This window comes from Pan troglodytes, chromosome 7, assembly GCF_028858775.2.
Source record: "Pan troglodytes isolate AG18354 chromosome 7, NHGRI_mPanTro3-v2.0_pri, whole genome shotgun sequence".
Taxonomy (NCBI): domain Eukaryota; kingdom Metazoa; phylum Chordata; class Mammalia; order Primates; family Hominidae; genus Pan; species Pan troglodytes.
Window position 1 is genome coordinate 26,509,434 of NC_072405.2, and position 72,089 is coordinate 26,581,522.

At 38.7% G+C, this 72,089-nt stretch overlaps 1 protein-coding gene across 1 annotated transcript; it reads left to right on the forward strand.

Annotated features, from left to right (window-relative positions):
• The first annotated feature begins 7,082 nt into the window (after nt 1–7,082).
• Nucleotides 7,083–15,099, forward strand: NAT1 (N-acetyltransferase 1). The gene is given in 3 exon segments (XM_016959168.4): nt 7,083–8,455; nt 10,872–10,950; nt 13,467–15,099. Coding segments are annotated over 3 exon segments (1,113 nt in total). The 5' UTR covers nt 7,083–8,300; the 3' UTR covers nt 14,346–15,099.
• Nucleotides 15,100–72,089: the final 56,990 nt, after the last annotated feature.

Genomic DNA, 72,089 nt, shown 5'->3' on the forward strand with positions numbered 1-72,089 from the left:
ATAATAGCATCAAAAAGAATAAAATAGAGGGTGGAACAAGGTGGCCAAATAGAACCTTCCAGTACTCATTCCCCTGCAGGGACATCAAGTTCAACAAATATCCTCACGAGCCCAGGCGGCACAGCGCGAAGACGGAGTCTACCTCCTTAGGAAGTAAAAGGAATGTTAGTGTGGGATTTTGCATTGGAGGCTAGTGCTGACCCCACTGCAGTGGAACACAGCACTGGGCAGAGCCTCCAAGGCCCTTGATTCTAGGCTGGAGGCCACAGAGGGAGCATTTAGACCCCCGCCCTGGGTCAGAGGGAAATCTGCTACCTCAGCAGGAGGAATCCAAGTTCCACTCCACTTCACAACCACCTAACTAAAGTGGCCTTCCGCCAGACCCTAAAACAAAGATTTGCATTCAGGTAGATTATTTGGAAGATGATTTAAGGACGTACCAGTGCAGGAGTGGGACAGTGAGACCAGGGCAGTTTGACAATCAATAAAGGGTGCATCATTGGCAAGTTACCTGTGAACAAAGGGAGCATAATTCCACTGGACAACACCAGGAGGCAGTGTTATACAAGCCTAAGAGTAATTCCACCTGACCAGGTACAGCACAAAGATATGTGGCCTCCAACTCCCATCATCCTGGGCTGAGTAGTGGTCCCAGACCCATAGTTTTCAAGTCTGTCTAGCCTGCCTGAGGACATGCCAAGAGAAAGCCTTCGCATGGAGTCCCGAGTTCACGTGGCAGGACGCCAGAGGCATGTTCTAGAACAGTAGGTGCCGAAGGCACAGCACAAGGAAACACTCACTGGTGGAACATTCTCAAAACAAAGAAATGATAAATGTTTGAAGTGATAGATGTACTAATTATCGTGATTTGATCATTACACAATGTATGTATGTATGAGAACATCACATTGTACCCTGTAAACATGTATATTGTGTCAATAAAGAAACAAAAATTATGTTGTATAGAGAAAAATGCATAAGAAACAGCAAGAGTTGGAGATCAATACCATGAATGTAAATAAAAAACACCAGCATAAACAAAGCCATATGACATATATCACCCTCATACCACACACATGGGGCTCTTTCAGACACATTGCCCAGTGCCTTCAGGTAGAGAGGCCAGTGGGAATGAGGATGATGGATGAAGGGAAGAAAAATTTTTTAAAGAAGTCTAATGGGAACTGATGAAGAAAGTATGCCAGCAACTTGGAGTGTGATTAAAGCCTTCCATCTTCCTCTTTTGCCTCCTCTAGGTTACCAGTTCTGCTTTTCCTGGACCTGTTCCAAGCTCTCACGTTCCACATCACACATGAGACATCTAGTGTCAGGCTCCCAGAGAGCAGGAACCAGGTGAAATACAAGAGCACAGTCCTCCCAGCCAGTGGCATGGGGATAATCGGACAATACAACTCTCCACCCTTTTTTATGGTAAGATATGAATAAGGGGTCCACAGGAGCAACCTGAGGCCCTGCAACTACATTTCCCAGGGCCCCCTGGGGTAACCCTAATGTGACTCTAGGGGCGGGGCCAGTTGGACATCCAATGAGAGCACTTCCCCTGCAGACTTTGGAAGTGAGAGCACTTCCTCATAGACCTTGGATGTGGGAGGACTGCATTCAGTCTAGTTCCTGGTTGCCGGCTGAAATAACCTGGTAAGTGGAACTCTGTAAGGGACTTTGAAACTGGGGTTTAATCCTATCTCAAGTGTGAGTACAGGAGAGTAGATTCTACACGATGTCTACATTTCAAGTATAAGGTTGGTCAGAAAGTGTGGCTGGCACATACTTGGAAGCTAATGCTGTCACTACTCCACAGCTTAGTGGTGACAGTTACAGGTCCTTGATTCAAACTGTCGGGTTTACAGTCACAGCCACTTTATAGCTGTGAGAACTTGGCCTAGTCACTTAGTTTCCCTAAAACTCAGTTTCTTTTTCAGTAAAATGGAGCTATGAGTACTGCTTACTTAAAGGAGGTGTTGTGAGAATTACATACGTGTATTAAAAGATAGCTAATGTGTTTAAGGCAACTTTCTCAACAGGATTTCCCTCTTGGTTACTTGTAACAGTGATGCTCACCCTCCTCTGTCCCCAGTGGCGTGTGTCCCAAAGGACCCAGTTAGTCCCACAGGCAGCAAGCTCGTAATAATTCCTGCTCCTCTTGCACTAGCTGATAAAAAGCCCCTAACGATCCTGGGAGTCCAGGAAGATTGAATTCTGTTGTTTGCAATGCCTATGGGAATTCCAGAGGGAAGTTTTTGTTTCTTTGAGGCAGAGTCTTGCCCCGTTGCCCAGGCTGGAGTGAGTGGCGTGATCTCAGCTTACTGCAACCTCCTCCTCCTGAGTTCAAGTGATTCTCCTGCCTCAGCCTCCTGAGTAGCTGCGATTACAGGCACCCGCCACCGTGCCTGGCTAATTTTTCTATTTTTAGTAGAGATGGGGTTAATTTTTGTAGTTTTAGTAGAGATGGGGTTTCACCGTCTTGGCTAGGCTCATCTCGAACTCCTGATCCACCTGCCTCGGCCTCCCAAAGTGCTGGGATTACAGGCATGAGCCACCACACTAGGGACGAAGTTTTATTATGGCCGAAGGACACTTACTGGAGAGGATCTCCAGGAGGTATGAATGACAAAAAAATTAACTCCTTCACTGCCAGACCGAGAGCATCACCCCCTGAACATGGACTTGCAGAATTCCACAGAAGAGAGGAGACTGGCCTAGACAGACAGCCCCAGGAGCTGAGGGCCCAACAGGCTTTCTACCCTGGATGCTGCTCCCATGCCCTGACACGAGGCCCACTACAATGGTATACTTGTTTGCTCTTTTCTAATTAAAAAACAAACAAACAAAAAATCAGACATACTGTTGGCTCTTGAATGCTTGAAACACAAAACAGGTGACACCACCTTCCTCCTCAAAAGGAACTTTTTAACTGTCAACTTTCTACCTGCACGCTGCCCAGAGACTTACTTTGTCTGGCCCTTGCCGTCTTCAGCAGTAGCAGCTGTTTTTCTTTAGATTTGCTTTCCTGGCCTGCTGCAAGTAACCCCCACCACCTGCCTGGCCCCAGTCGGCATTAAATGGGAGCAGTGAGTGGCCTTCTGGACAAGAACAACTGTTGAATGATGGTCTTTGGGTGTGGCTAGTCCAGCAACCCCTTTTCATCCAGAGGCGCAGTGAGCTGGCTTAGGAGGGGGCTAGGTTGTAGTGTCAATTTAGTGGGATTCCATGCCCTTCTTTCATGGTGGTAGAGGCAAAAGAAAAGAGAAGGAATAGGAAAAGAAAAGAAAAGAAAAAACACAGAAAGAAAAGCCACTCATTGGCTCTCCTTGTAATTCTTCTAATCATTAATGCCAGAAATCTATGCAGCAGGCGTAGATGATTTTATCTCAGTCCACAATTGTACTTGTGCTGATTGTAGCCTTAAGGCCTTATAGCCCTATCTCATAGGCAGACTACCTCTGGGTTAAACTGCTTTTAATTCTTCTATGTTGGGCTCTTGTTTATAACTTTTTTAAGAGAAAGAATAAAGGTTTCTTTAGCAATAAAGAAAAAGAAAACCACTGCTGTATATTTAACATACATAGATTCTAGAGACCTGGAATTGAACAATGAGTTCTGCATATCAACCTGCTCTCCAGGGGTACCAATCCAAGAATGTGATTATTGAAGTGCCAAGTCACATAGGGATAAATCACAATAGTTGGTCAACTGTTGAATATTGATCCTTCAACTAAACAATATTCATGAACTCTGCAGAAAAACACCAGCATTTTGCTCAACATTCAGGACCCTCTAGAAGTTGCCTCATTCTGCTCTCCTTTCTTACCTTTCTTTTACACAGCTCTCCAAAATGTCCACAAAGGTGACTTAAGTCAGGTTCCCCCAAACCAGACACCAAGACAAGAATCCATGTGTGTGTGACTGAAGGAAGTGCTGGGAGAGCCCCAGCTGCAGCCTGGATGTGAACTGCAACTCTAAAGTGTGTCCAGACTCAAGGCAAGGGCACTAGGCTTTCCAGACCTCCTACTAAGTCATTGATCCAGCACTGCCCTGCCAGGACATAAATCCCTGGCACCTCTTGCTCTCTGCAAAGGAGGGCAAAGCAGCTTCAGGAGCCCTTGGGAGTCCTCCAAAGAGAGTCTAGGGTACAGGTCCGAAAGTAGAAGAACACAGAAGGCAGGCCAGGGGCACTGTGAGATGGTAACAGAGATCTGAAGGGATCCAGGTAAGTTATTGAAAGTATTCTTTCTGTGCTAACCCCAGTCCTGAATCCTTGCCAGCCAGCCCCGTCTTCCCTCTTAGGTACCCTGAGCAGGCTCTATTTTATGCCCTTCCATACCTACGGTGGAAACCAATAGGGTTCTTTTTATTTTTCAGACAGAGTCTCACTCTATTGCTCAGGCTGGAGTGCAGTGGCACGATCTCAGTTCCCTGCAACCTCCACCTCCCGGGTTCAAGTGATTCTCCTGCCTTAGCCTCTCAAATAGCTGGGACTATAGGCATGTGCCACCACACCTGGCTTTTTTTTTTTGTTGTTAATTTTTTATTAGAGATGGGGTTTCACCGTGTTGGCCAGGCCGGTCTCGAACTCCTGACCTCAAGTGATCCACTCGCCTCGGCCTCCCAAAGCGCTGGGATGACAGGCGTGAGCCATTGCACCAAGACCCAATAGGTCTAAGGGGTCTCATTTGAGTCATTGTATATAAATTTTTTTTCAATGTTTTTTGTCTAAAAAACTTTAGACAGGGAATGCACTCTCCAATTATTTTCAAGTGCTACCCCTCCTTATTTTATTATACCTAGATACATCTTGCCTTTACATTTCAATAATTTAACCAGAATATGTTCTGTTAAAAATCTTTTCATTGGCGGGCCATCAGACTGGGTGACTCCTGTGGTTTCATTTTCACTCATTTTACTGTTTACCAGTAAACAGTAGAAAACTAGAGACTTCACCAATCAGAAACTGTCAACTAACCTCTAACTAGGGACTTTTCACTCTAACCAACCAAATAGCTTTTCTTTGTCTCACTCCTGTGAACATTTTATAAGAGTTTCTCTCCTGACCTCTCCTGTCCTCAGCAGAGCATTGAGCCACCTGTGGTCTGGTGCTGCCTGGCTCATGAATTGCTGTCTGTTCTAATAAACTTTTAAAAATGTTATACCTAAAAAATTATCTTTTAACAATTCCAGTGTTGACAGTACTGGATTGGACTCTCCTAGACTCTGGTCTTTCTTGATCTTCAGATCAAATTTTTAACGTCATATTTCTTTTTTTCTTTTTTCTTTTTTTTTTTTTTTTTGAGACGGAGTCTCACTCTCGCCCAGGCCGGGGTGCGGTGGCGCTATCTCGGCTCACTGCAAGCTCCGCTTCCTGGGTTCACGCCATTCTCCTGCCTCAGCCTCCTGAGTAGCTGGGACTACAGGCACCCGCCACTGTGCCTGGCTAACTTTTTGTATTTTTAGTAGAGACAGGGTTTCACCGTGTTAGCCAGGATGGTCTCGATCTCCTGACCTCGTGATCCGCCCGCCTCGGCTTCCCAAAGTGCTGGGATTACAGGCGTGAGCAACCGTGCCCGGCCCTAACATCATATTTCTATCTCTATATAAGCCAAAATGGCTCGTTCAAAAGCCATAACTTTCATAACTTTTCTACTCTTTGTTCTGTATTGAAAGGAGTCAGTGTTCACCAACACTCCTTTAGTGTGACCTCTCTACTTTTTGGTTTTCATATTCATCTACTTGCTCACTGGCCATGAAACTGAAACTATCAGGATAGCTCAGTTATTGCATTTCTCAAGCTCTTTTGTGTTTGATATTACCTTTATATTCATGTTGCCTTTATGATCAAGTGAAATACTAGCCAGAATATTTGGAGCAAACCCTTTCCCTTCAATACTTTGAAGATACACTTCTATTACTTCACCAATGGATATTTTTGTGTAACATTCGCTTGCTGCCCTGATGTTTTCTCTTTCATGAAATATTTTCTTTCTCTGCCAGATGCTTGAGTAGTTGTCTTTAATTTTGACTTTTAATAATTTCACAAAAATATATTCCAGTGGCAAACATGTTGTATCAAACTTTCCCAGAATTTTCTCTTTTGTTTTTTAGCTTCAATTTCTTCATCATTTCAGGAAAATATTTATCTTTACATACATTTTTCTTAACTTTTAAATCCAGGGGTACATGTACAGGTTCGTTATATAGGTAAACTTGTGTCATGGGGGTTTGTTGTACAGATTTTATCACCCAGGTATTAAGCCTACTACCCATTAGTAATTTTTCCTGATCCTCTCCCTCCTCCCACCCTCCAACCTGTGAAAGGCCCCAGTGTGTGCTGTTTGCTTCTTTGTATTAATTAATTCTCATGGTTTAGCTCCCACTTATAAGTAGGAACATGCATTATTTCATTTCCTGCTCCTGTGTTAGTTTGCTAAGGATAATAGCTTTCCGCTCCATCCATGTTTCCATGAAAGACATGATCTTGTTCTTTTTAGTGGCTGCATAGTATTCCATAGTGTATAAGTACCACATTTTCTTTATCCAGTCTGTCACTGATGGGCATTTAGGTTGATTCTGTGTCTTTGCTATTGTGAAGACATGATCTTGTTTTTTTCGTGGCTGCATAGTATTCCATGGTGTATAAGTGCCACATTTTCTTTATCCAATCTGTCATTGATGGGCATTTAGGTTGATTCTGTCTTTGCTATTGTGAATAGTGCCATACATTTTTCTATTGCACTTTTTGCATTCTCCACTTCGGAAGCACCAATTGTCTTTGCATTGGCTTGTCCTTGACTGCTTTCTATTTTATTCTATCTTAATTGCTTTATCATTTCATTAGCCTTTAGTAGGAATAGCCAGCTTTTCTGCCACATAAGCAATGTGATACGATATTATATCTATATAGTTCCTTTCTGTTCATCATTATGTATTCTGTTGATTAATTAGTTCCATTTCTGTCCTTAATTAGTATTCTAAGGTATGAAATCTTTCTTTTCATAAAACTTTTATTTTATCACTTTATTTTTAGCTGTTTTTTATTGAGCTTACTTCACATGGTCCATAGCCCCAGATATCTGTACAATTTTTTTTTTCAGTTTATTTTTCTTCTTGAATTGGTTGTGGTTTTTTGTATATAACTTTTGCATGTTATGTCTTTTCTTCTAATCCCAATCTCACAGTATTTTGATTTTGTTAGTTCTCATCATTTTCATGTATGTATAGCTCTGTTTCCACCTTTTATTTGCTGCTTGAATCTGGTGTGGCTGGTGAGATGTCCAGCTGGGGTTGGTGTAGACTTGTCAATTGAGGAAAATGACGAGACGAGTCTCAATCATTTTAGGAGATTTATTTGCCAAAGTTAAGGATGTGGGCCTGGGAGACAGGTCTATGCCTTTCTCTGAAGATGATTTTAAGGACTGCAAATTTAAAGGGGAAAGGATGGGATATCGAGAAGCACCGTTTTCATGTAAGAGCCGGGTAGGGAAAATAGTGATTCATGGCCTTTGGCTCAGTGAATGTGCTTTTTTTGCATAAGATGACATAAACAAAAGGGGCAGAGGAAAAATGCAAGGACTCTGAATTTTACATAACATACCTGGTGGCTCAGATGCTACTCTTTTAGCTGTGGTTTCAGCCAGTTGGTTACCCTGACTTTCTGTGGTGTCTAATTTTGAGTGACCTGGGATTTTTATAATTGCCAAACGTTTTGGTTTGAGAGTAGCTTCTAACAGTGCTGATACTTGCTGCCCATTTTCTATGGGTTGCCCTGAGTAGGTTAAATATCCTCTCTCTTTCCATAGCATCCCAAAGTTATGAGCAACCCCAAAAGCTTAGCGGCTGTCACTGTAAATGTTTGCAGCCTTGTCTTTTGCCACTTGACAAGCTGGAGTCAGGGCAATCAATTTGGCTACTTGAACTAATCTGGCATGGGGAAGAGGACTGGCTTCAGTTACCTCTAGTCAGGAAACCACAGCATATCCTGCTCTAAAATGTCCATTTTCTCATCTTAAATAAGACCCATCTGTATACCATTCTATCTCAGCATTATCCAGTGGCATCTCTTATAGGTCTGTCCTGGGGGTGAGAAGTTGGTCAGTCATCAGAACACAGTCATGAGGGGTCTTGTTGGAAGGGCCTGGCAAGAGAGTGGCTGGATTAAGATGATAGAGCAGGAAATAGTAATATTGGGAGATGATAAATGCAAAATTTCGTAAGAGGCTAACCAGTTGACAGACAGATATTGGGTATGATGAGAATTTAGAAGGGTCTCAATAGGATGTGGCACAAAAATGGTAAGGGGGGAACCCATAATTATTTCTTCAACAGACTTGTACAGAAGGGCTATGCTGTTATTACTCTTACACAAGGAGGCAGCCCTCTAGCCACAGGGTCCAGCTGTTGGCTATAATAGCCTACAGGTCTCTGATGATAACCATGTTTCTGGGTCAGTACCCCGGATGCAGTACCTCCAGTTTCACATACAAAAAGGGAGAAAGGCAACTTGTAGATGGGTGCTGTGAGTCTGGGGAATTAGTGAGAATTTCCTTTATTTGTTATATAACTGGTTTTCCCTCTGGAGTCCCCATGATGAGATCAGGTTTTTCATTTTTTAGGCATGCATATGGAGGGTGAGCCACAAAGGAGAAATTTGGTATCCAGTTTCTATAACAGTCTGCCAGTCCCCGAAATCCTCTAAGTTGTTTCTTAGTGTTGGGCATTGGGAAAGCTAAAATTTCTCTCACTTTATCAGGGTTAATACTCAGTCCTTTGACCAAGATAATATGCCCCAAATACTTAACTTCCGGTAAGCACAGCTGAAGTTTGTCTTCAGATGCTTTGCGTCCCTTGCTGGCTGCGTAAATGTAGACTATCTTCCTGGGAGGAAGATGCTGTGCCTGGACAAAGGAGAAGGTCATCCACATACTGAATGAGTGTTGAGCCCTGGGGAAAAATTAAATCCACTAAATCAGCTTTTAGTATTTGGGAAAAGTAAGTGGGACTTTCTGTATACCCTTGGGGCATGACAGCCCACATATATTGCCATTCTTTCCAAGTAAAAGCAAACAAATATGGCTGTCTGGATCTACAGGAATACTGAAAAAGGCACTGCAGAGATTCACAACTGAGAAATACTGGCTGGTAGTGAGTATAGCTGATAAAACGGTATGTGGGTTGGGGACTACTGGGTGCCTGGGTATTACAATATAGTTTATTGCCCTCAAGTCCTGCACAAATCTCCATTTTCTCCTGCTTTGTTTCTTTACAGGGAACATAGGGCTGTTGCAGGGGCTGGTGCAGGGAATAATGACCCCCTTTTTAGATAGTCTTGTATAATAGGGGCAATTCCATTTGCGGCTTCCTGTCATAGAGTGTATTGTTTAAGGCTAGGCAGGGGTTTCTTTGGATTTATCTCTACCTTTATTGGAGTGGCTGAGAATATTTTCCCTATATCTGTATTGACTGAGACCATAAGTGGGAGGAGACATCCTTGAGCAAGCGTTCCTCTTCTGGTGTTAACAGGAAGACTGGGGAAGCTAAAAGGAGTTTTACCGTTTCCTGCTCTTTATTCCAGTGTTTTCTCTTCTCCTCTATTATTTCCTTCTGTGTCTCTATTTCATATTCCCGGCCACAAGATGATGTTTCAACACTACTAGTACTAAATTGTGGTACGTTGTCAGGACATTTTGTAATTCGGTATTCTTGGTCTCCTGGCCCCAATTCTAAAAAAAAGTTCACGTTTTGATGAAAAAAAGATATGGGCATTATGGATGTTCAGGAGATGACAGCTCAAAAGATTGACAGGGGCCCCAGGGCATATAAGAAACATATGGTACCTACGGAGCATGTCACACACAATTAGAGCTTGCGGTGGGGGAGCTGAACCCGATGGAACGGTAAGGTATAGGTTTGGACTTAAAACGTGAGATCATTTTATTAGACGCAGCCACCATGTTAATTCTTTCATTACTCTGAGGAATGGGCTTTCTAAATCAGGTGGGATTTATCAGAGATATAGTTGTGTCTGTGACAATTAAGGCAGTTGTAAGCTCATGATTTATTATTATATTAATGTCTCCCAATTTGTTTGTCATGGTGAAGTTTTAACAGCTCACTAGGAGTTAACTTGTGGGCAAAATATGGGGGAGGCATGTGGCTTTTCATCTTGTAGCCATCTTATTCAGGAACCAAAAAGGGGGAGGCAGGTTTGCATGACCCACTTACCAGCTTGACTTTTCCCTTTGGCTAAATGAGTTTCGGGGGTCCCACAATTTAATTTCCTTTCACAGACTCCTCAGTTTTCTTTAGTGGAGGTGAGGGGAGGTGAGTATGACAAGAGATGCTCTGATAGCGGATCTTCTGTATATAGACGGTCCTACTTTCTTTTGAGTAGCATCATACATTAAGGGCCTTACCTTGTTTATCTGCCTCAACATGCCGAATTATAGTTGTACCTAGAGGAAGACCAGGTGCTAGCACTACATCCTGGTCTTTGATGTGTTTGGTATATGTCACGGTAGTGATTGGGGGCATGGAACTTGGTTCACCCTTCCTTGCTGATCTCATGACAGTTCATCAGCTGGTGGGTTGCCTCGGGAGGCTGTGGAAGCCCCGCTGCTGGTGGCTTCCACAGCTTCCAGGTTTTTAAGCCAGAAGGCTCTACCCCATCAGCGTTGCTCCCATCTCCATAGTTGTAGTTTCCACACACTTATACAACACAAATGTTCACTTTACTGTGCAGTCCATTCCCTGTGTTTTGTGATTTTTAGGAAATCTTCAGAATTTACAGTCTACAAAACTATTATTTTGTTTTCAAGGAAGTCATGTTATATATTTCTGACTGTCTTTTCTCTTATTTCTAGAATTCAAGCCAGGAAGAAGCAGCAATCTGTCTTCTGGATTAAAACTGAAGATCAACCTACTTTCAACTTACTAAGAAAGGTATTAAGTGCCTTTCTGAGAGCTCTCAGTGGGCTTCCTAAGCACGTTCACTCTGCCTCCTTTAAGTCTTATATTTATGATCAAGATGAAAGGGAGGGATATATCACTGCACAGAGATTCTACAGTGGATATATAAAGCTAATAATGTTTTCAGTGAGCTCTTCTCTGGCAACTACTTTCCAAGTGCTTTCAGCATTCCACCTTGAAGCACAACGTTAATAATGCACAATTTCTTATGTTCAGGCACAGAATGTTCCCGTGTGATTTGGTTACAACATATTGCTCTATCCAGGCCTCTAACAAAACTGACTTCTTTCAAATGGACTTGCAGTTGCTAAATTCCAAATCAACACTTTATCTTAAAAAAAGAAAAGGAGGGGAAGGGTGGAGGGAGGGGAACAGAGAGGGTACAAGAGGCAAAAGAAGAAAAAGAGGAAAACAAATGCTTGTAAACAAGTTAAACCAAATAAAAGAGATATAAAGTAATTTCTTAAAAGAAGGAATGATATTCTAAGCAAGAATCTAATGTCCAGGTATGTATAAACCGCCTTCGTCCTTTTAGATCGGCTTCTCTCTCTTCTTTACATACTCAGTACAAATTCTAGGTGAGGGGGCAGAGAGGGGTTGGCATTGTCTGACTAAATACAACTTGTTGTCTCTCTGAGTGGTAGAACTTTAGAGCTTGACCAAATGTTACGAAAGGGTGCTGGTGGAAGTTAGGATGAGAAGAAATGCAATCTAATAGATTCGGAGAAATGATGTTGTAGACACCAAGAACAGAGAAAGTTGGAAACTGACAATATGGGGAGGATAGCTGGGTCAGAAAGGAAAAATAGAAGAATATAGAAGAAATGTTATGAGAAGGGAAAATAAGAGATGCTCCACTTATCACCATTCATCTCGGGGCAGGTCCCTTTGTACAAGGTCATCCTCAGGCCATACCACATTACAAAAGAGGTATACCTGAGGTCTGTACAGCACTGTTACAATCAAAGTCTCAAAAGGTTAAGACTCTATGATGGCAGGTTTAAAAAACCTTTTCTAAAATATTTAACAAAATAAGGGGCATTTATTTTTTTTTGGTTCACATTACCTGAAAGTTAAAAGATAGCTTTCGGCTTCATTCAGGTCTTTCCTCATTCTACCTTCTGTTGTTTTTCATCTCTTGGTAAACTTGGTGAACTCTTTGTTAGTGTTGTTCTTCAGTAGGTTCTCACCAATAGCTTTGAATGAATACCCCACCAGCTTCTACCTTGTAGCAGAATGTACACGCTTAGGTTGCAGCAACAGTTCCTCAGTAAAGTCTCAGATCTACTTAGGTCATATGTTATCCATGAGCCAAGCACTGGTCCTGGAGCATATGTGTTCAAATTGGTCCCACCTAGTCCATGTGACTGTCCATAAGGCGCAATATGGGCAGCCTGTTCTCTACACAGTATCCAGAAACATCACTTTGATTGTGGCAAACATTGCTCAATTACAACCCTTCTCTCAGGCCTCTCTCATTTACATTTCTCATTTCACTTACAGTAAAAACCAAAATGTCAGTCTTAGCTCCAAGGCTGCAGTTGCCTGTCAGATCTCATCTCAGTCCACTCTCCTTCTCACTCATGTGCTCCAATTACCCTTGCTTCCTGAATGTTTTCTGAATGCTCAAGGCAGTTTCTAGCTTAAGGCCTTGTTATTTTCTGTTCTCCTACTTGGAACAATCCTCCTCATGCATATCCTTAGGCCTTATTCTCTGGCATCCTTCAAATCTTAGCGAGTGTTTTTTTTTTTTTTTGGTGTGTGTGTTTTTTTTTTAACCAACTAATTTGAAATTGGAGCTCTCCCTGTGCACTTACTGGGTCCTTTCTTTACTTTAATTTTCCCAGGGCACTTACTACAATCTAACGGATTGCATGTTTTATCCATGTATTCAATTTCCTATATATGTCACTCCAACTCCCACTAAAATATAAGATTTTTGAGAGTAAGCAAGCACTAGATCAGTAGGAAACACATTATAGCTATTCGGTGAACTATTTCTTGAGTTAATCAATCAATGGATGAGTGAATCAATACAGTTCTTTGAGCGGGAAACTTTGTATAAGGCTCAGCTAAAAGGGAAATTGAGTGGGTCAGGTACCACGGATACTATACACTCTATTGCATGATTCTCCTGCCTACATCAGAAGATGTTTATAAGCCTATTTTAAAGGATACCAGTTGGAATCTCTCTTTTATTAATCACCAAGAGAACCATGAACAAGCTGTTTATCATTTGACTCATCATTTAATCTTGATTTCCAGCTTCTCACACTTGAAAGAAGACATAATACATTTCTCACAGGATTCTGGGACTATTAACTGAACTTATGTGTGTAAAAGGAATTCATACAATGAAAGCACTAGAAATAATTATTATACTTATAACCATTGTATTTTTACATGTTTAAAATACAGCCATAATTAGCCTACTCAAATCCAAGTGTAAAAGTAATATGATTTGCTTTCGTTTTGTTTTCCTTGCTCAGGGGATCATGGACATTGAAGCATATCTTGAAAGAATTGGCTATAAAAAGTCTAGGAACAAATTGGACTTGGAAACATTAACTGACATTCTTCAACACCAGATCCGAGCTGTTCCCTTTGAGAACCTTAACATCCATTGTGGGGAAGCCATGGACTTAGGCTTAGAGGCCATTTTTGATCAAGTTGTGAGAAGAAATCGGGGTGGATGGTGTCTCCAGGTCAATCATCTTCTGTACTGGGCTCTGACCACTATTGGTTTTGAGACCACAATGTTGGGAGGTTATGTTTACAGCACTCCAGCCAAAAAATACAGCACTGGCATGATTCACCTTCTCCTGCAGGTGACCATTGATGGCAGGAACTACATTGTCGATGCTGGGTTTGGACGCTCATACCAGATGTGGCAGCCTCTGGAGTTAATTTCTGGGAAGGATCAGCCTCAGGTGCCTTGTATCTTCCGTTTGACGGAAGAGAATGGATTCTGGTATCTAGACCAAATCAGAAGGGAACAGTACATTCCAAATGAAGAATTTCTTAATTCTGATCTCCTGGAAGACAGCAAATACCGAAAAATCTACTCCTTTACTCTTCAGCCTCGAACAATTGAAGATTTTGAGTCTATGAATACATACCTGCAGACATCTCCAGCATCTGTGTTTACTAGTAAATCATTTTGTTCCTTGCAGACCCCAGATGGGGTTCACTGTTTGGTGGGCTTCACCCTCACCCATAGGAGATTCAATTATAAGGACAATACAGATCTAATAGAGTTTAAGACTCTGAGTGAGGAAGAAATAGAAAAAGTGCTGAAAAATATATTTAATATATCCTTGGAGAGAAAGCTTGTGCCCAAACATGGTGATAGATTTTTTACTATTTAGAATAAGGAGTAAAACAATCTTGTCTATTTGTCACCCAGCTCACCAGTTATCAACTGACGACCTATCATGTATCTTCTGTACCCTTACCTTATTTTGAAGAAAATCCTAGACATCAAATCATTTCACCTATAAAAATGTCATCATATATAATTAAACAGCTTTTTAAAGAAACATAACCACAAACCTTTTCAAATAATAATAATAAATGTATTTTAAAGATGGCCTGTGGTTATCTTGGAAATTGGTGATTTATGCTAGAAAGCTTTTAATGTTGGTTTATTGTTGAATTCCTAGAAAAGTTTTATTGGTAGATGAGTAAATAAAATATTGTAAAAAAAATTGTCTATAAAGTATATTAAAACATTGTTGGCTAATATAACTTGAAAAAAGGTGGTTTTTTGGAAGACTTAGGATATTATGGTGCTACATAATTTTTCCTCGATGCTCTCTTCCTCTGATCTTTCTTGTCTCTTAAATTACTTTACTTCCTTGCACACTTTGCCATACAAGAATGAACATGAGCTTTTCTTGTGTAGATCTGAGTTGAAATCCTGTGGACACTGGGTGAATTACTTTTTAGATCTGTAGCTCTGACTCCTCAGGAATAAAACGGGAATAATGCTTTTACAGTTTAGTGGCAGAACTAAACTCCCAAAATTATTTGTTATATGGATCAAGTAATAATGTCAGTAATGTTTTTGGTACAAAGTCATTATTTAATAAAAGTTATTGTTCTATCTTGCTTGCCCCCGCACCCCTGTCATCTGCCTGCTTCTTTCTTGATTAAATATTGATAGGATATTAGATGCCCAAGATCTAAGAGTGTGTTCTGTGCTTCAGAATCTGAATCTTTGCTTATCTATAATTCAGATTTTCTGTTTGTGGATTCCAGTATTAGGACTATAGTTTAACTTGCCGACTTGATCTTACACTATTCTCCCTCTTCAACGTGTGATCATTGTAATAAGGTTAAGAGAAAGGCAGGGACAAGAATGAAGAAATTTTAGTTAAGAGAACAAGATACATTGTAACATCGTATTTTATGCAGCAATTTAACAGTTGGGAGATGCTGGTGTGGGGGGATATCTTAGGAAGAGGTAGAAATGAGACATGGCCTCAGTGGGAAGGAAGGATGAAAGATATATTTCAGTATTTGATGGCTTGCTGTCTTCCTTACTGTACTGGCCTTTTCCAGCTCTGTTGCTATCTGGCAGCAATGCCAGGTCACTTCTTGTACTCTTGGGAAGAAATAAGTTTTTCACTTTCTGACCAGGACCATGCCTGTGGAGTAGATGTTGACAAGAAACACTGACCAGATCAAAATTTGTCTCAAGGAGAATGGCACAATTTTGTGCAAATGAGTGAAGGAAGTCTTATTGCACAAGAGTATCCTGGAACCCAATGCAACTGATTTTTTAGAAAAATATATCACATAGGGAAAAAAAAACTGGAATATGTTGAAGGAGACGTATTTAATATTTAGCATCCAGATTGATGACTTCTGCCCTAACTATGCAATGTTAACTTTTCTCAGATGAAATCTAAATGAGTGAAGGAGAATAATCTCGCCAATTCATTTGGTCAGAGATCTTAAGATGCCTCCTACTTACTTGTGTTTGTGCAAACTGTTGTCTCTGTTTTGGGTGGCCCCTTGGAGATCAGAATGTGCTATGTCCTGTCAAGACCCCAAAACAAGCAAGGTAGAATCCAAACACTTTATATGTAGCTGGAAATGTGGGGGTGTTGGATGTGTATTTCAGTTTCTTCTATCATTATGGTGAAGCTGAGCGTGAACCTTTATCTCCCATTCTCTGTGCACTAAGCCAGGGAGAGAATCTGTGACAAATGACTGTACTGGTGTTTAGGTTGTACTCTGGGGGAGATAGCTGCTAGAAGTTGGCCCAATTGTATATTTGCCTCTTTGTTTCCAGTGTCTAAGGCCACTCAGAAATGCATAGCCCCATTGACTCCCAGAACTAAAGAGACAGTCCCTTTTATGAGAGGTCATTAAAGAGACAGTCCCTTCTATGAGAACTATACAAGTTGTGGCTGTTGGTATGTGGACCAACTACCTCCAAAAAATATGGGTAGACTTGGAATAATCACTGGAGTGAGCTAGAGGAAAGGCTCAGGAGGTGACATCCTTCAGCTCAGGCTTTTGGAGGGTTACTGTTTGTCTACCCCATTAGCTCACCAATGCAAGTTCAATGGAAGCTGCCAAGTAGCCACTTAAAAAAACGTGCAATAGGCTGGGTATGGTGACTCACGCCTGTAATCCCAGCACTTTGGGAGGCCAAGGCGGGTGGATCACCTGAGGTCAGAAGTTCGGGACCAGCCTGGTCAACACGGTGAAACCCCGTCTCTACTAAAAATACAAAAAGTAGCCAGGTGTGGTGGTGGGTGCCTGTAATCCCAGCTACTTAGGAGGCTGAGGCAAGAAAATTGCTTGAACCCAGGATGGGGAGGTTGCTATGAGCCAAGATCGCACCATTGCACTCCAGCCTAAGCAGCAAGAGTAAGACTCTGTCAAAAAAAAAAAAAAAAAAAAAAAAGTGCAATAAACCCCTTCTGGAGAAAAAAGTGGGGGTTGTGCATTCCAGCCTTTTTTTCTGCACTACACCCAGAGAGTGTACTCTTTGGAAACCCACATCTTTGTTCTGTGACCTAGAGAAACACGTATACCTAGTCTCCTCTACTGTTAGAGCCCGGAGGCTTAGGATGCTGTCCTTCATGTGGAAGCTGTAAAAGTTGGGGCATAAGGAAAATAATTGCCAATTGAAAATACTATACTTAGCAAATCTATTCTTCAAACATGAAGAGGAGATAAAACCCCAAGACAAACAAAAGCTAAAGTCATCACCACCAGACTTGTCTTACAAGAAATGCTAAAGGGATTTCTTCATCTGAAAGGAAAGGATGCTAACATGCAACAAGAAAATATGTGAAGGTATAAAACTCACTGGTGAGAGTAAGTACACAGACAAGTTTATAATACTCTAAGACTGTAATTGTGGTGTGTAAACCACAATATCTTTACTATGAAGACTAAAAGATAAAGCTACCAAAAATGACAACAATTTGTTAGGAGATGGGCAATATAAAATGATGTAAATTGTGGCAACAAAAAGTCAAAATATGGGAGGCATGGAGTAAAAGTGCAGAGTTTTAAATTTTTTTAATTTGCTTCCTTTCTTTGTGCTGAATGTTAAGTTTCCATCAGTTTAAAGTAACTTGTTATAGCTCTAAGATTTTTTTGTAAGCCTAATAGTAACCACAAAATGAAAGGTTGTCATAGATATACTAAAAATAAAAAAAGAGTAATTAAAACATACTCCCAGAGAAAATCACTTAACCACAAAGGAAGATGGGAAGGAAGAAGAACAGAATTAAAAACAACCAAACCTGGGCATGATGGCATGTACTGACAGTCCCAGATACTCAGGAGGCTGAGGCAGGAGGATCACTTGAGCCCAGGAGTTAAAGGATTCAGTTAGCTATGATCACACCAATGCATTCCAAACTTGTTGACAGACAGAGACCTTGTCCAAAAAAAAAAAATAAATAAAAACAAACAAAAATATAGGCGTGGTGGCTTATGCCTGCAATCACTGCACTTTGGGAGGCCAAGGTGGGCAGATCACTTGAGCCCAGGAGTTCAAGACCAGTCTGGGCACCATGGCGAAACCCTATCTCTACTGAAAATACAAAAATTAGCCAGGCATGGTGGAGCATTCCTGTAATCCCAGCTACCTGGGAGGCTTAGGCACGAGAATCACCTAGGAGGCAGAGGTTGCAGTGAGCTGAGTTTGTGCCACTGCACTCTAGCCTGGGCAACGGAGTGAGACTCTGTTTCAAAAAATAAGTAAATAATTAAAACGGCCAAAAAACAAGTAACAAAATGGCACTAGTGTGTCTTTATCTAGCAATAATAACATTGCATGTAAATGGAAAAAGTTAAAAGATGTAGAATAGCTGAATAGATTTTTAAAAAATACTCAATTATATGCTGTCTACAAGAAACTCATGTAACCTATAAAGGCACATGTAAACTGAAAGTAAAGAGATGGAAAAAGACATGCCATGCAAATGGAAACCAAAAACGAGCAGGAATAGCTATATTTATATCAGATAAAAGAGACTTCTAGTCAAAATTGTGCAATGAGGCAAAAAAGGTTATTACATAATGATAAAGGGATCAATTCAGCAAGATGGCAAGATGATATAACAATAATATATATGCACCCAACACTGGAGTACCCAAGTATATAAACATAAATAAATCTAAAGGGAGAAGTACACAGCAATAAAAAATATTAGGGAACTTTAACAACCCACTTTCTACAATGGACAAGTCATCCAGACAGAAAATCAACAAAGAAACAATGGAGTTAAACTGCACTCTAGACCAAAAGGACATAACTGACATTTATAAAACACTTTATCCAACTGCTACAAAATACACAATCTTCTCTTTAGTACATGGAACACTGTCCAGGATATACTATATGTTAGGCCACACAATGATGTCAACAAATTTTTGAAGTCAAATTCATATCAAGTATCTTTTCTAACCACCATGAAATAAAACTGGGAATCAATAACAAGAGGGATTTTGGAAAGTGTACGAATACATAAAAATTAAACAGCATGCTTCTAAACAACCAATCGGTCAATGAATAAATTAAGAATGAAAATTAAACATTTTGTGAATTAAATGAAAATGGAAGCACATTATATCAAAACTTGTGGGATACAGCAAAAGCAGTACTAAGACAAAGTTTATAGTAATACATGCCTATCAAAAAGGTAGAAAGGTTTCCTATAAACAGCCTAATAATGTACTTTAAGAAACTAGGAAAACAAGAATTAACTAAACCCAAAATAGTAGAAGGAAAGGAATAATAAATATCAGAGTAGAAAAATTACATAGAGACTAAAAAAACAGTACAAAGGTCAACTAAATGAAAAGTTGGATTTTTGAAAAGATAAAATCAACAAACCTTCATATGGATTAAAAAAATTACAATTGATGCCACAGAAATACAATGCATTATTGTAAAGTATTATGAACAAGTATATGCCAATAAATTTCAAAACCTGGAAGAGATGGATACATTCTGGACACTTACAACCTATCAAATTGAACCATGAAGAAATAGAAGACCTCAACAGATTAATAATGAGTTATGAGATCAAGCAGTAATAAAAAAATTCCACATCAAAGAAAAGCCCAGGACTTAATGGCTTGACGCTAAATCTACCAAACATTTAAAGAAGAACTAATACCAGTTTTACTCTAACTCTTCAGAAAAAAATGAAGAGAAGGAAATCTAAATTAATTCTATGAGGCCAGTATTACCCTGAAACCAAAATCAGAAAAGGACACAGAGAAAAAAGAAAACTACAGGCCAATATTCCCGATGAACACAGACGAAAAAAATTTTCTAAAAGATACTAGCAAACTGAATTCAACAACACATGTAAAACATCAACACCATAATCAAGTGGGATGCCTCCTAGAGATGCAAAGATGGGTTAATATATGCAAATCAATAAATGTGATACATCACATTAACAGAATCAAGAGAAATCATATGATTATTTCAATAGATGCTGGGAAAGCATTGCATAAAATTCAACATCCCTTAGTGATAAAAACTCTCAGCAAATTGGGTACGGAAGGAACAAAGCTTAAAACAATAAAAAATATATATATGACAAATACACAGCTAACATCATACTGAACAGGGAAAAATTGAAAGCCTTTCCTCTACGATTAGAAAAAAGACAAGAATGCCCATTTTCAGCACTTTTATTCAATGTAATACTGGAAGTTTCAGTTAGAGCAATTAGACAAGAGAAAGAAATAAAGAGCATCCAAACTGGAAAGAATTCAAATTATTCCTCTTTGCAAATGACGTGATCTTATATTTAGAAAAAGCCAAACACTCTACGAAAAAATGGTTTGAACTGATAAATGAATTCACTAAAGTTGCAGGATACAAAATAAACATACAAAAATTATTAGCATTTCTAGATGCAAATAGCGAACAATCTGAAGAAGAAATCAAGGAAGCTATTCCATTTATAATAATTACACAAAAACAAAAACCTAGTCACAAATTTAACTTAAAATGAAACATCTCTCATTGAAAACTATAAAATATTGATGAAATACATTGAAGAGGACACAGGAAATAAAAAGATATTCCATGCTCATTGATTAGAAAAATTAATGTTGTTAAAATGTATGTATTATCCAAAGTGATCTGCAGGTTAGATGCAATCCCTATCAAAATTCTAATGACATTCTTCACAGAAATAGAAATAGATTCGAAAATTTGTAGAGACCTATTAAAGACCCTGAACAGCCAAAGCAATTTTGAGCAAAAGGAACAAAGCTAGAGGCATCACACTATCTCACTTCAAAATGTATTATAAAGCTTTAATAACCATAATAGCATGGTACTGGCATTAAAACAGACACATAGACCAATGGAATAGAATCCAGAATCCAGAAATAACCCTAGGCATTTACAGCCAATTTATTTTTGACAAAGGCATTAAGAACATACATTGGGGAAAGAACAGTCTCTTCAATAAATGGTGCTGGGAAAATCCCTACATTTTTATGCTGAGAAAAGAACCCAGAGTAATTTAATTTTTTGATGTAATTTTAATTACAAAATTAAATCAAAATGGATTAAAGACTTAAGTGTAAGAACTGACACTATGAAGCTACTAGAAGAAACTATAGGAGAAATGCTTTAGTACACTGGTCTGTGCAAAGATTTTTTTGGGTAAATTCAAAAATACAGGCAACCAAAGCAAAAATAACAAATGGGATTATATCACACTAAATGGCTTCTGCAAATCAAGGAAACAATCAGCAAACTGAAGAGACAACCCACAGGATAGGGGAAAATATTTGCAAACTATACATTTGACAAGAGATTAATAGCCAAAATATATAACGAGCTCAAACAACTCAATAGCAAAAAACCTACAAATGATCTTATTTTAAAAATGAGCAAATGATCTGAACAGACATTTCTCGAAAGAAGACATACGAATGGCCTACAGGTATGTAAAAAAAAATGCTTGACCAAACATGGTGGCTCACTCCTGCAATCCCAGTGCTTTCGAAGGCCAAGGTGAGAGGATCACTTGAGGCCAGGAGTTCAAGACTGGCCTGGGCAACCTAGCAAGATCTGCATCTCTACTAAAAAAATAAAAATAAAAATAAAAATTAAAGAATTAGCCAGGCATCTTGGCACATGCCTGTAGTCCCAACTACTCAGGATGCTGAGGAGCCTAGGAGTTTGAGGTTGCAATGAGCTATGATCATGTCACTGCACTCCAGCCTGGGTAACAGAGTGAAACTCTACTAAAAAGAAAAAAGAAAAAGGAAAGAAAAAAAAAACAAAAACAGAAAGGAACAAAAGAAGAATGCTGAACATTGCTAATCATCAAGGAAATGCAAATCAAAACCACAATGAGTTATCTCACACCAGTTAAAATGACTATTATGAAAAATAAAAAAACAAAAATAACAAATGCTGTTAAGGATGTGGAGAAAGGGAAATGCTAATACACTGTGGTGGGAATGTAGATTAGTAGATCCACTATGGAAAATAGTATGGAGGTTCCTTCAAAAACCAAGAATAGGACTACCACATGCTCCAGTAATCCTACTTCTGGGTATATATCTAGAAGAAACGAAATTAGTTACTGAAGCGGTATGTGTACTCTCATGTTTACTGCAGCACTGTTCTCAATAGCCAAGATATTGCTTCAACATAAGTGTCCATCCATGGATGAATGGATAAATAAAAGGTGGTATATATGCACAATGGAGTATTATAAAACCATGAGAAAAAAATGAAATCCTCTTGTTTGGAGCAGCATGGATAGAACAGGAGGACATCATGTTGAGTAAAATAAGCCAGGCGCAGAAAGACAAATATTACATGTTCTCAAATGTGGTTACTAAAAAAGTGGACTTCATGGAGGTAGAGAGTGGAATGGTGGTTTACCAGGGCTGGGAAGGGCATGGAGGAGGTGGGGATGTAGAGAAGCTGACTAATGGGTACAAAAATACAGTTAGATAGATGAAATAATTTTTAGTGTTCTATAGCACAGTAGGGTGACTATAGTAAACAATAATTTATTGTGTATTTCAAAATAGCTAGACGAGATGTAGAATGTTCTCAATACAAAGAAGTGCTAAATGTTTGAGGGGATGGATGTGCAGATTATACTGACTTGATTAATACACATTCTATGCATGTAACAAAATATTACATGTACTCTATACATATGTACAGTTGTTACATATCAACAGAAAAGAATAAAATAATAAAGAAATTTAACTAAAAAAAGAAATATACACTGAAAAGTATAAAACATTGATATATGAAATTACAGAAGACACAAATAAATGGAAATAGGTCCCATGTTTGTGGAGAGGAATTAATATTTTTTAAATAGCCATACTACCGCAAAGCATATATTAATTCAATCCTTATCAAAATTCTAATTCTATTTTTCACATAAATTTTTAAAAATTCAAAAATTCACTTGAAACCACAAAATGCCCCAAATAGCCAAAGTAATCTTGAGAAAGTAGAACAAAGTTGTAGGCATCACACTTCCTGATTTCAAATTATATTACAAAATTATACTAATCAAAACTGTATGGTATTGGAATAAAAACAGACTCATACAGTAACGGAACAGAATAGAGAGCTCAGAAATAAACCCAAACATATATGGTCAGCTAATTTTTGACTTGCATCTAAGAAGATACAATGAGGAAAGGATAGCTACTTAAACAAATATTGTTAGATAAATTGGATATCCACAGGCAAAAGAATGAAAGTGAATGCTTATCTCACATAGATACACCAAAGTCAGCTCTCAGTGGATAAAAGATCATGCATAAAACCAGAAATTGTAAAACTTCTAGAAGAAAACATAAGAGAAAACCTCCTTGATGTTGGCCTAGTAATGATTTTTTGGATATCACTCCAAAAGCTCAGGAAACAAAAGTGAGAATAAATAAATGGAATTACATCAAACTAAAAAGCACCTGCACAGCAAAGAAAACAGTCAACAAAATGGAAAGGCAATGTGTAGACTGGAAGAGAATATTTGCAAACCATTCATTTGATAAGGGGTTAATATCCAAAGTAAAAGAGCAATTCATACAATTCAATAGCAAAAAAAAAAAAAAGATTATAAAATGACCTGAATGGACATTTTCCCAAAGAACACACACAAATGCCTAATAACCTTATGAACAAATGCTCCACATCATTAGTCATCAGGGAAATATAAATTAAAACCACAGTGAGCTAACCACTCACACCTGTTAGAATGACTATTTTCAAAAAGGCAAGAGAGAACAAGTGTTCTTCATGATGTAGAGAAAAGGGAACATTTATACAATGTTGGCAGGAATGTAAATTACTTCAGCCATTATAGGAAACAGTATGGAGGTTTGTCAAAGAAATAGAAATAGAACTATCATATGATTCAACAATCTGTCTGTTGGTTATATACCCACAGGAAATGAATTTAGCCCCTTGTACTAATATCTGTGCTCTTGTGTTTATTGTAGCATTATTCACAATAGCCTTATCAAATGACAGATTAATGGACAAAGGAATTGTGGTGTATATATATATATATACACATATATATACATATATATGTGTATATATATGTATATGTATGTGTATATATGTATATATATATGTGTATATAGATATATATATATACACATACAATGGAATATTAGTCAGCCTTAAAAAAGAAGCAGATACTGCCATTTGCAACCACATAGATGAAACTTGAGGTCATTATGCTAAATTAAATAAACTAGACACAGAAAAATACCACATGATTTCATAAGCACAATCTAAAAAATATTCAAATACACAGGAACAGGTAAAATTTCGTTTAACAAGGGAAGGGAGGGGAGAAAAATAGCAACATGTAGGTCAAAGGGTACAATCCTACAGTTATTATCGGATGAGATCTAATGTATAGTATGATAATTACAGCCAGGTATGGTGGCTCACACATGTAATCCCAGCCCTTTGGGAGGCTGAGGCAAGAGAATCACTTGAGGTCAGGAGTTCAAGACCAGCCTGGACAACAGAGTAAGACTCCATCTCTAAAACAAAAACTTTAAAAAAATTAGTTGGGTGTAGTGGTGTTCACCTGTGGTCCTAGCTGCTCAAAAGGCTGAGCCCATGAATTTGAGGCTGCAGTGAGCCGTGGTGGTGTCACTGCACTCCCGCCTGGGTGACAGAGTGAGACTTTGTCTCGAAAAAATAAACAAAAATTTAAAACCAATAATTATAGTTAATGTTGTATTGTACACTGAAAATTTCCTAAGAGAGATTTAAAGAACTAGTAATCATTTCACTATGTTTATGTTTATCAAAACATGTTGTATACCTTAAGTATTTTCAATACATTTAAAAGTAAACTTTAAATAAAAGAATTAGTGGGAAAGGGGAGCCATGCAACCTTCATACACTGCTGGTGAAAACTGCATAATCACTTTGGAAAACATCTTGGTAGGATCTACTAAGCTGAATATCTGTCTCCCACTCTATGCCACAGCATTTCTACTCTTGGATATATGGCATGTGTCAACCAATAGACACATACAAGAATATTCGGCCTGACGCGGTGGCTCGCACCTGTAATCCAAGCACTTTGGGAGGCTGAGGCGGGTGGATCACCTGAGTTCGGGAGTTTGAGACCAACCTGACCAGCATGGAGAAACCCTGTTTCTACTAAAAATACAAAATTATTGGGGCGTGGTGGTGCATGCCTGTAATCCCAGCCACTTGGGAGGCTGAGGCAGGAGAATTGCTTGAACTCGGGAGGTGGAGGTTGTGGTGAGTCGAGATCGTGCCATTGCACTCCAGCCAGGGCAGCAAGAGCAAAACTCCATCTCAAAAAAAACCCCAAAAGAATATTCATAGCAGCACTGTTTATAATTGATCCAAACTGGAAACAATCCACATGCACATTAACAGCAAGGGGATAATTAAAATGTGGCATATTTGTTCAACAGAATATTATATAGCAAAGAGAATGAACAAATTACAATTGTGCACAACACAATGTTGTGAAAAAGAAGCTAGACACCAAACTGTATGTATCACTCAATTCCATTTATAGATAGGTGAAAACCATACAAATCATGATTATACTGAGGATGGTGGCTACTGACTGGAAAGAGGCACAGAAAAAGTTTCTGGGGTGTTGGTGATGTACTCTCTTGATATCAGAGTTCTGATGACATGCTCATTTTCTTAAAATGCATCAAACTTTATACCTGTGACTTGAGTACTTTTGTGTATGTTACGCTTGAACAAGAGGTTCACTTAAAAAAATTAAGTACCAGGTTCCACCATTCCATGAGATAATGGGGAATGGGGTTATTGGAAGAAATAGGAGGAAAGGTGCCTACTGTAGGAAAAGGGAAAGAGAGAACAATATAAAAATCAAATAAAACAATTCTGAATGTATTTATTGGTTAATAGGGAAAATTCCATTTACAAACATTTATTTTACAATCAGAACCCAAATGTCTCCAAGTTGAAAATGTGGTCACTTTAACAATACTCAACATTTCTCAGCTCTTATCTCTACCCTCTAATATTCCTATGCCTGGAAAGAACTCTAACAAGTATTTATGGGAATCCCTAGGGGTATCTAATAATGTTACCAAGAATTTTCCCTGCTCTTCAGCAGTGCTGCCACTGGTTACCACTTCATTCCTCAGCAATCCTACAGTCCCAGGTAATCATGCATTTATCTAAACCCCTTGTTGCCACTAACTCTTCTGATTTTGTTGATGCAATGGAAATTTTTGAGGCCAAAGCTTCCTGGTATTTTGTGAGAAGAATATGTTTTCCATCTTTTCCATCATTATACTCGGATAGACAGGAACCAAGGCTACACTACCTTGCACCTGTAGAACTAAACAAAGACCAACCAAATGACAAAAGCAGAGGCGATTTGTTCTTAATTTGTTACAGCTAGACAGGTAAACACATTTCCCAAGTGATGAAGGTAGCAAAGAGATATTGCTGTGGCTTTTACTGAGGTAGAAGCAAAAATGAACAAACAAGAAGAAACATAATTTGAAGCAAACAGACATGAGCTTGATAGAAGGAAACTAAGACATGGAGTAATAATGGCTTTTGCAAGAACCTGATTAATATATTCGGTTGGTGCCAAAGTAACTGGCAAAACTGCGATTAACTTCGGCACCAACCTAATACAAAATTAAATAGACCTACAATGTAATGAAAAAAGAACAGCACACCTGTTATGTGTTCTAGGATCAGCCGTTCAAACAAAATTTATAGAGAATCTCCCTGTACTAAGAGTTTCACTTCTAGACAAATACATACCAGGTACAAAGCAAAGAGATGAAAACACCTAGGCTTTCCCAGAAACATGGGTGATTTTTACCATTTCTGGGCGTTTTTTCCCCTGTAAAATGGAAATAATATATGTGGAAATAAAGAAAGATCGCCAAAACTGGAACGGGCAGAGGCTCTTTATTCCGAGCTTGGAAGGGAGTCAGCCACCATCACTTGCATTTAGTCAGAGGCCGAAAGCAGGCAGAGGAGTGGGAAAGCTTTACAGTGGGAAGAGGGAAGGCACCAGTATGACTTGTATGAAGCCCGTTGGTGTGGGAAAGCTGCAGGTGGGCTAAGTAGAAATGGGGCATCCTGTGCAATTTATTATGTTTGGCTTTCTCTGATTGGTCCAAAGTTGGAAGTGGGGACAAAAATTAGGGAGGCTGTCAGTTATGAATCTAGTCCTGGCCATTCTGAGCCAAATGTTACAGAATATATTATTAGTTATTAGTGTGGCATCCTGGATTGTCACTAGAGATAGCAATTTGGTCTTCTGTAAGCCTGACTTAGAGCAGCCTGGCTTCCGGTTTCGTTTTGTTTTCTTTCCAACTTGTAAAATTAGCTTCTTTGTATTTTTTTTTTTAATTTTTAAGTTCTGGGTTACATGTACAGAACGTGCAGGTTTGTTACATGGATGTATGTGTGCCATGGTGGTTTGCCGCTCTTATCTACCTGTCATCTAGGTTTTAAGCCCCGCACGCGTTAGTCATTTGTCCTGCTCTCCCTCCCCTCACCCCGTAGCCCTTGAGAGGCTCTGGTGTGTGATGTTCCCCTCCCTGTGTCCATGTGTTCTCGTTGTTCAACTCCCAAGTGTGACTGAGAACATGCAGTATTTGGTTTTCCATTCCTGTGTTAGTTTGCTGAGGATGATGGCTTCCAGCTTCATCCATGTCCCTGCAAAGGACGTGATCTCATTCCTTTTTATGGCTGCATAATATTCCATGGTGTATATGTACCACATTTTCTTTATTCAGTCTATTCTTGATGGGCATTTGGGTTGGTTCCTTATTTTAATTGTCAATAGTAGTTGGTTACCAGGGCAGGTTAGTGTAGGTTATGAGTCAAAATTCTATTTTTATATATGATCTGGACATTTTCTGTTTGTATATTCAGTTTCTCTCACACTCTAATGTTCAACAGATACTTTCACTAAAATAGTTGATATAGTCTATCAATTTATTTATGGCTTGTAGTTTTTGAATCTTATTTTATATCTATCCACATATTCATACATCTATCCAATTTATTCTATCGTTTTCTTCTAGAAGTTTATGGGTTGGCTCCTATACTTAGGTCTATGCAATGTTTTGACTCAATTTTTGTATGTAGTTTGAGGATAGAGTATAAGAAAAAAGGTTGTTTGGTTGATGGGCTACTTATTTATTTATATTTATTTATTTATTTTTGAGATGGAATCTCACTCTGTTGCCCAGGCTGGAGCACAGTAGTGTGATCTTGGCTCACTACAACCTCTACCTCTCAGGTTCAAGTGATTCTCCTGCCTCAGCCTCCCAAGTAGCTGGGATTATAGGTGTCTGCCACCATGCCCAGATAATTTTTTTGTATTTTTAGTAGAGATGGGGGTCTCACCATGTTGGCCAGGCTGGTTTTGAACTCCTGACCTCAAGTGATCTGCCCGCCTCAGCCTCCCAAAGTGCTAGGATTACAGGCATGAGCCACTGCACCTGGCCGGATAATTTTTCCAGCACCCTTTGTTGAGAAGGATGTCTGTTCTCTGTTGAATTACACTGACATTTTACAAAGAAAATTGTGGGCATATTTGTGGGCATATTTGTTCCTATTTGTTTCATTGATCTATGTGTCTATACATATGCCAACACTACACTGTATTGATTCCTGTAGGTTTACAGTAACACTTGAAACACGGTAATGTGAAACTTCTAAATTTGTTATTTTTCTAAATTATTTTGGTTATTCTAGATTCTCTGCATTTTCGCATAAGTTTTAGAACACATTTCCAATTTTCTACAAAACTAGTCCACTAGGTTTTGAGATTGTATTGAATCTAGAGGTAAATTTGAAGAAAATGATATCTTAACAATGTTGAGTATTCCAATCTTTGAACATAGTGTATCTCACCATATCTTTAATTCTTCTTTCCTCCTAGCAATGGTTTGTAGTTTTTACTGTATGCTTTAATATATTTTGTTAATCTTCTAATGCTTTAAGTTGTATTATCTATAGTTTCAATGTCCAATTGTTTGTTGCTAGTGTATAGAAATCAAATTAATTTTTTATATTGACCTTGTATCTTGTGACCTTCATAAATGCACTTATTAGATTGCATATTCTTCAGAATTTTTTATAAAGATGACTAATTTGTCTGTGAACAGTTATTTTTTCCTTTCCAGTATGTATGTCTCTTATTTCTTTTCCTTACCCCATTGCACTGTCTAGACACTCCACTGCAATGCTGCATATAAGTGGTCAAAGTGGACACCCTTCCCTCGTTTCTGATGTTAGGGGAAAAGAACTCAGGCTTTCGCCATTGGGTGTGATGTTAGCAACAGATTTTTCATAGATGCCTTTTATCATGTTGAGAACATTCCTTTATATTCCAGGTTTCCTGAGATTTTTTTAAAATCATGAATGGGTGGTAATTTTATCAAATGCTTTTTCTGTATCTGTTGACATGATCATAACCTTGACTTGCTATGTTTGTTTTGTTATTGTATTAGTTTGTTTCAAGGAAGTATTTTAAAGCAGCAGTCCCCAACATTTTTTACGGTAGGGACCAGTTTCACAGAAGACAATTTTTCCATGGATAGGGTTGGGGAGGTGGGGTGGAGGTGGGGGGATGGTTTTGGGATGAAACTGTTCCACCTCAGATCATCAGGCATTAGATTCTCATAAACTAGATCCCTTGCACGTGCAGTTCACAGTAAGCTTCATGCTCCTATGAGAATTGCTGGTGCTGATCTGACAGGAGGCGGAGCTCAAGGGGTCATGCTCACTCCCCTGAAGTTCACCTCCTACTGTGCAGCCCTTACCTAATAGGTTCCTAACAGGCCACGACCAGTAGTGGTCCAGGGGTTGGGTTGCGGACCCCTGTTTTAAAGCATATGGGAAGAATCCATGTAAGTCAGAGATATTGGATTTATAAAAAGTAAGTGATAATTCAAAAATTGAGGTGCCTAAAGAAAAAAATAAAAAACGTCTTTAATGGCTTGCGTAGAAATGTTTTCCTGAATTACAGCAGCATTCTCCTCTGCCCCCAAAGCCTCACAAGGCTGATCTTTCTGCCTGGAAATCATCCCTGAGCTGATTGCTACCCTCCTCCCACTGCGTTAGAAGCCTTTCTTATTACTCTCTGTACTTTTTCATGGCACTTTGCCCTCCTTGAATCATTTCATTAATTACTTGTAAAAGTTTGTTTAATATCCATGAACACAGTGACCTTATCAGTTCTATTCTCTACCATATCTTAATGTTTGACAAAGTAGTTAGCCACACCTACTCACACTGGCACTAATTTGAGTATGAATTGCTGCCAGTAGGATTATTTAGAACTAAATATATATGATATAATTTAATGGCCATGTCAATCCCAGCCTGTGGCTATTTATATGTGGATACTTTCATGTGGAGCCTAAAAAGGTTTAACTCTCAGAAACAAAGAGTAAAATGGTGATAACCAGAGACTTTAGGGAATGGGGAGATGTTGGTCAAAGAACACAGAATTTCAGTTACACAGGAGGAATAAATTCAAGAGATTTATTGTGTATCAGAGTGACCACAGTTAATGATAATATATTCGACACTTGAAAATTGCTAAGAAAGTAGATTTTAAGTGCTCTCACCACAGAAGTCTGGAATGTAAGGTAATGTATATGTTAAATAGCTTGATTTAGCCATTCCACAATGTATACACACAACAAAACATGTTGTATACCATAAATACCATATATGCATTTTTTACTTGTCAATTTAAAAACAAGAATGACTCACATTGTCACTAAATTACAATGTCTAAGGTGGTACAAGTCTTTCATTTTCATAGGAAAAATTGGCCAAAGTGACTGATTTTACTAAAGTGAATAGGTAAAAAATCTCGAATAAAGTTGAAAGAATATAGGGCTCTTCTAACATAAATACAGTTTTCTTGATTTTTCCTGGTTTAATCTGTTAGGTGAGGGAAGAAAGAGGTCTTAATATTCAGAATGTAATTTCCAGAAGTGACAGTTTTATTACATTTTAAATAGATACAAGACATCATATGATTGCATGTGTATAAAACATAGCCATAAAATAAAAAGTTTAAAAAATTGAAAAATACCATTGTGGTATGTTTCAACTTTCCATTTAGAATTGGAACTGGTGGGTTAAAGGGGTACATCTCTCTGGCATTACCAGATATTGTCAAATTATTTTCCAAAGTAGTTGTACACATTCATACTCTCCACCAACTCCGTACAAGGGTCCCTCTGCTCCAAATTCTCAGATGTTTTTCACCTTTTCATTTGTAGTAGTCATATTACCTTGAGTAAGGTATGATAAGACCCAATGCATATCAAGAGAGACATGGGGAATATTTTAAGGTTTTATTACATTCGTATTTTCCTGGAGAGAATACAGCACATAGCTTTATTGTGATCTCTCTGGAAAGGGTAGGATGAGGCAGGGCAAGTAGATTTAAGATTGACTATGTTGGAAAGTGGTCTGCCTGTGAAGTTCATGTTCACTATGACATATACAGCTTAAAGCCATCTAAGGGCTCCAAATATGTGTGGGTAAGTCATAATTTGCTTAGAGGTAGCGAATAGGCTTTTAGATGGATGTTAAAACATTAATTTACAGAAGTAAAAAGTATGGCTATTAGTCTGGTGTTATTAATATGGTGAGTATTTTACTTGAATTTGCATTTTAATGAGTACTGAACTGATGGAATATCTTTCCATATATTTATGAACACTGCTATTTCATTTGTGAGATGCTGACTCAAGTTCTTTGACTGTTTTTATTGGGTTAGATTTTTTTATTTGTTGATTTAGACACATTCATATATGCTCTTTTTTTTTTTTTTTTTTTGAGATGGAGTCTCACTCTGTCACCCAGGCTGGAGTGCAGTGGTGTGATCTCGGCTCATTGCAACATCTGCCTCCCAGGTTCAAGTGATTCTCCTGCCTCAGCCTCCAGAGTAGCTGAGATTATAGCCCATTTTTAAATTGGGCTATTTGTTTTCATGCTATTGAGTTTTTTGAGTACCTCAAATATTTTGGATATTAATCCCGTATCAAGTGTATGATTTACAGACATTTTCTCTCATTCTATAAGCTGTCTCTTCACTTTGTTTCCTTTGCCGTGCAGAAGATTTTTAGTTTGATGCCATCTCATTTGTGTATTTTTGCTTTGTTGCCTGTGCTTTTGAGGTTTATTTTAAAAACTTGTTGCCCAGACCAATATTGTAGAGCTGTCCCCACTATTTTCTTCCATTAGTTTTACAGTTTCAGGTCTTTTTTTTTTTTTTGAGACAGAGTCTTGCTCTGCCGCCCAGGCAGGAGTGCAGTGGTGCAATCTCGGTTCACTGCAACCTCTGCCTCCCGGTTCGAGCAATTATCATGCCTCAGCCTCCCTAGTAGCTGGGATTATAGGCACCCACTTTGTATTTTCTTTTTTAGTAGAGACAGGGTTTTACCATGTTGGCCAGGCTGGTCTCAAACTCCTGACCTCAGGCGATCCGCCCGCCTCGGCCTCTCAAAGTGGTGGGATTACAGGTTTGAATTACCTCAGCCAGTTTCAGTTCTTATATTTAAGTCTTTAATCCATTTTTGTATATGGTGTGAGACTAGGATCAAAAAAATTTTTTTTCCATGTGTATATAACCAGTTTTCCCAGCATAATTTATTGAAGAGACTGTTCTTTCTCTAGTGTGTGTTCTTTGAACCTTTGCCAAAAATCAATTGACCACATATGTGTGAGGTGATTTCTAGGCTTTCTATCCTGTTCTGTTGGTAGACGTGTCTTGTGTCTATGCTAGGACCATGCTGCTTTGATCTCAATTGCTTTATATTTTGAAATTGAGGAGTGTGCTGCCTGCAGCTTTGTTCTTTCTGTTCAAGATTGTTTTGGCTATTTGTGGACTTCTGTGTTTCCATATGAATGTCTGATGTTTTCCCTATTTCTGCTAAAAATAATATTGAAATTGTAATGGGATTGCACTGAATCTGTAGATTGCTTTGGGAAGTATGGATGTTTTTACAATGAAATTTTATTTCAGGAAGTTATAGATGTGGCTCAACTCCTAGATTCAAGTGTTTCTGTGAAGATATCAGCTCTCAATCTAATTGTCTCTTGTTTTAGATTATTGTAAGTATACTTTTCAGATTTTACACTTTTGCCTCTGAAGTTCATTATGTCATGCCTTCTGCCTTGGCCTCCCAAGTAGCTGGGACCACAGGTTTGCACCACCATACTCAGCTACGTTTTTTAGTTTTTTGTAGAGATAGGGTTTCACTATATTGCTCAGTCTGGTCTCAAACTCTTGGGTTCATGCAATCCTCTCTCCTTGGCTTCTCCCTTCTTGGCTTACTAGGATTCCAGGTGTGAGCCACTGTGCCAAGCCTCTCTGCACAATTAATTTCTTTTTCTCTGCCAAAGTAGGGGAAGGTAAGTCTCATTGCTGTACTCTTCTCAGGAGAGTATTTCTAATTTGCTTCTACACCAGAGATGTAGCATTTGGAAACCCAGCCTTATGAGAGGGTTTTCTATTACTATCTGCACCTTGGATGTGCTCTAAGCTTATCTTCTGCTCCCCTCATTCCTCAGCCAGGACAATAACAGAAGCCCAAGGTTCCCAGAGTTTGGCTCAGGCCATCAGTGCTCACTGACTGTCCTTGACTCTTGCTTTCACTTTGTTTTCCACTGGTGTATATTTCCGATTTTCTTTTCTGCTCAGAAATTGCTTTTAAATTTATTTATTTATTTATTTATTTATTTTTTAATTTTTTTGAGACGGAGTCTCGCTCTGTCGCCCAGGCTGGAGTGCAGTGGCGCGATCTTGGCTCACTGCAAGCTCCGCCTCCCAGGTTCACGCCATTCTCCTGCCTCAGCCTCCCGAGTAGCTGGGACTACAGGCGCCCGCTACCACGCCCGGCTAATTTTTTGTATTTTTAGTAGAGACGGGGTTTCACCGTGTTAGCCAGGATGGTCTCGATCTCCTGACCTCGTGATCCGCCCGCCTCGGCCTCCCAAAGTGCTGGGATTACAGGCGTGATCCACCGCGCCCGGCCTTAAATTTATTTTTAAAGAATGTTTTAATCCAGCCCTTAAAATTCCTTTTGGTGGAATGGTTGTTTAAAAAGTCTGGTCTAGTGTCCTGCTGGAAATGGGAATCTAACCATGGCTTTTTTTTTTTTTTAACCTGGTGTTGAGACGGGAGCTGGTCTTTGACTTTACCCAAATTATGAGCAACTGTTTCTTACTGGAGAAGTATAAGCATTAAAATAGACAGGTACTGGTTGTGAAAAACAGCATCATTGTTCCTTAGGTATACTTAAAACTTCATTTATAACTCCCCCCTCCAAAAATATCTACTGATTATATCATCCACTCTCTCCCACTTCGAAATGATTAAGATGAATTGAGATTAATGCGAGGAACGAAACAGGAGTGTGATTGGCCACGGGAGAAGCATGTTCTCAGTACAGTCTGTTCACTGTCCCTGTAATTGCCAGATGTAATGAAGTACTTGAATATTACTCATTTTTTTCTCCTGGCAAAACCAAGAAAATTATTTTCTTGCCAGTGTAAGAGACGTCTACTTCTAAGTTTTTAGATTTGTTCTTTGCCGTTTTGCTCTTTCAGGGCTGCATGAGAAAGTCCTGCCACTGGTGATATTAGACTGGCTCCATTTTTTTTAATGATAAATTAGACCTATGGTCCTATTGTTTGATGGACAGTTTACCTCTTTATTATTATTTACTTCTTCATGATGCCAAGGCTGTGTCTAATTTGCAAACTGGAATATTGGCTGCTGTTCTTTTGCTTCTTTCTGTTTAACCTACTGATTCTGGATGCCAGAACTTCTGGTCCTCCAATATCATAAAAGGGTCACATGTGTATGCCTGTAATATCTGTTTCTTCTATTTTTGTTTGATCATTTGTTTTTTAATTTCACTGTGAGTAGTAAGTACAGTCATGGGGACTAAATTACTGTGTACAGTAGTAGGGCTCTTCAATGGAAAAACTTCCAAGGCTGTCAGGACACAATGCAAATGCCCAGGCAGGCCATGTGTGAGGCAACAGGGCTATGTGGAGTCATGGGCAACAGGGCCTCGTCGCCTTTAAGGGCATTGAAATAAAACTTTTAAGAAGCACTCTGAAGGTTTTGGAATATGCTTTTGATGCCAGTGCATGACCCCTCAATAATGGGGCCTTTAAACCCTGTTTTTTTTCTTTCAGAAAGACACATGTGATTGTCCAAGTGTTCTCCATGCACACAGATAAGTCTGGGTGGGAATGTAACCGAAAGACTTTTTCAAGTAGAGAGAACAACTTTTCCGCATCCCTTCAACTATCTAGCTTTGCATCGGAAGTGTCTCTGTGCTTCAAGAAGCATCTTCTCTACATTCAGGAAGTTCACCTTGTTCTGCAGGTAATTGGCTTCAGGCTCAGAGCTGCCATTGCAGATGAAATATGACTTTTTACACTTACTCTCGAGAATAACATGATTTACACATCTTTTTCTTCTTTTACATAATGAGGTTACAGGATGAGTTGGACCAATTCTCACCCTAATCGTAAGACTCAGAAAAGGAAACTTTCCCCGCATACCAGTCCACTCTTTGCCTAAAGCTCTTGGTCCTCATGATTAGATATGTAACCTGGCCTAAAAAGCAAACATGGCTGCTTGCACAAAACATAAATCTAGATTTAATAGTTTCTTAGTGCATAGTCTACTATCACTGCAAAATAAATTATCCCCGAACTCGAGAGCTTAAAACAACCAATATTTATTACCTCATCGTTCCCATAGGTCAGGAATAGTTTCCATGAAGAGCTCTGGCTCCATGTCTCTCCTGAGGTTGTAATCAACATGTTGGGTGGGTGCTGCAGTTCATCTGAAAGCTCAATTTGGGGAGGATTTGCTTCCAAACTCCCTCATATGGCTGTTGACTGGCTTCAGTTGCTCTCTAGCTGTTGGCTGGAGACCAGTTCCTTATACCCCCAAAATCAATGAAACAAAGTAATAGATTGTTCCTGTTTTAAGCCACCTGTTACTCAGCAGTAGGTAATTAACAGTGTACCCCAATCTCTTGATGTGTCGTTTTCAAGCTGGGGCCTTAGCTATACCAGTATCCCACCAGACTGGCAGAGTATGGCAAACCTCCACCTGACAAGTCATCCTGACAACCTCATGCTCAGTCTCTGCTACTCTCACAGTCAGATCTCAGACCTGATTGTTAGCATAGTTTAAGTTTAAGCTTGAGAAGATTCATTGAGCACTGCTGTGAAGATCTTCTGTTTCATGCTGCACAAGAAATTTATTCTTGGCAGAACTGAGACCATCACTCTCTTTCTTCACACTTAACCACCAGGAATTAAGTCCTTGTTGCCCCCTGGCCAGAATGTGATCCATGTGAGAACTGCTCTCAGTACCAACTGTCTCAGCCATTAAAAAGCTACGGTCAAACACCTATAGTATATCAACTAAAAATAAAAATCAAGGAATTAAAACATACTACCAAAGAAAATTGCTTAACCACAAAGGAAAATAGTAAGAAAGAAGGAAAAAAAGAGAGGAGTTATGAAAAAAATAGAAAAAGAAAAAAATGGCAGGAGTAAGTCCTTACCTATCAATAATTATGTTAGATGTAAATGAGTTAAGTTATCCAACTAAAAGACATAGAGTGGGCTGGGTGTGGTGGCTCAGGCTTGTAATCTCAGCACTTTGGGAGGCCAAGGTGGGTGGATCAACTGAGGTCAGGAGTTCAAGACCAGCCTGGTCAACATGGTGGAACCTTGTCTCTACTAAAAATACAAAAATTAGCCAGGTGTGGTGGCACGGGACTGTAGTCCCAGGTCCTAGGGAAGCTGAGGCAGGAGAAGCACTGGAACCCAGGAGGCAGAGGTTGCAGTGAGCTGAGATCGTGCCACTGCACTCCAGCCGGGGTGACAGAGGAAGACTCCATCTCAAAAAACAAAACAAAACAAAAAAACTCAGAATGGCTGGATGGGTTTTTTAAAAAAACTACTTTATGCTGCCTATAAGAAACTGGATTTACCTAAAAGGACACAAATAGACTGACAAGGAAGAAATGGAAAAGATATTCCATGCAATGAAGATTAAAAAAGAGTAGGAGAGGCTATACTCCTATCAGATAAAATAGACTTTAATACAAAAGAAGTACAAAGAGACAAAAGGATCATTATGTAATGACAAAGGAATCAATTCAGCAAGAGGATATAACATAGTAAATATGTACGCTCCCACCAAAAGAGCGTCGTAATATAGAAAGCCAATATTAATACATCTAACGGGACAGATACACTGCAGTACAGTAATAGTAGGGGACTTCCAACACCCCACTTTCAGCAATGGAAAGATCATCCTGTAAGAGAGACAACAAAGAAACATTACAGTCAAACTGTACCCTGGACCAAATTGACCTAAGTGACATTTGCAGAACATTTCATCAAACATCTGCAGAATACACATTCTTCTCATCAGCACATGGAACACTGTCCAGGATACATCATATATTAGGTGGCAAAACAAGTTTTAACAAATTTTAGAAAGTCAAAGATCACATCAAGTATCTTTTCTGATCACAATGAAATAAAACTAGAAATCAATAAGTAGAGGAACTTTGAAAACTATACAAGTATATAAAAATTAAACTACACGCCCCTAAACAACCAATGGAACAAAGAAGAAGTTGAGAAGCAATTTTTAAAATTTCTTAAAAGAAACAAAAATGGAAATACAATACACAAAATCCTATGAAATACAGCAAAAACAGTACTAAGATAAAAGTTTATAGCAATAAATGCCTACATGAAAAAAATAGACTTCATGTAAACAACCTGAAAATGCACCTCAGGGAACTAGAAAAGCATGAAAAAACCAAATTCAAAATTAGTAGAAGGAAAGAAATAATACCAGAGCAGAAGTAAATGAAATTGAGACTAAAATAATAATACAAAGGATCAACAAAATAAAAGTTGGTTTTTGGAAAAAAAAATGAAATTGACAAACTTTTACCTAGACTAACTACACAAAAACAGAAGACCCAAATAAACAAAATCATATTTGAAGAAGACATAACAACTGATCCCACAGAAACACAAAGAATCATTAGAGACTATTTGAAACAACTATATACCAACAAACTGAGAAACCTGGAAGAAACGAAAAAATTCCTGGACACATAAGACCTATCAAGATTGAAGCATGAAGACATAGAAAACCTAAACAGAACAATAATGAGGAATCAGGTCGAAGCTGTAATTAGAAATCTCCCATAAAAAACAAACAAACAAATGAACAAACAAACAAAAAACCAGCTCAGGACTCGATGGCTTCACTGCTGAATCCTACCTTACATTTAAATAAGAACTAACACTAATTCTTCTCAAACTATTAAAAAAAACTGAAGTGAATTGAAGTGAAGGGAATACTTCTAAACTCATTCTACAAGGCCAACATTACCCTGATACCAAAACTAGACAAGGACACAACAATAAAAAAGAAAACATCAGGCCAATATCCATGATGAATGTAGATGAGAAAATCCTCAACCAGATACTAACAAACTGAATTCAACAACACATTAAAAAGATCATTCACAGTGATTATGATTATGTGGGATTCACCCAAGGGATGCAAACATACCTTAATGTATACATAAAAAGTGATACATCCTATCAACAGAATCAAAGGAAGAAAAACATAATCACTTCAACAGATGTTGAAAAGTATTTAATAAAATTCATATCCCTTCATGATAAAAACACAACTAACTGGGTATAGGAGGAACATACTTCAAAACAGTAAGGGCTCTATATGACAAGCTTACAGCTAACAATATACTGGATAGGAAAAATGGAAAGCCTTTCTGTTAGGATATGAAACAAGGCAAAGATGCTCACTTTCCCCTTTTTTATTCCAACATGGTACTTGTATTCTAGCCAGAAAAATTAAGCTGGAGAAGGAAATCAAGGGCATCCGCACTGGACAGGAAGAGGTCAAATTATCCTCGTTTTCAGACAACATGATCTTATGTTAAAAAAATATAAATACTGTACCAAAAAACTATTAGAACTGACAACATGATCTTATATTAAAAAAAAAAGACTCTACCAAAAAACCATTAGAACTGTTAAACAAATTCACTAAAGTGGCAGGATACTAAGTCAACATATAAAAATTGTACTTCTATATGAAAACAGTAAACAATTTGAAAAAGAAATCAAGGAAGAAATTTCATTTAAAATAGTTACAAGAAAATAAAATACATAATAATAAATTTAACCAGAAAAGTGAAAGATTTCTACAATGAAAATGAAAAAAATCAAGGATATAAATCGAAGAGGATACAAAAATGGAATATCACATACTCATGGATTGAAAAAATTATTGTTAAAATGTCTGTACTACACAGAGTAATCTACGAATTCAATGCAATCAAAATTCCAATGACATTCTTCACAGAAATAGAACAAGCAATATTAAAATTTATAAGGAACCACAAAAAATAGCCAATGCAATCCTGAGCAAAAAAGAACAAAGCAAGAAGCATCGTACTACCTGACTTCAAATTATACTACAAAGCTATAATAACCAAAACAACATGGCACTGGCATAAAAACAGACACATGGACCAATGGAACAGAACTGATGACCTAGAATTAAATCCACACATTTATAGCCAAGTTGATTTTCAACAAGGCACCAACAATATACTTTGGAGAAAGGAAAGTCTCTTCAGTAAATGGTGCTAAGAAAGCTTGATAACCATATGTGGAAGAATGAAACTAGAGGTTTATCTGTCACTATATACAAAAATCAACTCGAAATGGATTAAACACCTAAGTTTAAGGCCTGAAACTACAAAATTACTAGGAGGAAACATTGGGGAAATGCTTCAGGGCATTGGTTTGGGCAATAACGTTTTAGGGGAAAGACCTCAAAAACATAGGCAACAAAAGCAAAAACAGACAAATGGGATTGCATCAAGCTAAGAAGCTTCTACACACCAAAGGAAACAATAAAGAAAGTGAAGAAACAAACTACAGAATGGTGGAAAATATTTTCAAGCTATAATGCTAATAATGGCTATTTTGAAGGCTTTTTTCTGGCAAACTTGATATCTGGTCACTCTCACAGTCCATTTCTGTTACCTGCTTTTTTCCAGTGTATGGTTTATATTCTCCTATTTTTCTATATGCTGTGCATTTTTTTTTGTTGAAAACTGGATAGGAAATATAAGTCTGGTGCAAGAAAGAAGGATGGGCATGGTGGAAATGAGTTCATGCTGAGATGATTTAGGACACTTTTGCAATAGTCCAAGAGATAAGCGATGGGAACCTGAACCAAGGCTGAGTTGGTGGGACTAGAGAAAAAGAAGAGGATTAGAGCAATATCTAAGAGGCAGGATCAAAAGAATTTGGTATCTAACCATATGTGGAGAAGGCCAGAGAAGGAGGCATTGAGGGACACTCTCGGGATTCAGACTTGATGACTGAGTGGGTAAATGGTTGTATTGTTAAGCAGGAGAGAGAAGGTGAGGAGTCAGGCTAAATAACGGGTTCAGTTTAGAAAATGTTAAAGTGAAGCATACAGAAAAATCCAAGTTTAACATCTATTTGGCATTTGAATATATGGATCTGGAATGCAGGATAGAAAGTCCAGCTCAAGATAAAGAGTTTGACATCAGTATCATACATGGTATGATGTTAAAGACATCAGATTGGTGAAGCTGTTGAGGGAGCTCATGTAGAGCTAATGCAGTGTAGTGAAGCTGCACCTGGAGTCACCCAGGATGCTTTAAAAAATAATGATGGCAGGGTCTTAATCCCCTAGATATTACGTTGTAATTGAGTTGGGATGTTGCCTGAACACTGAGATTCTTTAAGTGCCCCAGGTGATTGTAATGTTGAGCCAAAGCTGAGAAACTACCATTCACAATTGCCCATTTCTTACCCTCTGCTTGGCCTTAAACGAACTTTAGGGAGGCTTTTCTCTTCCCCAAAGGACATTGAACTTTACCTTACTCTCAATTCAAGTATGCACCCTTATCAGCTTATCTCAAGAATTGTCTAACCGCAGCAAGACACTTCCAGCCAAACCAGGTCACGCATTCTGCTTACTATGCCTCATCTACTCAACCTACCTTTGCTGCTGACCTTCCCCACCACCATATAGAAGAAAAGCCTTTTTTTTTCTGTTTAATTTTGAGTTGTTTGCAGATTTCTGAGATGAGAGCATTCTCCCTATGGCAATAGTCTTTTTAAGTAGAGTTTCTTCTTATCTAACACTGGATTTGTTTTTATTTGACAACTGGTATAAGGCAAGAAGGTCAGGGCACTACAAATCAGTTTTTATAAAGCAGAAAGAAGGGAAGAATCAGAAAAAGAGGCTGAGAATTGATGAGCAGAGGGGTTGGAGGAAGAGTACAAGAATGAGAAATGTGGATGGAATAACCTGGTATGGGATTCCAAACTTTACAGTAAAGTTGTTTGGAATGTACATGTTGAAATTCTTGTTTGTATCTCAAATGGCTACCTGAGTGTGTGCTGTTCTGATGAGGACATGACAAGAATGGAAGGAAAAGGTCTACGATCTCATGGGCAGGGTCTACAGAAGAGAGACCCCATTATATGTCATCTTTAGCAGAACAAAGAATGACCTTGGAGTTCCACTGGAGGAACACCCTGAGTTCTACTGATTACCCTCAAGTACCTGGAAGGCCTTCCACACTTCTACTGGGTTAGGTTACCCATTTAGGGCTTGCTTGGGACACTCATCATTTTATGCCTCCACCACAGTGCAATTCCAGACTGTTCCTAAAATAAGATCTAAAAAATGTTCAAAATATGCAGAGAATGCTTGACCCTCATGGTGAGCAGCCAGCAACCAAGCAGCACAAAGTGGGGAGCCCGTTTGGTGGAAAAGGTGCACAGTATTGGCAGCTGCTGAGCACTTCATCTCTTGCATTCCATCCACCCCACAGTATATCAATTACAACTTCTCCAACAGTTTTTTCTCCATAGAAACTTTCTACCAAGGTGGTATCCCAATGTGTGGAGAGGCTCAGCTTCAGATTTTCATTATTTCTAACATATTCTAACAAATATGTTAAAATAATAAACTTTGTTCCTCAATGTCTATTTTTAGAAAGTTTCCTTTTAAGGAACTTCTAAAAATTTTAAGAATATTCTTAGCTCAGATGCTTGAATAAAGATATTCCAACTGATGGCAGCACAATGGTAGAATAAGAGTTCTCTGGCTTTGCAGCCCACCCCACCCCACAGAAATCCAGCCAGCAACTATCCAAAGGCAGGAATACCATCCTCAATATCCCAGAACTCAGTAGTGAGGTTCAGAATACCCCTTGGAACACAGAACCAAGAAAGGCCATGATCAAACATTAAGAAAAATGGTTCTCTTTGACTGTGCTGCCCTCCCCCCCCAAGCTGGAAGAGAGTCACCCATAGAGAATTCCCCTGGGACCACAGTTTCTACAGCAGTAAACCTGAGTTGGAGGTAGACATTTAGCTTCCCCATCACTGTGGGACCCTTTGCAGGAGGCTCACTACTGTCTCGTCCCATAAGACACATTAGGAGTACTGGTAAAGCTAGACTACCCGGAGTCAGTTAGAAACAAAGAATGAGGATGGGGCTCATAGGGACCAGCACAGGAATCTTGCTGCTTGTTCTGCATTCTAGCCAGTGGAGGCACCATACCAGAGAAACTACCCAATAGCATCATGCCACAGTAAACACAGTTTATGAGTCTTCCAGACTCAAATCTCTACCCAGCTTTCCTCATACAGCCTGTGTGATTTCATTGTCTTCCCCAGGTTAAGAGGCAACTTTAGGTGAGTGACTACCTGCAGAGGGAGGATCTGGCCATATCCAACCCTAGTCATGAAGAAGTGATCCAACAAAGTTCTGGTACTTGCATTAAATCTTCCCCAGGCTGAGAAGTAACTGGAGATCAGTGATTTGCAGAGGCAGCATCTGGTTTTACCCAAACCTAGCAGTAGAGAGGTGATCTAACTAAGCCCTAGTGCTCTCCTTAAGTCTTCCCTAAGCCAGGAGGCAATGGTAGGTCAGCAATTACCCACACAGGAAAGAATCTGGTCTTGCCCAACCCCAGCTGCAGAGTGATGATTCCACCAAGCCTCAGTGCTCTGTTTGAATATACCCTAGACCAGGAGGCAAGCCCAAGTCCATACATATCCATGGAGCATAGGTTCTGGCCCTTACCACCCTATGTAGCTAAGCAAAAACATTAGAGACCTCACCTAGCCTCAGAATCCATCACACAGCCACGCATAGCTACAGATTCCAGACAACAGCACTGCTTACCCAGGAAAGACAATCTACAACTCTCCCCCATCAGGGACAATTGCAAAACCAAGCCAGCAATCCCACCTTGCATCAGAGTCCAGTCAGTGGTCTCACCGGACCTCGGAGCTCAGCCAACAATACCACTTCACCTCAGAGAATAGGATGTGACCCAGCCCAATTACAAAACCTTACACCAAGATATGCCTGTCCAGTGTTGCTATCAGCCAGCCCACTCAGAATCTCAAGCTACACTAAATAGTAAATATCTATCTCCACCAAGGAACAACTGCAAAGTCCAGAAGAAATGGCGGTCTCCGCAAATGTGCAGCCATCAGTGTAAAAACATAAGGATTATAAAATATTAGGGAAATATGATACCAACAAAAGAAATTAATAAAGCTCCAGTAATGAACTCGGAAGAAATGGAGATTTATGAAATGACTGACAAAGAATTCAGATTAATCCTCTTAGAGAAGTTCTGGGAACTACAAGAACACACAGATAGAAAATTAAATAAAATCTGAAAAATAATTCATGAACAAAATGAGAGGGTTTTCTTTTTACAAGGAAATAGAAACAATAAAAAGCAAAATGGAAATCCTAGACATAAAGAATAAGTGAACTAACAAATTTAATAGAAAATATCAATAGCAAATTGACCAAGCAGAAAAAAGAACTGGTGAGCTCAAAAACAAGATGTTTGACATTATCCTATCAGAGGAGCAAAAAGAATAAAAAAGAATAAAGAAGGTCTCAAGGAATTATGGAATGCCATCAAGTGAACTAAACTTCACATAGTAAAAGTTCTTGAAGACAGAGTAAAAGGCTTGGGAAGCATATTTAAGCAAATAATGGCTTAAAATTTCCCAAATCTTGGGAAAGATGACAACATCCAGAAAGCTCAGAGGTTGCCAATCTAATTTAACCCAGAGAAAAGTTAACCAAGACACATCATAATCAAATCAGTAAAAAACAAAGACAAAAAAGACTACTGAAAGCAGCAGAGATAAGAAACATATCACACTTAAAAGAGCCCTAATATGGTTTTCAGTGTATTTCTCAGCAGAAACCCTGTAGGCCAGGAGAGAATGGGATAACATAGTCAAAATGCCAAAGTAAAAAAAGAAAACTTGTCAAACAAAAATACTTTACTTAGCAAAGCAGTCTTTAAAAAATGGAGAAATAAAAACTTTTTCAGACAAACAAATGTTGAGAGAGTTCACTACTAGGCATGCTTTACAGGGATTGCTAAAGGGCATTCTTAAGCTGAGATAAAAGGCCACTAATTGAAGAGATAGTGTGTCACTCCCAAGGTTTAGGTTTTAAAAGGATGGTGGTTTCTATTTCTAACAGTGTGAACATTCTTAAAAAAACTAAAAACAGAGCTACTATAAGACCCAGTAGTTCTGCTTCTGGGTATATATTCAAAGGAACTGAATGTAATATGTTGAAGGGATATCTGCACTTTCATTTTCATTGCAACACTATTCACAATAGCCAAGATATGGTGCTATTCCCTTCAATCTAAGTGCCCATCAATGGATGAATAAAGAATATGTGGTATATATACACAATGGAATACTATCAGTCTTAAAAGGCGGGGAAGTCCCATCACTGAAATAGGATACGTGAATCTGGAGGAGGTAATGCTAAGTTAAATAAGCCATACACAGAAAGACAAATATTACAAAACGTGACTTACATGCAGAATCTAATAGAGTTGAACTCATAGAAGTAGAGAGTAGAATGATGGTTACCAGCTAGGGGGATGGGAGTAGGGATGGAAGGAATGAAGACTTGTTGATCAATGGGTAAAAAGTTTCTGATAGATAGGAGGAATAGGTTTTGAGATCTGCTGTATAGCAGGGTGACTACAGTAAATAATAATGTATTATATATTTCAAAATAAATAATAGATTAATTTTAAAATGTTTTACCATAAAAAGATAGGTAACTGAGGTAATGGATATGTTAATTAACTTGATTTATTCATGCCACATTGTATACATATATCAAAACAGCATACTGTACCTCCTAAATGTATACAATTACGATTTGTCAAAAATATTATGTTATTTAAAAATAATTTTTTTGCATTACCTCAACACAATAAAAGCCATACATGAAATGCCTATAGCTAACATTATGCTCAATCATAAAAAGCAGAAAGCTTTTTCTTTAAGATTGAATACAATACAGGATGATCACTTTCACCACTTCTGTTCAACATAGCACTGGAAATCCTGGTCAGAGCAATTAGGCAAGAAAAAGAAATAAAAGGCATCCAAATCAGAAAGGAAGAAGTTAAACTGATCCTATTTGCAAACTATATGATCCTATATATGGAATGCCCTGAAGACTCCAACAAAAAGGTGTTGGAACTAATAAATTAGTTAAGCAAAGTTTTAGGATACAAAATAAATGTGCAAAAATCAGTAGCACTTCTATACAACAATGCTAAACTACCCTCCCCCACCAAATTACAGAAACAATCTTACTTACAATACCTACAAAAAATGAAATAGTTAGGAATAAATTTAACAAAGGAGGTAAATGACCTGAACACTGAAAACTGTAAAACATTAATGAAAGGAAATGCAAGAGACATAAATAAATTAAAAGGTATCTTGTGCTCATGGACTGGAAAAAACACTATTATTAAAATGTTAATACTAACCAAAGTAATCTACAGATTCAAAGAAATCTCCATCAAAATTTCAATGACATTTCTCACAGAAATAAAAAAGTAACCCTAAAGTTCACAGGGAACCATAAAATAAAATCCCAATAGCCAAAACGATCTTGAGCAAAAAAAGTACAAATCTTGAGCAAAAAGAACAGTAATCACAAGCCCTAGTTTTAAAACATGTTATAATGTAATTGTAATCAAAACAGCATGGTACTGGCATAAAAACATACACATAGACCAATGGAACAAGAGAGAGAACAAAAAATCTTTGGAAAAGGTACTCTCTTCAATAAATGCTGTTGAGACAACTGGTATCCACTTGTATCCATTTGTATCTGAAACTGTATATACAAATTATCTCAAAAGGATTAGAGATTTAAATGTAAAACCTGAAAATGTAAAACTACTAGAAGAAAAGATCGGGAAAAAGCTCTATGACCCTGGTTTGGGCAATGATGTTTTGGAAATGACCCTAAAAGCACAGACACAAAAGCAAAAACAGACAAATGGGATGGCATCAAACTAAAAAGCTTCTATTCAGCCAAGGAAACAATCAACACAGCTAAGAGACAATCTACATTCAGAGAAAATATTTGCAAGCCATACATCTGATAAGGGATTAATCTCCAAAATATATAAGGAGCCCAAACAACTTAATAGTAAGAAAATAAACAATTGTAAAATGGGCAAAGCATCTGAATAGACATTTCTCAACAGAAGGCACACAAATGGCCAATAGGTATATAGAGAAATGCTAGACATCACTAATCATCAGGAAAACACAAATAAATGAGACATTTGCATGATGAGATATCACCTCATACCTGTTAGAATGGCTATTTTCAAAAAGATGAACAATATCAAGTGTTGACAAGGATATGGAGAAAAGGGAACCTGTGTACCTTGCTGGTGGGAAATTTAATTAGTGTAGCCATTATGAAAAATAGTATGGAGAGTCCTCAAAAAAATAAAAGTAGAACTATGATATAATCTAGCAATTCCACAACTGGGTATATTACATATTATTCACAATAGCCAAAATGTAGAATCAACCTGTGTCCATCAAAAGATAAATAGATAAATAGAATGTGGTATATATACACAATGGAATATGATTTGTCTTTTTAAAAGAAGGAAATTCTGTGATTTGTAATGACATAGATGAATTTGGAAGACAGTTTAAATGAAATAAGCCGGACACAGAAAGACAAAAATACTACATGATCTCAGTTACGTGGAGAATCTACAAAAGTTGAAATTATAGAAGTAGAGGGTAGAATGGTGTTTACCAGAGGCTTGGGGAAGCGAGTGGATAGGGAAAGAGAAATGTTGATCAAAGTGTACAAAGTTACATTTAGATATTATACATTATGTACTTAAAAATTGCTAAGAAGTAGGTTTTAAGTGTTTTGCCACAAAATGATAAATATTTGAGTTCATAAATGTGTTCATTAGCTTGATATAATCATTCCACTATGTAAATGTGCATTAAAATGCCATATTTTCCCCATAAATATACGATTATTTGTCAAATAAAAATAAAATTAGAAAAACATTTCCTTATGTTTTTAAATGTCTAAAATCGTTTTTCTTTAGATTACACACACAAATAATAGCTTAATCAGAAAACAAGTTATATGAAGCTAAGGCAGGCAACGTAGAGCACAGTATATAATATTCTGAGTGTTTAATATACCTGACAAAAAATTGAACCTTGTAACAGAAATCTGATGAATAAATTGGACTTTATTGGACATCTTTAACCCTAACCACCTTCTGTCACATCTATTATTTTATTATTTGTTTTCCTTCCATCTTCTTGCCTAAAGTCTCACTACTCTTTGATTCTTACCACTATTAAAGCATTCAGACTTGGTTAATATCTAAAAAAAATTTAGTACTTTTTCCAGTAATTTTGGCAAAAACAAAGAATAGAAGAGAGTGCCTTAAGAAGCACTAGCTTTCCCGCCAATCAACATGTTTCTGGTGGTGTCAGTTATTTATTGAGGAAGTCCTGTGTATCCGGCATGACATTTGTTAGAGAATGTTCCCCAACTTCTTTCGTCTCTTCCAAATCCAATCCCGAGAAAGTCTGTGAGGCTCGTTTCTCTGTTTTAACATTACAGAATTAAGAGAGTGAGTCAAACAAGATAGCACAGAAGAGGTGGGATAAATGGAGAGAAGTTGCCCATGAGTGTTGCATAGTAAAGAGCCGTGGGATGTGGGAATGGGCACAGACTAGATCAAAGGTCATTTAGGCCCAGAATTTGAGAATGTGATTTGGGTTCATGTGATGTGTGGGGAGACTCTGAAACAGTCAGAGAATGAGAACAAATCAGAAAATGGAAGACGTGAATTTTTAATTGCAGCTCTGAGTTATGAATTGGATCCCTTTGACAAATGAAAGCAGAGAATGAATTTCTTTTTAACAGTTGTATAATTCTTTGAGTAAAATTCCCATTAGTTATTTCAAATGGCTATATCAGGTAAGAATGAAAAGAGAGGACTAATATTCCCTTGACTCTGAGTTTCTAGGGTTTCATATCTGTTATCTAAATATTTGTTATACAGTATGACTTAAGGTTTGGAAAATGAAGAACCTCTTGTGAAAGGATAAATTTGATACCCTTTCTCAATTTTTTTCAGCACAGCGGCCACATCAGTCAACTTTACTGTCATTTCTCCCACTTAATGTCACAGGATAGAAGTTTTTCTTCATGCTTGGACTGATAAAACTGGTCCACTTTGTAATAATGTCTTTCTGGGCTACAGCCAAACACATGAAAGTATCAGTGTCCTTTGATGGTGGTCAATCTCTCTCCTTGCTAAGGTGCACTAACAGTGTGTCATTTCTAGTCTCTCCAGGCTGCAGTGACCGAGCCTTATCCCCATATTCTCATTGCTCTGGACACCAAGGAAGCCCAGGAGTAAACGTAGAACCCAGTTTGCTGCCCAGCTTTCCAAAGACCCTAAAGTCACTGTTCTTCCCTCCACCCACCCTGGCTATTTAGTTTATTCAGTTTTCTCAATTGTCTCAAATGATTTTATTAAATATCTTGTCCTACTTTACTTACTAATTCAAGATGCTACCTTAACCATTTAATGAATTCTATTATGGTTGAGTTTTTATTATTCCTCAGAGACCATAGAGGAGTGGGGTGGCTGAGGAGTGGTGTGAAGATAGATAAAACATGCTGCAGAGTCTTACCCTCCAGAGGCTTTTCCGTGAATTTAGGGGATACAACCAATCTTTTTAACTTCCTATTTTCGATTCTACTTAGCTTGCTTATAGTAATGCCGATGCTATGTTCCATACACTTTCCTAAATATTTTTCATGAATTCTCTTAATTATTCTCACTACATCTTTATAATGTAAGGATTACTATCAATTCTTTTCCCAGATTCAATTTAGCAGGGTTGAATAACTTGCCAAGGTCACATAGATGGAAACTGGCAGAACCAATGAAACAAGGTTTCTTTCACTCCAAAGCTCTTAATAATTCAGTAAAGCCTTGTTAGTCAATGCAGTTATATCCTGTCTGATCTAATATTAGTTTTAAATAGAATATATGTTTCAGATGCTTGAATTATTTCTTAGTGTCAGTAGAGAACATACATGAGTCTGGATCTTGTTTGAAATATTTTCTCTCTTCAGACTTAAAGACTTATTCATTTTTATGTTTTTTATTTTTTATTTTCATTGTGTTGATGAAGATCTGGTTAGTTACTACCTGCAACTTACTGTAAGAAAAGCTTTGCCGAGATTAAGTTTCTTACTTTTTAATCTTGCTTATTCTTTCTCCTCACAGTCAATGCAAAAAAAAAAAAAAAAAAGGATACTATCAGCCTAAACTCTGTAGCATGACTTCTATGATTAAATTTTCCCTTCCTTCTGCATGTCTCTGTTTCTTAGCATCTTGCACTTTGAAATTTGGCATTCTTAGACCAATAAACATTTACATAAAAAGATGTGTGAAATATATTCCGTGAGATAAAAGTTACAGCATTGCGTGTAAGCACACACACACACACAAACACATTCACAGTATTATTTTGCTTATCTTTGAAATTTCCACAACTAAATTTAATTACTTTCATAAGTAAAAAGAAAACATGAACTACTTTCTATTTACTTTTTATTTATTCTATTATTTACATCAAGTGGTTGTGGTAAAAAAAATGTTTCTTGCTATTTATATGAGAGATGGTTCTAGTGGTCTTTCTACTCATTGTTAAGTATGCCTTTGATTTCTTTATAAGTACTATACCTACCCATCAAGCCAATTTATTATACCTTAAAATACATATAAACAGAACGTAACTAATACAACTATTTTTATTAATTTTACTCAAACCTATGTACATCTTACTGGGTGGGCTGTGAATGGCACTATGGATGCCTCCAGGAGCTCTGGGTGGCTGTTCCAGATAATTCTTCTCCAGCTTCTCAAATACAAAAATGCACTTTATCCATTGCAGCTCTTATCATTTCCTTGAAAAAATTAGCTCCCATTTCTAACTTTCCTATTTTTTAACAATAGCATTATTACTCTTTTAGACAGCCAGGCTTAAACTTTGGCATTGTCTATGAATGTTGGGGATAAAGCATAGGAATGTATCAAGTTTTCTTTTCACCTGTCTCATATCTTTTTTCTCTCCTCGTCCTCACTGTGTAGTTAAGCAGCTCTCCATCTTCTTCCTTGACTTTTTGAACATTTTGGAGCTGTTTTGACTATAATCTCTCCCGTTTCCAATCTCCCCAATAACTTTAACGCCTTATTTCCTACCAAACACTATTTTTATTCTATGACTGTCAGACACAATTTTATTATCCTCTAATTTCTAAACTCACCCACCCTCTCCAACATTTTTGACTCTCTCCCAAACTGCATCCTCAGCTCTAGAGAGGTTTGTTTACAGTAATTCTCACAAGGTCAGTTTGTTCCTTCTCAAGACAGTCCTAACTTCATGTTTTCCTGTTGTGCTTCATTCTGGGAGATGGAGGATGGATACTCAGTATCCCCCTGTTGGGGCTCAGAAACTCATACCCCAAATATGGCGCTTCGCTATGCTGGACTGAAGAAGCCTCAAGGTCTCTCTGAATGCTTCTGCCCCCTGCCTCTCCATCTCTCTCTCAGTCCCTTGTCTCTCTCCTAGAGCGGGATGAAGTTGTTCTCAAAGTTCTTGATCTGCCTCAAGTCTGGACCTACCAAAGAAGAAAACAATTACTTCTGGTCCCTTACCTAAGTTTTCACTGACTGAACTCCTATCACAGGAAGACTGAAGTCTGTCCACACACTTGGATAGACTTTCGTCACAAACCATTGTCTGATCTGTGGGCCCCGACTTTCTCCCAGGCCAGTGTATGTTCTCTAAGCCCACTGAATTCACTAGAAAACATTTATTATCCTCCTAAAATTATGTACACCTCCCCTTTTTCCTTTCCCCTAAGAGGAAGAGTATAGAAGAATCTCTACTCCATTGGGTTGAGGGTTAATCTCTCTGACGTGTATGTCTTTTTTCCTATTAACCTCCCTTTTGTCAGTTGATTTTCAGCAAATCTTCGGAGGGTGAAGGAAAAGTTTTCCCTTTGCCCCTTCAGTTTTGATGCCGAGAGCAGGCTGCCAAAGCCTCTCTGCTCTTCTGGAAGCTGCAGTCAAGGGAGCCCGATGCCGGAAAGTCTGGCAAAATGGCAAGCATTTCTTACCAGGCAGGCTTCCGGTTTCTGTGGAATTCCATTGGGTAGACAGTAAAAACCTCAACTTGTCACCTTTTCCTCTCCAAACTGTTGATTAATGGCAGGAAAACATTTGTATGACTAGTCCTAGGTGTAGTGACTCTCGTGTACTTTTGATATATTTATATTGTTCGATCCTTTTCCTTCCAAAAACAGTTCTTTCCTTTTTCTTTGTCTTCCTGTATCATTTTTTTTCATAAGAGGGGTACTATAGAGTAGAACATGGGTCTAAAACCCTGATAAACCCATTCATTATTCGAACTAGCTCTGCAGACTGGTGAGTTTTGCAGTTTTGAGCAGACAATTGTCTATTTAGGAAAACTTTGCAATGGGTCCCCGAAATAAGAAACTGAATGAGGTTTTCCTCTCACCTTATTTCCTTGAGAGCTTAACTTATGATGAAGTAGGAGCAGCCTCTCATTTACCACGTGAGGAAACAGGGGAGAAAATGATCAGGTCACATCCAGTGGTCCACCTGAAAAAAGCCTGGGAACCCAAGACATGCCAAATTTTAAGCAGCACACTCTGTTCTGAACATGGCAAACTCTCAGGGGCGGTTGTCTTAATAAGTCCTATCTATAAAGGGCTTTTATCATTTCAACTCTTGTTGCCTGGTTAGTCCTAGAAAAATCCAATCACAAGAGGGTCTTCCCAGTGTCACAGATTAACAGGTCTCATACTGGCAGTACTCTACAAATTTGTGGGATACTGGAGGATGCACAGACACCCATCCTTAACTGTCTGAGGCAGCAAGAGTCTTTTGCTTTCTTAGCCTATTCCCGGCAGGAAAATTTTTTTTGGCATCACTGGGACTGCCTCTTCTATGCCCTCTCCAAAACACTTCTTGCTTGTATGGTAAAACTTACTCTAAACCTGGAAAATTACCTCCTGGGCTTTCCATGAAGAGGCTTATTGGATTGAGTCACTATTGGAACAAGGGCACCCTTGGAAATTCTAATTATCAGGGGCCAAGAGATGAATCCTTTAAATTAGAAAGATCTCTAAATTAAAAAAATCAAAGATGTGTAGAGAGCTCCCTCAACAATTACCTCATTTATATTTATGGAAGGAGCAAATTAAAAGAAAGACACATGTTGATGTCATGGCTAGCCTTAGAAATTAGCCTACTAACTAAATTAAAGAGCAAAAAATCTGACCTGAAGCAAAGTTAAAATCCTTTAAATGCTCAAATGCTGGCTGTGGATCCTCTGTGGGATTTACTACAAAGGCACTTGATCCCATAGCCCGGTGATTAGGATTCTTTGCTTTTACTACCATGACCTGGGTTCAATACCCAGTGAGGGAATCAATCCCTTGGAAGTGTAAATCCTTTAACTCAAAAGAAGAATTGCTTTGATATTTGTGTGGCTCTTGACTTTTTGGAGTACCCATTTGTTATTGATCCTTTCACCTTCCACGGACAGCTTTTGATTTCCTGTCTCACTGACTGTCTCTTTTAATCTTCTACAGATAGGGCACACTAGAAGGTCAGCTTCTGTGTGCAGTCAGCTGGGAAGAATGTGGCCTGGAAAATGTGGCCAGACAAAAATGTGGGTTGTGCCCACTGGTGGTGAGTGAAACTTTCCTTTCTCTGAGCTGCCTTTGGGATGGCTCTGGATCTTGAGGGAACTGCCTTGCATCTCTTTGGAGATATCTTACATGTTCTTAATTTAGTTGGTTCTGAGTCATTCTGAAGGTTCAAAAGTCAGGGATACTGGCTGTTTGTCCTAGTGAAAGCCTGGTAATAAGAGATTTGTATAAAAAACTTTTTTAAGAGCTCCACAATCAGAAATCAGCTTAATTAAAAGCTGATATTCAGGCTGTAATTTTTTTTTTGTACAAAAGGTCTTTCTGCTTTTTCTCTTTTGGATCCTGTAACTCCTCTGGGAATTTTTTTCAGGTGAATGAAACCCTCTTTTAATTATACGTTTGGTCCTTCTGTTCGCATCCTTTCCTGTTGGCATGATTTGTGCTGAGAAAAAAAAGGTAAGATTTCACTGGCCTTTTGGAAAACTTAAAATCTCTCCAAACTGGTTCCGCCTAAGACCTATTCTTCCATTTCCTTCCACTTCTCCTCCTCCTTTCTTTTTGCCATCTTTGATATCACATGGAGGAATCGAAAAGGGACCTCTAGAGACTCTGATTCCTCTTGAGGAACACAGTCAAGGTACCACCGACCACTTTTGGGTCTCGTGTTTTTCTCATGGACACCCGAGGGTCATGAATGGTTTCTCTCAGGTCTCAAACCTCTATTCTCTTTTGTATTGAGTTCCCTGATCTCTTGGGCTTTGGAAGGTACCAGGAATTACTTTGTGCTGTGAGACAGCACTCTCCTTTGGGTGTGCAATGGCTGACAAATCACCGGCGAGGGCTGTGGTTTTGGAGGCAGCTGACGGCAGTTACGGTAATGGTAATTACTGCAGGGGGGCTACTAGTTTCTTTGTATGCCTAGATTTAAAAGGTGCTGTTTGGATACTTGGAGGCTGTGGGAACACTTGGCATTAAGAGATTAGACTCCCATGGGGGATGGGTTGATCACAGAATGGGCTGATTAAGGCTGCATTGACCTTGCAGCAAGGTGCACTGTGGAAGTCCTCCATCACCCCGCCCCATTACACTTCCCTCTTGGGCTTTTGCCTCAGCCCTGGACAAAGGAGTCAGTGTACATAGTCAGTGTACGCTCTTCAGTCTGTACATAGGAGTCAGTGTAAAAATTGATCCTTAATTTCTGGAGATCTAGGTGCTCTGCCTTCCAGCTGCACCTGCTTTTCACATATGTAAGTATTATTCCCAGAAAAATGCAAGTGCTTTGCTGGCCCTATTCCCTGATGAACTCCACCCTAAGATTAGTGGTCCAGTTGAAAAATGAAGAGTAAATTGGAAGTTACCTATGTAAATAAAATTAATCTCCTTATAGAATCTCATGGTGAATTACCAAGATTTCATGTTACCTTAGCATCCACTTTTTAATCTTTCTCTAGCACACCAAAACCCCTTATGGATGATTCTAGACAAGAGATTCTCAAGAGCGGGAACTAGTGCCCATCATTAATGCAGCACTTGAAGGCCAAGGGAAGGACTGCATCTGTACTTCCTCCAGGCAGTAACTTCGGATATATTATATCAGTATTTACAAGCTCAGATATGCATACAGATTAGCTGTAGAACTTGTTAAAATGCAGATTCTGATTCCTTAGATCTTAGATGAGGCCTGAAAGTCAATGCTTCTGGTCCACAGACGACACACTTAAACACAAGACATTAGGGCATATGTGGTGCAAGGCAAATGAAAACAGCAAATGAAAAGAACCAAAAGGGAACTGCTAAAGTCAGACATAACATAAAGACTACTAAAAATTCAAAATAAACACGAGAGGCCCAAGGGACCACCAACACAGCTTTGCATCAATAGCTTTATTTCATTACAATTTTTATGTATTTGGTGATGATAATTTGCCTTTGTAAGATCACTGGAGTACAACAGGAAAATGAGAGTCACCCCCATTCTTCTACATGCACAAAAATAGCAGTAAAATGGAGAAGATGAGCTGATTGATTGTGCTCCAGAATAAGTCAGTTCCAAACAGTATCATCTAATACCATTCCCAGCTGCCCAAGACAACAATTTATGAACACAGCACTTCAGCCATTGCTCCTGTCTGGTTCTGAATTAGATGCAGAGAGTGCTAAAATGGAAAATACTCTGGTCACCCTACCACCTACAAGAGAACAAATGGAAATGCTTTCTGTTCCGTAATTCATTAAGAACTGAAGCTCCAGGTTGTGTTCCCTGGTTTTGGCTGAATTGGTCCTTTTTCTTTTTTTCAACATGCCACCCCCACTGTGCTTAGTCATATTTCCTTGTGCAAAATCAAGTAATTCTTATGTTGTAGATAAAATTGTTCTCCAAAAATCTTGCCTCTTTTTGACTTGTTGCTTTTGCTTGCACTATTCTCTGTATATGAAATACTCATTACCGCCACCACTGTCTCACTTCACGTGTCCAAACACCCTAGCATTCCATGTCTGGGTTCAAGTGGAGTCTAGGAAGATACAATTCTTTAAAGCCACCATAAATCTCATCATAGAAATAATTCCTCCCACTTTCGAACACTTGTAACCTTTGTTATATATATTACTGATCAGGGGATTTTTCTTTTCAGCCTTTTATTATTATATGCTCATGCCTTATCTTTCCAACTAGATGGACCATTGCGTAAGGGCAAGAATCAGAGTTTGTATTTACTTCGTGGTATCCCCTATGGTACCTGTTCATTGCAGAATCACTATCAATAAGTGCTATTTACTGTCTAATTACATAGCGCATGGACTGAGTGCCTTGTGAAACCTTTTCTCCAAAATTTAAGTCTTCTTCTCTGTCCCAGCTGGAAGTCCAGCTGCCTGTAACGTCACTCCATATTCTTCACTAATTTTCACTCATTCTTCAAGCCTTGCTTCCATTCTCATCTCTCCAAAGCCTTCCCAGCCCATCCCAGCCATCACTTTGCTTCCAATTCCTTACTCCATTTAAAGCTCACTGTCTGCATAATTTCTCTGGCATGTAAAACACACTGCCTTACAGTTTGCCCAACTTTTCCTTCATCTTACATCTTACCAGCATCACTCAGTGCTATCACAGTACCCACAGAATGATGGATATTGTCCAGGGATAACCCAAAAATGCAATACTGAAAAAGCAGAAACTCTGGCTAGGCAATTTTGATACTCCAGTGAGTAGCAAGAAGTAGTGTTTCTTTCATTTTCCAGCTAATCTTCTATTGGTGGGTGTCTTAGTTCCTAAAATGAGGGCTAAAAATATAAAAGTTGGGGTTTTTCGGTCATCAAATGAAGGAAAGCTGTAAAGTGAGGCTGGAAATATTAGTCTTACTGTAGTCTTCTCTGGTCAACATTCTTAGTTTATGAATGTTAATTTCTCTGCTTGTAAGTAATATTACATAGTAACTTCTCAATTTATTGTAGGAAGATGAGGCATTTCTCTTTTAAAACAAACCTATCCAATTCTAAGGGAAAGGGGCCAAAATCAGGGCTTCTCCTCATAATAGGATTAGACTCTGGGGAGATTTAAGAATAAATTTTGCGTTTGGGAGGGATGCTGAGAATTAGGCATCAGAGGCTGGACTGGAGTAAGCAGACTTTTAAAATGTCTTCCAGTGATCCCCACCTCCTGGTATCAATGCCCTTGTATAATTGCCTCCTCTTGAATGTGGGATGGACCTGATCTACTTCTTGTAATGAATAGAATACTAGCAAAAGTAAAGTCAGTTCCAAGGTTAGATTATAAAAGACTGCGACTCTTCTGCTCTCTCACTTGCTCAGGTTGATGAAGTCCGCTGTCATGTTTTAAGTTTCCCTATGCAGAGGCCTACATGGCAAGGAACTGAGGGAAGCCTCTCACCAAAGGCTGGAACTGATTCCCTCTGTCCAACAACCTGTGAGGAATTCAGTTCTGCCAATGACCACATATGTGAGACTGGGAGTGGATCCTTCCCCAGTTGAGCCATGAGGTAACTAGAGCCCCAGCTGGCCCTTTGCAACTTGTGAGAGACTGTGATGCAGAAGCTCCAGCTAAGCCACACCTGAATTCCTGACTTACAGAAATTGCAAGGTAATAAATGTTATTTTAAGCCATGGAGTTTTGGAGTAATTTGCTATGCTGCAGAATATATCTAATATACCCATGAAGGAACCTTTCTTTTCATGCGCAGGAATTCAATAAGAAGCCTCCATTTTGCCATAACCTAATAATTTCACTTCATTCTTAAATAGTCTTACAAGTAAAATACATGATTTAGACACATTTTGAGGATGTTTTCCATAACCCCTTCTGAATTGCACCGCAGGAAGGACCACAGCTCCCTCCCTGAACTCCCCGATTAAATGGTGTAAGGAAAGTCCATTTCCAGGATGACCAACGGTGCCTATGGTTTGACTTGAAAAGATAATTTTGATTTATTATGTTTTTAGACTAGAAATTTGGGATTGGTAAAAGAAAAAAACAGGGTCAATTATCTGTAGAAACTAATGCGAAGAGATCATGATGTATGTATATGTATATATGTGTGGTGTAGTGTGTATGAGACAGAGAAAAGAGAGAGAGAGAAAGAGAGAGAGAGGCTGTCAAACATCCATGTCCTTTCTAATGAGGAGACAGTGAAATATAAATGTAAGCAAAAAAAACCAGCTGGTATACGTAGAGAGAAAAGAATGCAGCTGATAAGCAAAAACAAGCATATGGTCCAAGAGACAGAAAGAGAGATGAAATAAACTGATACAAACTCTCTTGGTTCCTGATGGCTATCCATAAGACTGGCTCTACAGTAGTTCCTGTCATTCATAATCTCACTTCTAAGCTTGCTTTAGTCAGTCTCTGTTGTTTGTGACTTGTAGAACCCTGATCAGTATAGATGGCTGCCCACATACAAAAATTCTCCTACTTCTTTGATAATTTAAATCTTCATTAAGATGTGCAAATAGTAAATAAATAAATTTAAATCCCCATTAAAATGCACATAAAACTAGTGAATTGAGTATCTAGAATTCAGACCCAATATAGGCTCACGGTTTTAGGGATTGAGGATAAAGTATTGTGTTATTGAAAAGATCCTGGTTTAGGATCAAGGAATATTCCTAAATGGTCCAAGAAATTCTTTCTTGCCACTCACCCCTAGCTTCTCTAGTAAAGCCCTGAGGAAACTCTATGTAAAGAATAACAGCCAAATGGGAACCAAATATATTAATAGTTAGACAAAGGTTTGATATCACAACAGTTTTCTAGCACAAGTCGAATGAAAACACATAGTTTAGGCTGAAGGTCTAATAGAGATATTCTTCCCTAGAATATATGAATCATGGAATGAACTTATAGTAAATTGTTGGAAAGGAAGAAGAAAGGGAGAAGGGTAAGTGGCCAGGCCCCCAAATAATCTGAGTTTTTTACCAAACTTCTTAGAGTGAAGATGAAGAAATGGTCCACTTGCTCAAGGAAGTAGGTGTGGCTTGGGTGTACTGTGGGAGCAAGCTGGTGGGCAGTCAGGAGTGAGCGGAATTAAGTAGCAGGGCACAGCACAATGATGGCCTTTTAAGGCCCCAAAGCTGACTGCTTTGGTTCAACTCCCAGCTCTGCCACTTAATTGATTTCAGGCAAATTACCCAACCCCTCTGAACCTCCTTTCCCTAATCTGAAAATGGAGCAAATAATAGAGTGTCATTAGGAATGTTGTGAGGCTTAAATGAGTTAATATATGTACAATTCTTAAAGCAGTAATTGAGTAAATGCTTGTTAAATTCTAGCTGCTGTTAGAGGAGAGCACTTGAGTCACAGCTTGCACATTTTAATACAAAGAGACTCCCATTTACCAGCAAAACCGCACGAATCTTACCAATCATAAAGGAAGTTTTTCACTAAGAAGGGAGTTGAGAAAAACACAGACAGATATAGGCCTGGCAGGTGGGAGAGCCATGACCTCCATTAGCTAACACAGTGTGATGTTCTGAGCTCTGAAGGCATTGAATGGCAGGTGGAGTTAAGGTGAAGAAGATGAAGTCAGAATACAGGATTCAATGGGAATTTTAAAATGTAGTATTTCCCTGTCCAGGACTCTGACTATCCTCAAAAAGTCACCAAGAAATCAGGGTCCCTTTATAGTAGGTGAACAGGAAAAGGGACTGCTGCAAACTCAGAGAAATGTTCTAAAGCATAAATAACATTTTAGGAATTTCAAACAAATGTTGCCTCTAAAGAGAGTTTCCTTTATAAATAACAATTGTCCTTTCCAAGGCATAATTTCCATTGAAATAGCCTGCACATTAAAGAGAACACAATCTTCCCAAGTAAAAATACGCCTCTTCTCCCCACGTATCTCTTATTTGGGAGTGAGTGGGCAGCTCTGTTCTGAAAGAAAAACTAAAAAGGCAAACATACCCACTTCCCTTCTCAAACACCTTCTACCAAAACAGGCACAATTCCAATAGCCCCAAATTTACTACACTCTCGTGACTTGGTGCAAGTGTTAATCAAGAATTAGACAAAAGAAAAAAAAAAAGAAAGAAACCCAACCACCTATTACACAAAATTTGGCATAGTGACATTGGCTATGATGAAATTTTTAAGTCAAGGAACCAACAGCTTACTTTAACATTCTCCCTTTAAATGGCCACGTTTCTTAATTATGTTTCACTAAACACAGTTTCAACCATGAGGTGTGTGTGGGGGGGTGGGGGGGTGGGGTTCTTTCAGCTGGATCTACCTCTTCCTTTGAGAATCACAGCCTGGACTGCCATAGAGCCATCCTGCTATTGATTTTTTGCAAGAATTTCGGGATGTGGTATTGTGCAGACCAGTCTTTCCTAATAAATTGACACTGGAACGTATTTGCTTTTATTTTGATTATTTGTCATGGGTTCCCAAATTGAGTTGGATTAAGAATCAGACCAAAAAGCCAGTCCCATAAAGTCCCAATCTAATCTATAAGGTAAACATTTTTAAATCACAAGAAATGTATTAGAAAGGAAGAAAACTACATTTCCCCAAACTCCTCTCAGGGAGGGTAATATGTGATTAGAAGGGATAACTTGATAATCTAGAAGCTGGTAGAGGGTAAATAATGAAATTCCCGAAGGGCAAACCTTTTCCAAGAGTAAGGTATGGGCAATTTAAAGGCTTTTTGTTATGCTGTATAGGATATGAGCTAGGAGCGAGAGTTGCACTACTTCTGTGCACAGCAGCTGCTTAGAGCAGAAACTGAGCTTTTCTCACCCTTCCCCTATTTATCTTCAATATTGAATAAATATCTGAAGAAATTCCAAATTATTAACCTGCCCAAACACGTATGCCTCAACCTGTCCTGAAACTTCTCCATTGATCTCAAGTACTTCAGTAAAATCCAAAAATTCAGTTTAAATTTACTAATTTAAACATAAACATGTGTGTGTGGTTTTTTTTTTTTTTTCAGCACTTTTGGTAAAGATGAGACCATCATGGAATTCAACAAACAGTATCTGTCCTCAGGTAAGTGGGCTGGAGAATGCATCAGCCTTTTAAACTTTAACAACTGAAAGACCTATTTGCCTCCAACACATCTGTTTAGTGAAGCATTTGGATTTCTCTTCAATCAACAGTAACAAAGTGACATCAGCAAGTTGGTAGAATAGGACTGCTGAGTGCTGTCCACATGTGAAACCACCTTCATAGAAGATAAGAAATCTAGGGTACAGATCGCAGCACCTGGATGTAACCCAGGAATAAGGAAACATACATTGAAGAGGACATGAAGAACAGTTTCACATTAAACATGTCACCCCTCCCTCAGGCCTGAGCATAAGAACTTTCAACAAAATCGGTTAGAAGTAATATATTTTAACAAAGAAGGCTATACATGACATGTCTACAGCTGTCTTCATAGTCAGTACTAAAGGGCCAAAAGCCTTCCTCTAAGATCAGGAACAAGACAAGCATGACCATTTTCAGTAATCCTATTCTATGTAGTACTGCTCCAGATAGAACAATTAGGCAAGGAACAGAAATAAAAGGCATCCAAATTGGAAAGGAAGAACTAAAATTATCTTTGTTTGCACATGATTTGATATTACACATAGAAAATCCTAAAGACACCATCAAAAACTGTTCAAACTAATAAATGAATTCCATAAAGTTGCAGAATAGAAAATCAACATATAAAAATCAGTAGCATTAAAAAATCAAGCATTAAAGCTTTGCAACATTGAGTTATATCAGAATTTAGTATTGGAAAATACATGAGGTCCTACTGTTAGGGGCACAGGCCCTTCAGTGACTACTTTATAAGATGTCAATTTATGTTTTACACTGGAAGTGAATTTGATTGTCATTAATTTTCAATACATTTAACCAAAGCAATCCAGTCAATTCAGTTAGAGTTGCCAAATGCTATAGAATGTGTAACACCTTATTTAACTGTTTTAAACTTGCCCAGTGAAACAGGTACTTCTATCACTGGATATTTCTCCAGGAATGTCCCATGAGAAAAACATGTTTCCTAATAATCCTTTAGCTACTGTTTTATCAGCCCTCTTGCATGGGAAAGCTTTTGTGCAAACAGAAAACATGCATTGAAAATTATGAATGAAATCCCACTATAAATGTTTAAATGGCCTAACAGGTGGCAAAAATGTGCCTTAAGTTTTTATTGTCTTCCCAGGAATATGGGTTTGACAAATCAAACATTGGTCATAAACCATTTTAGCAATTTAGAACAGTTACCATACCAATATATATTTTTAATTTGGGTCACTTTACTCTTCCATGATGAGCTGTAGAATGCAGAGCTTTTAATAACAAGAGCTTTAAGGACTCAGGAAGAATAAGGCGGCCAACCAGGTTCTCCATGAGTCCAGGCTCACCACTGAGCTTACGTCCTCTTAAACATCTCTTAAAATTTTTGTTTCTCCAATTTAGGTGCATAGAACTGATAACTGATGGGTTATCACAGGTAATTTGACTTGGACCATGGAGTTTATTCAACTGCATATCTGAACAATTTCAATACTGGCTGATTAAGTGTGAAAATCTGGTAAAGTATTTTCTCGCTATTCAACTAATTTTTGTTCTGCTTGGGTTAGCAGTATTATAAACCAACCAGTCTCTTCATTACAGTTCCAGGAATTCTTACCCAGTCCAAATGACATTATCCTGAAGTTATCAGAAATCTGTATCTAAGAGTGCTTGTGAGGGTCTTTTCCATCTGTTTCATGAACCTCCTTAAAGACTCAATATTCTAGGATTTTGCATGCTTGTGAAGTTTTCAGAAACTGCATCAGAATTAAGGAATTTACTGTGGAAATGACTTAAAAAAGTCATAGTTAAAGACACAATTGTTAAGGAAATTTGGTTATTTCTGCAGCCTACAATTTACCACAGTAGCCATTATGTTATTATGTTGGTTGCTATATCAGTCGTAATTATGACTGACAAAATACCCAGACATATTAGAATTTTAGAAATCCTATACAATTTTGGAACCTATATTAATAACATATTCCTTAAAATATAACTCGAAGGTTAGACATCATTTCTTATTTGACAATGCTTCCTATATAATTTAACATACCAAATAATCCTGTTTATCTCTCTTTTGTATGCTTCAGGCACCCTCTGTAGCATCCCACAGTTAAAAGTCAAAAAGTACTTTATTTTGAAGCAAAATTTTGATTTTGGGATGCCTATCAAATATGTCAAAGGTTTAAAACACTTGACCAAAATAGGATTACAGGTTACCATAAAATAATAGTCATTCATTTAGCCGAAGGAGAGATGTTGGTCAAAGGATAAAAAGTTTTCATTAGACTAGAGGAATAATTTATGGCAATCTGTTGTATATCACTGTGACTATGGCTAATTGTAAGATATTGTAAACTGGAAAATTGCTAAGAGAATAGATATTAAATGGTCACCACAAAAAAAAGGTAAGTTGAGGTGATGGATATGTTAACTGGCTTGGTTTAATCGTTTCACAGTGTATAAATATATCAAATCATCACATTGTATGCCATAAATAAATTCAATTTTCATTCATCAATTATGCTTTCATAATGCTGAGATGATAAAAAACAAAAACAAAAATTTTTACTCCCACACACACACACAAATCAATAGCATGGAATGTCAACTTTTCAAGCAGACACCCTTCAGAGAACTCAGCCATGCATGCATTGATGTTTAGCCAGCTCTTGCTAAAGCTCACTTGAGACATCTGATATTTGAGAGAGGCATCAGCAGATCTGTTAACCACCTATTTCTAAATGCTAACCTTTTCATTTGTTGTCAAAATATCACAAAGCAATACACTGGACCACATTTTTTCAAACTCCTGCAGAAATGTCTTTAATGTGTTAAAGTTTAACATTTTTCTCTTACTCTCTTATTCCCTTTGTCCCCCTAAGGCTCATGGCAATAAAAGTTTTTTTTTTTCCTAAGGATAACATCCACTTCAGCTGCATTTTCTTTTTCCCCAGCCTTTAGTTTCTTCATTATAATTAATCCCATGTTAATGCTTCTCTATCTTCCACAAACTGGAGCTGAGAACATTACCTGATATGTTACTCAATGGCCTTTATAGATAGCTATTCATTCTAGATTCATCCCTGCATTCAATTACAAAAATAACTGTCTATCAATAAAATTATTATATTTCAAAAGATGAAAACTATGTAATTCATTTAATTTTTGTCTTACCTATCAGGGCAATGAGAGCTAAATTCAGTGCATATTTTCTAAAATGACTCATTTCATATTGTGCTGAGAAAGATCACAGATTGGCGCCACTCGAAGCTCCACGAGACTTCCACATTGCCTGGCAACCCAGCTATTTCCCTAATTTGCTCTCCCCAGTTCATAAAACTTGAATCAATTTCTTCAATCTGCTTAGCTTAACATCATCTACCTGCTTGCCATAAGCCAAAATTAAAATCCTAAGCCCCCCACCCTCAACCAACTGAATATATTCCCTCTGGGCCAAGGGAACCCCAGAGAAACCTGAAAAACTGAATTCCCAGCCATTGTCAGAGACGTGTGAACCAGCACAACTCCATCTTGAATAGGAGCTGGGTAAAAAGAGGCTGAGACCTACTAGGCTGCATTCCCAGAAAGTTAAGGCATTCTAAGTCACAGGATGAGATAGGACGTCGGCACAAGACACAAGTCATAAAGACCTTGCTGATAAAACCGGTTGCAGTCAAGAAGCCAGCCAAAACCCACCAAAACCAAGATGGCCATGGGAGTGATCTCTGGTTGTCCTTACTTGCTACACTCCCACTGTTATGGGCGGGTCTTTGTTCTTAGAGCTCCCAAGATGGGGCAGGCAGCTCCCAAGATGGCGGCAAGCCTTTTGTTCTCTGACCTGGGGTTCTTGGCCTCATGGATTCTAAGGCATGGAACCTTGGGCCATGCTGTGAGTGTTATAGCTCTGTTAGAAGCTGTGAGTCACGGAAGAGAACCGTGGAACCCAGCGACTAGTGTTCAGCTCGATTAGGACGAACCTGGGCACTTAGCCATGCAGGAACAATGGCGAGCCTTTAGCCCGATCAGCAGTGGCAATGGGCGCCTCAATGGATCAGCAGTGCAGTGGACACCCTGCTGGATCCTGAGGGGTGGAAGTCAACGGTGGGCTGGGACAGCAGACAACAGCAGCGGTGGACTGTGAGCAAAAACTCAGGTCGAGTCGTAACAAACACGGACCAGAAGAGTGTGCAGTCGCAAGATTTAATAGAGTGAAAACAGAGCTCCCATACAATGGGATGGGACCCAAAGGGGGTTGCCCCCACCAGCCTGAGCACCTTGCGTTTATATCCTGATTATTGTCCTTCCCCCTGTGCTCTCAGGCATCTATGATTTGACTATTTCTCTACCTCCTGCTTTTAGCCTAATTTGTATTTTTGTGAGCCCTCTTTACTGCTTGATTGGCCGGGTGTGAGCTGAGTTAGAAGCCCTGTGTTTAAAGGTAGGTGTAGTCACCTTTCCCAGCTAGGCTTTGGAATTCTTAGCCTAGGAAATCCAGCTAGTCCTGTCTCTCACCACCAGCATCATGACAGTTTACAAATGCCATGGCAATATCAGGAAGTTACCCTGTTTGGTCTAAAAAGGGGAGGCATGAATAATCCACCCCTTGTTTAGCATATCATCAAGAAATAACCATAAAAATGGGCAACCAGCAGTCCTTGGGACTGCTCTGTCTATGGAGTAGCCCTTCTTTTATTCCTTTACTTTCATAATAAACTTGCTTTTGCTTTGCACTGTGAACTTGCCCCAAATTCTTTCTTGCGTGAGATCCAAGAACCCTCTCTTGGGGTCTGAATCGCGACCCCATTCCAGTAAAATCTTCAGTCAGTAACACAATATTTTTTAGTAGTAATCAAACATGCTCGTGTCTCCCATCCTAAAGTGTCTTACATTCTAGAAAGTAGACTAAATATCATCTTTACCACTTCCGTCCTTATCACCAAAGACAATCATGTTGTAAGAGTCCTTCCCATTCATCTCTACTTCCCGACATTCTGTTAACTGCTCAAACTAGCCCAATATGCTTTCTACTCTTACTACTCCACTGAAATAGTTTAAGTTAAAGATGGATAAATCTGTCTTTAAATCCAGTGGGTATGTTTTCAGGTCTTATCTCACTTGATTTCTTTAGAGCATTTGACATCTTTATTCACACATCTTGAAACCCTCTCCCTCTTCTATGCTCCTCTGAATGTCAGAGGTCAGCTAGCTCCCCTGGATCCACTCTCCACCCATCTCTACCCTGCTGTTGGCTCAGGAAGGCATGCTGTATGGACCTCATTAACAAGTTTCCTTGCCTTCTGCTTCCAGTTAGATTCAGTCAATGAGGAGTATAGCAAAAGATTAGAAGGAAGGAGAGCAAGGTTGTATGTGTTCTGCTGACTCTTGTAAAGACAAATAAAAACTAAAAAGGGGCTTATTTCTTCCTGATGAATATAAGGGAAGAGACCTCTTCTTCCCTTTCCTTGGAGTATTTACTTTAGAAAACATGTTCTTTTTGTGTCTCTTTGAAATGTGTGCACATCTTTTTAGAAGCTAAATAAGCTGCTTGCCAGCTTTATGACTCAGGAACATCTTTTTCAAGGACCTGGGAGCCATCTCTTTGAAACGTAAACATCAAGAAAAATATCACCCCTATTTTCCGCTTTCAGTGACAGGGAGGAGCTGAACTTCAGTGATTGCTTTGTTCCAAGTTGCAAAAGATCTATCTTTTCTCATAAAGATATGAAGAATCTGTTGTTCCTCTGGATACATCCAATTAGTGAACAAGATGGTCACCTTGGTTGTCAGGTGAATCTAAGATGAACTATGCATGATAAATGGTGCTCTCAAGCCCTGTTACTGAAGGACCAGTTGTTTCTCTTGAAAACATGTAATAGGTTGCATGTTCTTGGACTTATAAAAGGATGAGATTTCTACCTTTGTAATTTATTATCTGAGATGTATACTGTGTTCTGGCTCAATGCTTATTCAACAATAAAACTGTTTTCTTTTTCTGTTACCCTCCAGAGAGGTTTTCTATGTTGGAAGAAAATTTTGTTTTCAATACTGTTTCCCTAATACTCATTGCAGAGTTATTCAACTCTGGCTGAATCCCTCCACCTGGAAGCCCACTCCTCTCAGCCTTTGTTCCATGACAACTCTCTTCTTCTGGGTTCCTATATCCTCTTCTTCCTTTACTCCCTATGAGCCAAGGAATAGTAACAGTTCCTGTTAATATCCCTGGGCTAATGCACTATCCCTTGTGGCTGCCTTTCATGTTGCCTACACTGTGTACAGAGTCCCTTTATTAAATCCTCCTCGAATGAGCCTAATTTGAATGTACATTGCAGATTTGGCTCTCTGGAAGCAGATGCTGAGAAAGAGTTTGGTGTGCAGGATATTTTTAAGCATTCACACCTGTAGAAGGGATGAGGCAGAAGTAGGATTGAAGAGAAGCAATGTAAAGCTTTGCTGCTGGTCTTAAAAAGCCTCGGACAGTTGCAGAGGGGCATATGTGACCCATCAGAATTGTCTTGCTGTGAAACTAAATGTCTGGACTTTTCTACACCTGCTACAGTGGGTCACTGACCCAAGAAGTGCTCTTGAATGATGAGACTCTTTGCTACCACGGCAAACCCTGAAGGAGCTCTCAGCTAAAAGCTGTCCACTAACGGTGCTTCCAGGAGCTGGGCAATAAGTCCTTCCTTCAAGTGGAATCTGTTGGCACATGCTCAGCCCACCAGAGCTCACCTCTTGCACCACTCAATTCCACTTCTTTATATACATTTGGGAAAAAGCTTTTCCAGCATTTCAGTGAACTCCTCCTTTGTATCCCTTAGAAAATAAAGGCTGCTAGGGCCGGGTGTGGTGGCATATGCCTGTAATCCCAGCACTTTGGGAGGCCAAGGAGGGTGGATCACCTGAGGTCGGGAGTTAGAGACGAGCCTGGACAATATGGGGAAACCTCGTCTCTACTAAAAATACAAAAATTAGCTGGGCATGGTGGCGGGTGCCTGTAATCCCAGCTACTTGGGAGGCTGAGGCAGGAGAATCACTTGAACCCAGGAGGCAGAGGTTGCAGTGATCATGCCACTGCATTCCAGCCCGGGTGACAGAGTGAGACTCTGTCTCAAACAAACAAAAAAAAAACAACAACAAAAAAAAGAAGAAAACAAAGAAAATAAAGGCTACCAGCACAAACTCCAGCCCCCACTGCAGCTGATCTTGGGGCTAGGTCACCTCCCGGTGATGCTAATCCTTTCCCCTCTTCACTATGCATTCTATAGTCCCTTCCTCTATAGCTATCTCCTCTGCTGGTCAGAGTGTCTTACTTAATACCATGATCCAGTTTATCATCCCAAAGCGATCTAAGCCCTTATCACCATGCCCTTTTCAGAATTCCCTGAATCTACTTGTCTACTGACCATCACAGCTGGGCATGGGAATATGAAGAAAGATGCAGGTGGAGGATTTGGGTGCCACTTATATCCCTGCCTGCCCCATTGTTAAACAGCAGGCCTACCTCTTTCTTAGGATTAACCTCAAAAATAAAGAATACATGTGGTTTACTGAAACTTTTTGTAGTTCAATTAATTACTTGGCAGTTGACAATTTAGAAAGGATCATATTTGAATTAGCCTTTTTGTTTTGTTTTTTGAGACGGAGTCTTGCTCTATTGCCCAGGTTGGAGTACAGGGGTGTGATCTCAACTCACTGCAACCTCTGCCCCTCGGGTTCAAGCAATTCTCCTGCCTCAGCTTCCCAAGTAACTGGGACTACAAGCGCATACCACCACACCTGGCTAATTTTTGTATTTTTAGTAGAGACGGGGTTTCACCACGTTGGCCAAGCTGGTCTCGAACTCCTGACCTCAGGTGATCCACCTGCCTGGGCATCCCAAAGTGCTTGGAATACAGGCGTGAGTGACTGTGTGCGGCCTTCAATCCATTTTAATTTTTTAAAAATTAGATCTCAGGCAGCATGACATTGAGAAAGCCCCTGTTATCGACGGCTTTTATGAGCTTCCTGTCCTCATGTATTTCACAGAATGAAAAGCTTTTGGGAACATAAGAGTTTTCCCAGCTGTGTTTGCTTACCCAAGGGCAGGACAACAGTTTTGTTTTCGAAGACTCTCTACTTAGTAGCCTAAGGGAAGGATTTAGCCAATCAAGTTTGTTCAGCAATTTTCTTGCATGGTATTATTTTAATATTGACTAATACATAATAACATTCTTGCCGTATGGCTAACAAAAATAACACAATACTAAGGCTACAAAATTAATTTCTGTCTTGGGATCTAGTAATACCCTTAAGGTCATTTTTTTATATCATCAATCTTCCATAAATATTTTCATTGCTCCTCTCAGCTTGTGTGAGTCCATGAACATCCAATTCACCTCTAACAAGTTTAAACTTCAATATCTAACTGTCCAGAAATCCCTCCTTCTTCAAGATCTCCAGAGTTTGACAGTGTTCCTGGCCTATCAGGCTAGGATTTCATAAGCCATAGTTCACGTACTAGGCCAAATTTCTAGGAGAACTTTGAGGCAGAATGTCCATATATGAAGCATAATTCCTGTTCTTTAAAAGTGGGCAATTCTTCATTAAGAGCAACCTTTAATGTGATATTTCTGTCATGGTCTTGATTATAAACTTGGTTTATCAAATTACAGTCATGTGTCACTTAATGATGGGGATACATTCTGAGAAGTGTATCATAAGGCAATTTTGTCACTGTGCAAACATTGTAGTCTACTTACACAAACCTAGATGATATAGGCTACTACACACCTAGGCTATATGAGACAGCCTATTGCTCCTAGGCTACAAACCTGTACAGCACATTACTGTACTGAATACTGTAGGCTATTGTAACACAATGATAAGTATACATCTAAACAGAGAAAAAGTACAGTAATAATACAGAATTATAATCTTACAGGACCACTGTCACATATATGGTCCACCACATACAGCACATGACTGTATGTCCTAGTGATGAATAAAGATTCCTATTCAATCTTTGCAAATACTTACATGCCATTGAATTCAAGAGATTTTGTAAAGGCATCTTGTACAATGTTTTATTATAAGCAGTTTTGCAGATATGGACAATCCAAATAGATCATATATACCACAAAATCATCCTATTTTACACCAGTGGTACTATCACCAAAAGGCTTGTTTACCTATGAATAGTAGCTGAATAAGTAAAATTTAGCTTCATGGCAGTCAACAAGAAGTAGTAGTAATTTTTCAAAGCCTTATCCATTTTAAAATCATTGTTCTGAATTTCATTACTAGAGTCATCATTGTTCAATGATTTGCTTATAACTTATATATTAGATTTATTATAGAATATTTTCTCTGAATTCTGAGCATTCAGTTGAAATAAGATACCAAATAGCTCTATTCCAGTTTGCATAAGTATAGCTGGCTAAATTGAAGGTTGGGATCATTAAGAAGAAAGGCGAAGGGTTTCTTTGCCTATCAGGAAACAGAATTACGTTTTTAAAATAAATAACTACAATTCTTGTACTCTTGTTCCACTGACCTTAGAACGCAGTCGACTTTGCTTATTCAACTGCCTTGGGAGACTAAAGCAGTTCTGAGTATCTTGTCCCACATGTACTTTAATGCAGTTTGTCAAGTGTCCATTCACGGTGTCAATCATTTTAGCTAACACTTGAAAGCCTGTGCCCATAAGTCTATTTCCTACAGTGTCAAAACTCAAGAATATCTGCTTCAGTCCTTTCATTAAGCATCTGAGATTATTCTTCTTTTGCTTTCTTCTAGAAGTTTCCATTTCTATCACATAGCTTATAGCTGACACCTTTGAGTAGGTGTGAGGGAAGATTAGAAATCTGTTCATGACAAGACTGAAACTGGTTTTAGTTACGATTTTTATTAGACGACTAACCAACAACATCAAACAGAAGAAAGTAGGCTACTCTAATAGGTTATCATTTTCACAAGAAAGTAGTTTAAGTGACTCAAATAGAGGCTAAAGCTTTCTTTTCAGCTAATGCACATCACAAAGCCCCTGAAGGCCACGTAACTCCCAGAGTCAAACAGGATTGGAATTTTATAGGGTGAAGAGAAAGGAGAAGTTAAGTGTCCTTGTAGTTTGGTTCATGTTTTTGTCTCTAATTGCTATGAAACTTGTAGTTGGAATAGCTGGAGAATGTTCTAGTTTTTCATGCCTCTTATATTGGCAGAGTCTCATCCCAATAGCTTTTAGAACAGCATTTTTCAAGAGCTGTTTTTTCAAAGTCTTGTGGCTTGTTGATGTTGCAGGCAGAATTCTAAAACGGTCCATGAGAATCCCACCCATAGGGGTGCACAGTCCTCTTTGAGGGTGGGTGAGATGATGAATATGGTAGATGTCACTCCTGTGACTAGGTTATGTGATGTGGCAAAGGTGAAGGGATTTTGAAAATGTAATGAAAGCTCTTCATCTACTCACTTTAATTTAATCAAAAGGAAATCATTCTGGGTGGGCTGGCCTAATCACATAAGCCCTTTAAAAGAGACTCAAAGCAGGGGTGATTGTCCCGGGGACTTGAAAAGCAAGCTGATGTGTTGTGAAGGAACAATGGAGGTAGCCATGTGGCAAGGATCTGAGCATGGCTTCTATGAGTTGTGAGCAGAACTCAGATGGCAGCTAGCCAGAAAATGGGGACCTCAAAGACATGGCCTCAAGCAACTGAATTCTGCCAATAACCATCATGAGCTTGCAAGTACAATCTCCCAGCCAAGCCTTCATCTGGCACTGCAGCCTCTCTGGCATTTTAACTGTAGCCTCGTGAAACGCTAAGCAGATGACTCACTGAAGCTGTATCTTCCCTCCTGGCCCAGGGACTATGAGATAATAAGTGGGTGCTATTTTAAGATGTTGAATTTGTAGTAATTTGTTATGGAGTAATAGAGAACTAATGCACTTAGTAAATCAAGATTCAAGGTGGAAGAAAGAAGCGGGGAGCGATAAAGAGGTAAAGGAGGTAAACATCAAAGGGGAGGGTAACTGGAGACCTCTCGTCATCACGGTTCTAATCCTTTGACGTAACTATTTCATAAGAATTTGATCCAATATTACCCTGAGGGCAATAACTTACTTGGATTAGTGAGGGCATTGACAAATTCCTGGAATGCTCTAATCCAGGGATATCCTATCTTTTGGCTTCCCTGGGCCACGTGGAAAAAGAAGGATTCTCTTGGGCCACACATAAAATACATGAAACACTAGCGATAGCCAATGACAAAAAACAAACAAACAAACAAAAGAAACAACT